At 42.2% G+C, this 72,089-nt stretch overlaps 1 protein-coding gene across 2 annotated transcripts; it reads right to left on the bottom strand.

Annotated features, from left to right (window-relative positions):
* Positions 1-12,550: 12,550 nt before the first annotated feature.
* arhgef39 (Rho guanine nucleotide exchange factor (GEF) 39) lies at positions 12,551-70,452 on the bottom strand (the record flags this gene model as incomplete). Of its 2 annotated transcripts, none has more annotated exons than XM_079183416.1 (11): positions 12,551-13,870; positions 14,019-14,116; positions 16,879-16,996; positions 21,113-21,201; positions 28,356-28,585; positions 39,843-39,971; positions 44,332-44,402; positions 56,642-56,760; positions 60,136-60,256; positions 68,239-68,333; positions 70,303-70,452. In XM_079183416.1, 11 exons carry the CDS (start codon positions 70,450-70,452, stop codon positions 13,831-13,833), a joined length of 1,260 nt encoding a protein of 419 aa, XP_079039542.1. In that variant the 3' UTR covers positions 12,551-13,830. The 2 variants fall into 2 exon arrangements, with proteins under 2 accessions (XP_079039542.1, XP_079039543.1); XM_079183417.1 differs by having other exon boundaries at positions 12,551-13,867.
* Positions 70,453-72,089: the final 1,637 nt, after the last annotated feature.

Here is a 72,089-nt window from a genome sequence, read left to right as displayed (position 1 = left end):
AGACCACCCTGATCTGATTTGGTTTTTGTGGGTGGTAGACCCCAAACGTAGGGAGATACCAGCACTCCTCATCTTCTCTCAGTCGCGGTGCTACCTCAGCATGTCCATTAGCAAAGATTTTCTCCATGAATGCTACATACTGTTCCTGCACTTGAGGTTTCCTTTTCAAGGTTCGCTGTAGGGATGCGAACCGGTTTACTACCTGAGCCCTGTTGTTCGGTAGCAGCTGGCGTGGTTCTTTAAATGGCAGTGGGGCGACCCAACTGTTAGTGTCGTCCCTGTAGACATTTGTGTCCACTATCTTTAAGAAGATAAGGTCTTCTATTGATGGAGCCAGTTTATTGTCGTGCTCAGTTCGATTGAACACCGTCTCACCCAGCATCCCCTTTGTTATCTTGTCAGGCCTGCTAATGCTCTGCTGTGTCTCCTTGACATGCATGAAATTTGTGCAGGGTTGAAGAATCGAATGACGCCCATTGTCCAGCACGTTGGTTTTGAACGTGTTGACTGTTGGCTTATGTGCATTACCCAGGCACACCTCTCCTATTACTACCCAACCCAGGTCCAGATGTTGAGCAAAGGGGGCGTTGTGCGATCCATTGACTTGCTGCCTGACCTTGTATGCTCGAAGGACATCTCTTCCGAGTAGAAGGAGTATTTGTGCTTCTGGATCCAGTTGTGGTATGTGCTTGGCAATGTGATGAAGATGAGGCTGATGTAGGACGGCGTTTGGTGTTGGAATCTCGGACCGATTGTTCGGTATTTCATCGCACTCAATGAGTGGTGGGAGAGAGATGAGAACCCTTCCGTCCAGCGACTCAATCTGGAATCCTTCTGCCTTCTTGCCAGATGTTTCTACAATGCCAGAGCAAGTTCTAAGGTAGTACGAAAATGGTTTGCTCTTCACGCTGAAAAGTTCAAAAAACTCTGGTCTAGCAAGTGAGCGATTGCTCTGGTCGTCTAGAATTACGTAAGCTTTCACAGCGATGTCCTTGGAACCCTTTGGATATATCTTTGCGAGGCAAATCTTTGAACATGAGTGGCTCCATTGACCTGGACCACAAACTTCTGTGCAGCTTGTTCTAACAACAGTCGTGTTAGAATGATCTTCTCCCTCCCCGCCATCCTCTTGTGATGGTGAAGGAGCCCTGATGTTTTGAGGTGATGGACCAGGATGCATGGCTGCATCATGATAGGGGCTGTCACATTCAGAGCACTTTACAGAGAACTTGCAGTCTTTTGCAAGGTGTGAGACCGAAGAACAGCATTTGAAACATATTCCTTTCTCCTTAAGGAAAGTCTTCCTGTCGTAGAATAGTTTGTTTCTGAATGTTCTGCATTTTCTGAGCGGATGAGGCTTGTTGTGCAATGGACAGCTCCTGTTAGGGTCATCATTGGACGGAGAAACATCGGTTTTGTTCACTGAGATGGGTTTGTTGGCGTTAAAGTTCTTTACTATGAATTTGTCTGGTTTTGTTGAGGTTATGATGCTACTTTGATACATGAAGCTGGGATCGTTGCGCTTCTTTGCCTCCTGGCACACAAAATTACAAAAATACTCGAAGGGAGGGAACTGCCCATGGTTATCTTCTTTGTACCATGACCCAGTGGACATCCACTTCTCCTGAAGTCCAAATGGAAGTTTGTCCACGATTGGTCCAACTCCACGTGAAGTGTCCAGATACGACAGGACAGTGAGGTAACCATCTTCTTTAGCGCCTTGGATTTCCATGAGCAAATCCCCAAGTTCACGTAATTTGGAGGGATCCAAATTTGGAGGGATCCTTGGCTGAAATCCTAGACACACCGGAAGTGACATGACGTGAACGAAAAACAACATTACAATAACTATCTTTTAATTTTGTAAAGAGCACAAACAAATTATCTAAACAAAGTACAAAAATGCCTTTAAAGGCAACACAAGCATCGTTAGCAGTAAAAGCTAATTAATACGTCCACGCAGAATTAAACTCTCTCCGTGACTTTTCTGTTTTTGGATTTATCTATCGATAGTTTACCGAGGGCGGGGGTCTGCAGATCATGATCAGCCAGCTGTTTTTGAATATATTACTATTTTTCTCGACAGAGTTTGAATCCAGGTTGTTGCGATCTGTCCATAAATATATTTTCTTCAATCTATTTCTTCATAGCTGTGGCTGTGATGTAGTGCTCACTTATACAATAGTAATCCCCGCAATATTGTCACGATTTATGTTTGGATTTAGTTATTTATTCTGTTTTATTGAGATGTTCCATGTGTCTTGCACTTTATTTCCTGCCTTTGTCTGTCTTACTCCTGTGATGGTCTGCCCTTCCCTAATTAGACACTGCTGCGTTCAATCACCTGCACCTCCTCAGTCTGCTTCACTTCACTTTCTGCCCCCGTCTGTTCCTCTCGTCAGTCTACCCCACCCTTAATTGAAACCTGCTGTGTCTAATCACCTGCACCTTCCCTGTGTATTTAAACCCTGTGTGTCCCTTGGCTCAGTGTTCGTTCGTCTTTGGTGTAACCTGGTCTGCCTGCCTGCCTGCCTGCCTGCCTGCCTGCCTGCCGTTTCCTCCTGGTACGTTTCGTGTCTGCTCCCCTTTGCCGTGTTCCCTGATTCTTTGGATGTTTTATTTTCATGGACTTGTGATTCACACGTTTTTGTGTTGAATACATTTTTGTTTGAGTTTATGATTTGCTTACATGGTGAATATTCAGAAAGCAAAGCTGAGAATAATGAAATTACCACCAACTAACTGACACATGGCAAACATGGGACGTAGTCCTCCAGGACCGGAGAAACTGTTAGTTCCTGGATCTTGGGTAAAATAGTGGGTGGAGACAGGAGGCCAAACAGAAAATTGCCGTTAAATTAAAGTCCCCTTTTAAAGAGGGGCTGTTTACATTGTCAACCCTATTTTTCTTTTTCGTGATCAACTTTTTATTGAGTTTGTCACATGAACAGTGTGGGGGACAAGATGGGGATTTATTTATGCACATACAAACAGCATTTAACACAAACTATATACACATTAAATTCAATTCAATTTATTTTGTACAGCCCAAAATCACAAATTTGTCTCAGGGCTTTACAATCTGTACACATTCTGTACCTCTTGTCCCAGGACCCTCACATCAGAACAGGAAAAAAAAAAACTTTAACAGGGGACAAAGAGGGAAAAAACCTTAGTGAACGCAACAGAGGAGGATCCTCTATCAGGATGGGCGGAAGTGTGATAGATGTCATGTGTACAGAATGAACAACATAACAGAGTTACAACACATATGACAGAACCACGGCAGGATGCAAGACCAGGTCCAGGTATAACTAGGATCCACGAGGTGAGAAAGCACAGAGACTCCGGGGAGGAAGCAAAGTCAGTAATGTGCGTTAATGGGACATGAATTCATACAGAAGGAGATATAGGAAAGGAAAGAGGAGCTCAGTGTATTCAAGGAAGTCCCCCAACCGTCTAGGCCAGGGGTCGGCAACCCGCGGCTCCGGAGCCGCATGTGGCTCTTCGGCCCCTCTGTTGCGGCTCCCTGAGTCCTCCGTCCACACGGCGTTTAAGCATCATTTTCGAGATGATCTCCGTCCAGACTTAAAGGCCTGAAAACGAACATCACGTGACTATTCACGTACACTGGGCATGCAGTGGGTGCCGGTCCTGCTGGTTTTCAAACCTACTGGTTTCCCTCCGTGTGTGTTGTGTTCGCATAACAGCAGCAGCTGTTTTCTGCCTCTGTTGCCAGATTCGTCACACATTCACAAACATATTGCTGGAGATCTAAAAGCCACATCTCATATATATTTGTAAGGTTTTTGCAGAAAACAGGGCTGGACCCAAATGCAGGGAGACACGGGAAACGGAAGGTTGGATAATTGTGGGTTTAATTGTAAATAAGGGATCCATCTAAAAATCAAATACACAAAAATGAATCTTTGAAAAGCTTGCGTCAGAAATTGCTTGATTTTAGAAAAATGTATGAAAAGTAAAAAAGGAAAGTGTGGCTGGAGTGAATTTTTTTTCTTCTCTTTTGTTGAATCCATTTCACATCATAACGGTCTCAGTGAACTTTATAATAAACAATCTCTACACATTTCAACATCTTGCCCTCAGTTCAGATTGGAGTGTTTGGGCTAAAGATGTGTGTTTGGAAAAGCTGTGCAGGTTAAAATAGAAGCGCTCCGCCAAAATGTATAATTCTCAATTATCCATCAGTTATTCGTCCGGGTCCGGATCTATTGGTGACCCCTGGTTTAGAGTTAAGGATTGTGTTTATACACTGAGTCTGCTGTAGTGTGTTATTGTTTTGTTTCCTGTTCCCCGAAAGGGTTAATATAATTTGAACTTTAAAAAACAAAACACGCAGTAAACTTTCATTCTCTTTTCATCCCCAAAACGTTGTCTGTGGTCGGTTATTTAATGCTAAGTTTGACAGTTTATTTAGAGGGTCATTTAAATATCACCCAAATCCGGTAAACCTTCGAGGTAGCTACCTTAAAATACCGAACTCAAACACCCCATCCCTCCAGTGTAAAGGGTCACCTAGTCTACTCTCTATAGAGTGAAGGGGTGCTACATATAAAAAAAAAGATTAGGTTCATGCATTAAGTCTCTTTTGATGAGTCATTCATCATTATTAAGACGATGATCTATAATTCATCAGTGTATGGATATGACCAAAAGAGGTAAGCAGGGACCTGAGAATGAGTAACAGTGGATCATTTGTCTTACTCCAATGAATACAAGCAGTTACAGAGGAAATGAAAATATAGCAGATAGAGTATGAGGACATTCATGAGCATATAAGAATATGAACACCTTTTATGACATGCCTTTCCAGGGATTTAGGGCAAACTTAAAGACGTATAGGCAGAGCCTGAACAATCACTGTATTTTATATAGCATTAAATCACAACAGAATGAATCTCTAGACACCTTTTCTATGAGCAGGTCAAATGAATGCGATGCCACCTAATGTTAGGGCATGTGGACTATTATCAATGTCTGAGGTCACGAAAGACCAAGTTGCGATATGTTTACTTCAATTATCAAATGTATTTGTGTCATTTAGTAAACCATTTTAGGAGTTAAATAAATAATTAAACATTAAATAAATAATCAAATAGCATGACAAATGAACATACTATATGGTATATACAGTAACAAGTCACATTTCTGCCACTTTCCCACAACTGATCCTGAATACATTCACCATTGGACTCGAACACTGGAATTATGTGTATGTAATGATTCATCATATCATCAATTTATCTATTCAAATAAAGGCTTCTTAAACTATTTGGGTGAATGTTTCAGGCTGTAGTGAGTCTGACTGTAGAAAGAGTTGATTTACTCTAAACTTTGACTTTATTGCTGGCTCTGTTGTCATGACAATGACTAAGCTATCCCATGTAAAATAATAATACATAAAATAAATCAATAATAAGTCTCCAACAGGGTGCTCATGTGTAAGATGCTGACAACTCGGTTCTGTATTACAATGCATTTTAATAATAGTAATGAACTATAAAAATACTGTTACTTTTCAAATTGCTTTACTTTCAACAAATTACAGACGTTTCCTGTGTCTGCTGCCTGTTGGCATAACATTATAATCAGCTCCTTCTCATCTAAAAACAATTTCAGACTCTTGTCATCTATTATAAAGTAGTACTAATCATTATTATTATTATTACAGTTTCCTTTTTAAATTACCTTTGATTGTCGCGGGGTGTGGTGGAGGACTCAAAAGCAGACCGTCAGATGCAGTGAGAAGGTTTTTAATGAGTCACGAACAAAACAGGAATCTTTACAGGAACACAGCAGGGAATCCAAGGACGAGACAAGAGACGAGGGGGGAAATCCAGCAGGGCGAGGCAGACGGGGAACCCGGGAGCAGGACCAGCCAAACGGGCGGGTAGACATGAAGGTGATCTGGCAAAGTGTGTCTGAGAGGCAGGGGTTATATAGTGGCTGATGGAGGCAGGTGAGGGGAGTTGTGCGGATGAGGAGGGAGTGCTTGATTAGTGAACAGAGGAAGGTGAAGGGAGTTAGGCTGATGATGAGGGAGGCTGACAGGTGAGTGAGAAATAAAGAGACAGGAGAGAACGTGCAGAGCTGTGACATTGATTGATTCAGTGTAGCAACGCAGAGACACTGCACACATAAAAAGCAAAATTAAGTGTGCAATAACTTTATGAGAGAAATATTAGATGTGGTTCTATGACCTCAGTATTTGTCCACAAATGGTGTGTCAAAGCTCAAAGCACATGGTTCATGCTATAGTCATTTAAAATGGTCAATACACTGTAGGTAATAAACAGCTTCTGGGTTTCATTAAACAACGTTTAAAGAACAATGAATTGCTCCAGAACAAACTCTCCTTCTCATATTTAGATCCTGTAAGAAAAAGCACTAATATCACACTGTGAAAAAGCTCTGTTACAAGTAAAAGTCCTGCATTGGGTACAAGGATAATCAAGACAGTTTTCAGGAAACTCTTAAAGTATAAAAGTACAAACAAAAGAGTCAAACTCTTCATATGTCTTCTGTGCAAATATTTCCCTCTGAAATGGAGCGGGGTAGAAGCAGGAAGTGGCATGAAAAGAAAAGACTTGTTCTGCATTCTTCCGAACATGAACAATGGCAGATCAATTTTACTTCATGCACTGACCGAAAAAAAAACCCCCACATGAACTTTGACCCGACGAATGAGTTGGAAGGGTTCTTCTTCTGTTCTTCTCAGGCCGGCCCCTTGATCTTGAAGGAAATCTGTCAAGACAGATGTAGGACAGTCTTTGCGGAGCGAAAGATGAGCAACAGAGGCAGATGAGTGGGTGATGGTTAGGGGGTTAAAGGATTGAATTATTCACCGTCCATGAAAACTGATTCTGAACCTGGGAATGAAACAGCCACCACCCTAACCCAAAACGGTGCTTCCCTTGTCAAATTATCGGACTTTGATGTTCCACAAGCACAAGCACACGATAATCCATCCACACGAAATGATCACTCCATCCCAGCCGGGATTGGAGTGGTTAAAAAAATTAGACTCTTAAGTCTTGCCTTTGTTGCAACGTTTTGGAGTTTTTTGCTCCTTCTTCAGGCAAAGACAGACTGACTCTGTGATGTGTGTCATGTACACCCTCGGCCAAAAGTTTTGAGAATGACACAAATATTAAGTTTTACAATGTCTGCTGCCTCAGTTTTTATGATGGCAATTTGCATATACTCCAGAATGTTATTCAATTCAATTTATTTTTGTATAGCCCAAAATCATAAATTACAAATTAGCCTCAGAGGGCTTTACAATCTGTACACATACGACATCCTCTGTCCCGGGACCCTCACATTAGAACAGGAAGAACTCCCCAAAAAAACCTTTAACGGAGAGAAAAGAGGGAGAAAAAGAGGAGGATCCTCTCCCAGGATGGACAGAAGTGTGATAGATGTCATGTGTACAGAATGAACAACATAACAGAGTTACAACACATTCAATGCATATGACAGAACCACGGCAGGAGGCCAGACCAGGTCCAGGTATAACCAGGATCCACGGAAACCTGTGAGGAGAGAAAACACAGAGACTCTGGGGAAGAAGCAGTCAGTAATGAACATTAATGGGACATGAATTCATACAGAAGGAGATGAAGAATGTTATGAAGAGTGATCAGATGAATTGCTAGTAAGATTGCACTTAAATCAACCATTTATCGGATCATCAAGAACTTCAAGGAGACAGCTTCAATTGTTGTGAAAAAGGCTTCAGGGCGCCCAACAAATCCAGCAAGCGCCAGGACCATCTCCTAAAGCTGAGTGAGCTCCACTCGGGGCACCACCAGTGCAGAGCTTGCTCAGGAATGGCAGCAGGCAGATGTGAGGGCATCTACTGGAACTGAAACGATGTACTGGGATTAGACTCTTTGTCAACAAAGAAAGGAGGATGGACTTTGTCTTTAAGTGAACAACATTCGGTAAGTGACAAACTGTGTTTTTTTTTTTTTACATCTGCAGTAACGTTACGTAAGGTTCATTTGTCTATCGTGTTGTTTTTATGAATAATATGAATGGCTCGTGCTCTAGCGCTGCAGTGTTGCTGGATTGATTCGTCATGCTTGACATTTTATGTGACTGGTTCTTGTTAGTTTGTTCTTGTCATTGTGTTAATTACATTGATTCTGACTTGTCCGTTTACAAAGCATCCCATCATCGCGGGGTTATTTCGGACATTTGATTCTCTGTTTGAATCAGTAGGGAACAGCTAACTGCTGTTGTTTCCCCGCTAAGCTAGTTAGCTTAGCCTCCCTGAACACACGCGGGGCCTCAGCTGTTTTTTGTTATTGTTCCGGGTTCAAAAGGTCACACATCCCGTTGTCTGTTACGTGGGCACAGTCCACCGAAAACATTATATTTCCCTCAATTTAAGCTTCTGCATTTTCCAAATGCACTAGTATTATTCAAACGTATTGTTCAGTTCATAAGCCTCGTACAGGACGGTTTAATACGAATATGTGTAATGTTACACCCCTAGAAACAAATAACCGTAGCTCAGTAGGACAGCACAGAAGGCCCAGGTATAAAATGCACGGCCCTGCAAAGCCTTCTCTGCTGGCCTAAACAGAATCACAAAGTTATAGCTATTTTAGAATTTAATATTTTTTCTTAAATACATTTAATGTATTATAATTATTTTCTCATTGCACAGCTACTGTCTTCCTCAGTTGCTCTGCTTCAGTGCAGCTTGTTTTAAGTAGAGCTTTTATCCAATCAGATTTCACCTCTGTGTCTCTAGGTAGAAGAGAGGCCCCAGGCCTGCAGACTCACCCAGTGCCCCCATGTGCAGTTTAGTTGAATGGGGAGGATATTGTTGATTGACATAGTCTTCAACCAATCAGATCTTTAGTTTGAGATTCATGGACGCACCAGAGCGGTTTGCAGGCCTACAGTTATGTCAGCATTACTGCAGCTCAGAGTCCAGATGCCTCTTGTGCTGTGACTGGTCAGTAGGCGGGCACGTGACTATGTGCCCGCGAAACATAATGCTTGCTAGCAGAACTTTGGTTGTAACAGACAGAGTTCAAGTGGAAATATTTGACAGCTAGCAGCCCTGACCCAGCCAGGAAAAGGATTTGTATGCAGCGTCGGAGAAGCGTTGCACATGTTATGGCTGTGAATGTGTTTCATTTTAACTGAGCGTCGGTACTTTTGGAGAGACTCGAGTGGATCTACAACTCAACGACCACGTTCGCAGGGAAACAGCTCCACAACCCGCCCTTCCCCGGTCCACGGTCGAAGACAGCGGCGGAAGACGGACAACCGACCGGCAGCGGGAGACGGACGACGACCGGCGAAATACAACTGTGGAGGCTCGACTGGCATCAATGAATGGAGAAGGACTTCTTACTGGAACTGATGTACTGGGATTAAACTCTTTGTCAACAAAGAAAGGAGGATAGACAGCATTTGGTAAGTGAAGTTCGTTTGTTTACCTCTACTGTTCATTTGTCTATCGTGGCGTTTTTAGGAATAATATTTGAATGGCTCGTGAGGTGGAATGTGTGGATCCGCTGCAGGTCTGCTGGATTGATTTGTTGCTTTGTTGTCATACGAATATATGCGACTGCTCTTGTGAGTTTGTCATTGTGTTACATTGATTTGGACTATATTGTCTGGTAATGACGCAGCGTCCCGTCATGCTCGTATTCATGTAGCTGCACTCTGCATTTCGTGTTTTGTATGCTAGGTGTTGAGCTTCATGTAACATTTTATTTCATTTTATTTCATTTGTCAAATGTTGCAGTGTTATGTGAATATGCGGCTTTTACATGAAACAAATAACCCGTAGCTGTGACGTCATAATGAGGTTATTTGAAGGCCCAGGTATAAAATCCACGGCCTGCCACTGAGTTAAGGTATATGTTGCGTCAAAACTCAGTTTCTTTGAGTCATTTATTCACAATTGGAATAAATGACACTGCGTCCTAAAGAATGTGGATGCTCGTAAAAACCTTGTAAGCTCAGCCGTAACGGGTTGAGTACCATCGTTGACCCCAAGTCCTGTCTTGAGTTTGTTCAGGCCCATGGTAAACTGAGAGTCTCACCAGAGTCCAACACAGAGCTGGGTCTAAATACATGAGTCCAGGGGTTCTCTGAATAATAAAGAGGACATATTTCCTGAAAAGGTCAGAAACAAATCTGATGCTTTAATCAGTCACAGCAGCTTTCAGAGATCCTATTTAGCCAAACTGCTTGGATTCATAGTGACACATTTAAATCTTTCCATTATTACTTTAAATCATATTTCTGTCTGATTGTGCACATGCATGCTCCTTTAAAAACAGACGTATTTCCATTCTCCAAGTTAATCAATGAGGCTACATTCGGAGCAGTATGTGTTAACCTCATAGGCCAGAGAAATGTATTCCATGTATGTTCTGGTCTCTCTGCAGGGGGTCACAGGCTCTACATGATGCAGTGGCAATGAATATGTGAATATGTGCATTAACACATTAACAGAGAGGAACACTGACAAACCACAGACACGTGATCATCTGAGGAAAGGAGGAGGACCGAGGAGGGAAACATACAGCTGATCCATTTTCTAAGATTGATTGATTGAAAATTGTTTTCTGTTTTGTATTTATGACTTAAGAACAGGTGAAAACAGTTGGTAACATTTGTTTTCGTCAGGGTAATTTGTGTTTGTTGTTGTAATACTTGTTTTGGCCACAAGAGGCTGAAGTGCACCACTACCCAGTGTTCTAAACAGGACTACAGGCATTCCTGTTTTCTTCCAGGTCAGATTTCATTTACATAACTTTCTCACACACAATGGATGTCATTTATGTTAAGACTGCATGGACATGAACACTATGTGTTCTTCCTTTTATCAGAACTAATCTGGACCAAACCAGAAAAAAAGTAAACTAAAAGTAGACTCAAGTATATGAAAAGGAAGGGAAGAAGCAGTTACTGAGGTCATTTCCCAAGTCACATGTCCTGTCTACGGACCAATCATATCATTATGTCTGAACACTATCAATTAATATTAACATTTGGTGCTCAATCAATCTGCATACGCCAACACTGAGCAACCTTCCTGTATGGAACCTCCTCCATCTATCTAGCAGGTAAGTGGATGCCTCTCAGAACATACTGTGTGCTCAACTTCAGAGATGGATTCATTTGTTCCAGAGCAGCATCAGTGATGCAGCATCAGTGATGCTGCTGGTCGTCTTCTCTTCGGCATGTTGGCGGTTCAATCCCCGGCTCCTCCAGTCTGCATGTTGACTTGCTCCTGCCATCGTGCATTAACAATCAGTAGTTTAGATTATAAGTAGGGGAAAGACTAGAAATGTGCAATATAAATACAAGTTAGGCTAAAATGAGTATTGCTGTTGCAGTAAATGGAAAACCTTTACACGAGTGTCCTGATTAAATGTGTTTCTTTGTCCCTGAGCCGAGCACATTGATGCTACTGAAGGAGTGCGCCTCTTCCTCAGGACAAACCAAATGTATTCCCTTTAACAGGTGGGCTCTTTAATATAAGGTACATCTATACCAATATTCTAAGCTTATTATATGCATATGACTTTTGTTGATCATGTGTAAATACTGTCTTACCTACAGAAAGCGACCAGTGAAATAACTCTGCTGTTTGTGGTCATGTGGATGTTGTGATCAGGGAGAAACTGGTGCTGTCCAGTGGAACTATGTGGTCTCTGCCTCCATCTGGTGTCAATCAATCAGTACTGCAGTGTGGAGACAGGCGGAGACCGAGTCCGTCTGATTGAAGAGAAACCGTCAGTTTGACAGAATAATACTACTGGAGGAGTAAACAGTGATTCTGTTAAAGATACAAATCAAATCCCTTCAGATATGTGAACGTGCTGAAACCACGCGGATGTGATCTTTCTACCTTCATGAGGTTCGTCTTTCTTTATTCACTCAGGATTGTTACTCATGGAGACTCATGGAGACTCATGGAGACTCATGGAGACGTGCTTCTCCCATCATTCGGCTTCTCTAAGACGGTACTTGTCTTACTGTTTTTCAGATCTTTTGTCATGTTTTGCTTTTACTTTGAACATCTTTATACAAACGGTGTCACTACACAGAAATCCTAAATGACTAACTTTGGACAGAAACTTCTTGATTTAATGAAATCTGAAGTGTCATGAAGACTTCAGATAAACTCTGGAATATATTTTGGCCCAGAACAAGAACTGTGGCTTTTGACCTCATCACTTGTGAGGAAGAGATCTTTTGTTGGGCAGGATGAAGGAGGGGAGTGGTTAGAGCGCCTCGTGTTCAGAGACAGACTGTTAAACACATGAACCGAACTTAAAGACTAAATGATGCTTTTCTGATGAAGGTCTTTGGACCAAACTGTTTTCATTCGTGGGAAACGATGTCCGACAGTGTGCGTTGTTCGTTGATGGTGTGATGAAATACACAATCACTTCTTTAAGAGTTTTATTTGGGAAATTGAAATGATACCCATCTCCATTCATGATTTGTAAACCCAATAAAAGCTTTTGATACTAAAATGGTGTCAAAAATAGCACAATAAAAATGATCTGTACAATACACACTACACTTGAAAATGCTAAATATTGTTAATAAAATGCAGAAGAGAAGCACATATTTGTTGATTGGTTAATAAAAGATATAATGAAGGATAAATAACCTAATAAAAACATATAGAACACGTTAACCAGGTTTTCTTGCCTGGATGCAGATACACGGAAATCATTGGCAGAATACAGTGCAGCTGATTAAATGCACTCATCCCATTAATTATGATAATAATAATAATTGTGTCTAACATGTAAAAGCTATGAGTATCTGTATATCTGGTAAATAAAACAATCAAATCACACATTCCAAGAATTGTACATTTGAACAGATGATCATGTTAGTGTGAGTAAACAGCGGTCACGTGACCCGGTCCAGTCCAGGTCACGTGACCCGGTCCAGTCCAGGTCACGTGGGCCGGACAGCAGCAACAGAAAGGATTGGGGTGAACCCGGATGGAGGACTTAGCAGTGTTGTAATACGGAGTGTACACTGAGCAGTTATCTAGTGCTGCAATGTATGATTCTGTCATTCCAATCAATAGTGTGATCATTAATAAATTAGGGATCAGCTAGCTTAAAGCCAGGGTAGGTAATCTTCTTCTTTTGTTATATTTGTTGAAATTCTCATTATATCCCGACAGAAATCCATAACTGAGCTGCTCAGCGTGGAGCGGCGGGCTGTCAGTGGTTTCTTTCAGCTCGTGCTGCTAAATACGTTCACTGGAAAAGAGACGACGTCACTACGCTGCATCTTCAGTTGGATCATTTTCTAAATCAAGCATACTTTTGCGAGTTTCTCCAGATTACCTACCCTAGCTTTAAAATGTGGAATCTGGATTATATTGACCACTATTATATAAAAATAAGACATTATAAGATAATAATCAAGATAATAGTCCCTTATAACTATTGTTATTTCAAAATGAGACATTCTCTAAAAGTCTATTTATTTCATAATAGTGTTTTTCCCAAATGTGAGGAGACAATAGACATGAAATATAAGTGTCGGTGGAAAGACGACATTAATTCATAAAAAAGGGTGTTTGGCAGCAAACTGCTTACAGTTCAACAGTCATCACATATTTGGTCTTTGAAGCAGCAGATTGAGAGAGTTTCATGTCCAGGATGAGCAGAAGCTGCTGTTAGTAATAATCTAAATCTCCTGACTTGCACAGTAAAAAGTGCTTTTGTGTGTGTTTGGCAAAACTGAGTGAAACACTCGGACAGATGGTGCAGAATCCACCGTCATCTCCATCCATCAGAGGATCACACAGCTGGACGTGGACGCCTCTGCACTGCTGGACACACACATTCAAATCATATTAGACAAGAAACCAACGTATTACTGTAAAGATCAAAGTTAGGTCAAAATAAGCAAAAGACATTTTTGCATGGAAGAGGACTGGAAGCTTGCCAAGAACGATAAAGGAAGTAAAAGGATCCCACCTCTGCTCTGGAGCGTCACACTGCTTCATCCTCTTGGGGGCGCTGCCCCCCCCCTCAACTGGAGGCTTCTGAGCATGCTCACTGGTCTCAGAGCTCACCTGAAGAGATGGACAGAAATATGTGTGACTAAATAAGCATTGTTGGGGTCTGACTCTGACCTCACATGCTGGCCTTCTTTCAACAAGGGGCCTGGTCTGGGTGCTGATAAGGCCAGGCTCCAGGAAGGTGACCACACCTAACAGCTCCAGCCAAACATAAATGTTGGCCCCTCATTGGCCGAAAGGGACCCCCCACCGGGTTTATGACCTGACGACAGGCATCTGATAAAACCAAGCGCCAGTTTCAAATCTGCCCTTTCCGTCCAAGCTCGCTTGGTGCCAGGAGGTCCACGAGGAAACGTTTGCCTCTCAAGAAATCCTATGAGGTCAAAAGTTCAATTCGCTGGACGAACATAGACTGTGTTTTTATATTTTAGTTTTTGGATCCTGCAGTGAGAGAACGGATAACTTCTACGACCCGTTCTCTCACCATTAATGTATAAAGTGGCGGCCAAAGGATGACACTTCCCTTTTTCTTCACGGAAGAGCCCTCCTCTCTGCAGAGACTGAGGCTGAATCACGCTTGGAGCTGCGCAACCGAGTGGAGTTCACCACTCGAAGGACCGATCCGAACAAAAGAAACCTTCTCATAGTAAGAGTTTAACTGGTGTCTGGGCTTAAGTAGGTCATTCAGTGTGTTATTCCTTTAGCTTGTTTTGTTTAAGTTACTGTAGTGTTTAGAACGTGTTATTGTGCAAGCATCGCGGACCGCTGGGTCCCGCTATACTGTGTATTTACTGCTGTAACCGTGTTGCATTAGATCAGTCACTGCTGGTGGATTTGGAGATTATGATTTTATTACTTTAAAGACCAGAACCACGGCGGGCCGAACCCAGATTCGCCCTCCGGGTTCCGGGGTGATAAGAAAGCAATATTCGTAGTTCACCGCGGTGATAAGGATCTGCTTTGTTTTGGGGATTATTTAGTTTTGTTCGGTTTTCTCTTCTTTAAATTGGCCCCGTGAGTAGGAGTAAATGAATAAATTGTAAAATTGCCAATAGGTCTTGTTTCTTCCTTGTTGCTGATAGACTTCAATCATCCAATCCACCAAACAAGAGTCAACAGCAGCAGCAGGATAAGCTGTTTGCATTGGCAGAGAAGATTTGGCACATTTTTCATGGGCACAACCCACATACTCAGCTGTGCTGCTCATCCCACAAATGCATGTTCCTTACAAATGTGGCTCCGTTTAAAAGGGAACTAAACAGGCTTTCCAACGGTATAAGACGTATTGCCAAGAAGCATTGTTACAATAAAGAATTAATCTACCAAACACTAATTTCTGAACTTTTTGTTCGATGTTAAAATATATACATACACTCTCACCGCAGTTTGTTCACTTGACTTTAGGTGTTAGACATAATTGTATGATAGTGTTTGTTGGCTTTTGATATTATTTGATTTGATCGTTTATTATTTGGATTTAATAAACTCTGTTATATTTTAAAGAGCAGTCTTCTGTGATTACTTGTGCATATGTGTGTGATAACAGCTGTATATTGTGGCTTGTGCTGGAATTCAACCTTCACGGTTTGCTCTGATTATAGAACAGGACTTTGACTGTGGACATTCTGAGTGAACACTCATTTTGAGACTCAATTTATAGTTTGGTTATCGGTCTCTGTTTGCAGGGTGGTGCCCCGGTATTATTAGTAATTGTTAAGGAACCTATTGATGTTAATAACTCCATTGATGTTGATGGTTTAGTTTCATATTTGCTGACACCCAAACACGCTCCTCTTCGTTCCCAACAGCATCAATCAAAGAAGGGCTGTGAGTAACCTATTAGTCAAATATTCAGGTCCAGCCCTGAAAATCCAAATGCTTAGTTATTCATTAAGAGTTTAACACTTGAATCTGGTACATCATCATCACATTTGATTGACAGTAGTTGCCTGGCAACACAAGACCAGTTGTCATCACGTCTGATTCAAACGGATGGAACGACATGACGTCATAAACTCTCCGCTGTCCGTCTCTCCTCCTCATTTATCTGCACTCCTTTCCTTTCAGTTCAGTGTGAACCTGTCGTCATCTATGGTGCACGGCGTGCCTCCACGCTAACCACGCCACTGCAAGTGCAACAAAAGCACCGCGAGCTAAAAGCCAATAAGTGTATTTTATTACTGTAATCTGCACAACAGAAGGTTTGTTTTTGATCAAACATTGAGGACCAGCTTGGCTGTAGGGCTGCTGCGATAAGTCGGTGTTATCGATGACGTCAATGACTTCAGAAATAGAAATCGCTGTATGGGTTTCTCTTTTGGGGGAGCTCCGCCAGTTGAAATGAACTTAAATTAAATAGTCAGTTTGATTTTTTTTGAGGAAATTGATTGTTTTGATTAATGGACTAATCAGTAAAATAGTCCATAGATTAATCTCAGCCCTACAGACGTTAGTTTTACTTAACGCGATGCAGAGCTATTTGATTGACAAGCATATACAATGGGTTGATTTGAATAACTTGAATATCATGCCTCCTGAAAAACCAAAACAATGAGCTAAAAGCGACCTAAACATTTTAAATTCAGTACTTCATATTTTATTTTCTGAGATATTACTTCAAGGTTGTGGAAAAGCAAATGGGAACAGATTCCACTCTATCATACACGATCACATCATGAACACGGGGAGGGAATCCTCGCTGTTTTCCTACTCGATGTACCTGAATGAGGGGACTCAGGAAGTTAAAATGGAAGTTTATGCATTTTGAGTGTGTGTGTGTGTGTGTGTGTGTGTGTGTGTGTGTGTGTGTAACTCACCATGTTTCTCTTCCTGCTGCTGCTCGGCGTGTTGTGGCTGTCGGCGGCTGATCGGAGGGGTCTCCGGCACAACTCGTCGTCTCTCTGATGGACTACAGTCTGCTTAGACTGCAGCTTCCTGTGGAGGCGACACAGTCAGTCAACATGTTTCAGGTTCTTCTGTACAGTTACAGTACTCACAAAGACAGCATGCATCTCAGGGGAAAAATAAACATACCAGTGCTCTACTCGCCTTGATCTTAGGCCATCCTGACCATGACAACCCGGTAAGTGCGAGGAGTCTCTCATAGCCAGACCTATCTCCACACAGCATCATGCTGGTACAGGGGAAACGCTCTGGCTTCTTTGTATTTCTTTAAAGCAATCACGAGCGTCTTGGGCGGCGCTAAGCACAGGATGCAGCGACGGAGCTCTTGCATAACAGGAGGAGGAGAATACGCGGCCAGTGGCAGCCTTATCCTCACGGTGTACATGCAGGGAGTCAGACTACTTTAGGAGCAGCGGACGTCAGCCGGCGGCTGGTGTTGCCACGGTTTTGCTCTCTTTGTTAAACGCCTCACATTTGAACAAGCGTAAGGTAAAAACTCAAAGGGCTGTAGAGCGAGGCTTTGGTTTGTCCGTTCTGGGCTGCTGTACATACGGTGCAGCATGGTGGAGTCTGTGTAGATATGAAGGCTAACGAAGACGAGCATTCTTGGTTTCAGGAGATTATACACAAATGAAAACAAAGAATATTATATTCCATTTCTGCTTATAGATCCCCCTAAATCCTCCACACTGGCCCTATAAGAAGAGAAGCGGATGCAGTGAAATGTTGACCTACAGACCACCTTCACAGCGTGTTGCCTAAAACAAACACTCATCGCCAAAATCAAAAAGCACTTTTGGCTACATTTAGCTGCTTCCTTTTGATCGACATATTTTTCCGATGTTATGAAGATTTACATTCACAACATCATGAGTGCATGGTTACATTAAAGTCTGGATCGTTCAACACGGCTGTAACAACGGAGTGACAAATATATCATATTAGTATTTATTAATGTATATAAAATAACATGCATCTTTGCAGACTGTTGCCTGAGGCCATCCTTACCTTAGTTTAGCCAACTGGCATTACCACGGCTTTGCACAATTATTTTTGTTTTGTAAATTTACCACTTAAATCTCAGAGATTATCCAAGTTTTGTTTGTTGTAAATGAACAATTTAATCTCTTTTCTCTCAATATATTCATAGGTCAGAATATTGCTCTCCTATTCCAGCTCTGTATTCTTTTCTTTTGACCTGATGTAGAAGATAAACTCATATCCAGTGCTATGATCTGTGTTCCATAACAAACCAAAAAGGTTTTCATGACAGTTTGCTTTAAAGCTGCTTAACTTTATTTTGTGTTCAAAGAAAATCAGAAAAATGTCCACATGTGACCCGAGGACACATTTGTCTCCAGGACTTTTCTACAGACAACGACATATACACCAGAGTACTTCATAAACTACACAACAATCTGTACAAAATCAACATGATTTCATACGATGATACATTTCCAGCGGAAAATAATACAATGGAAATGACCCTGAGTCCACACTACATATATTATAAATGTATGTCACCGGAGGAGGTGGGGGGTCAGAGGTCACACAGAGTTAAACTCTTTAGCCGTCACTACATCCCTGCTGGTCAACCTCACTGCTCACTTACTGTCACCAGGCATCGATCTGCACACTAATTAAGTCCCTTGGCTAGGACGTGTGTGTGTGTGTGTGTGTGTGTGTGTGTGTGTGTGTGTGTGTGTGTGTGTGTGTGTGTGTGTGTGTGTGTGTGTGTGTGTGTGTGTGTGTGTGTGTGTGTGTGTGTGTGTGTGTGTGTGTGTGTGTGTGTGTCGGTATCAATACGATTTTTTTAACAAAAGGAGAAAAAAAAACTTCAATCAAGAGAGAAACAGTAGAAACTTTCTTGAAGTTCTCTGCAGTCACAGACAGAAAGGAGCTGGTAGTTATGTGAAGACGAGTGTGTGTGTGTGTGTGTGTGTGTGTGTGTGTGTGTGTGTTTAAAGGGAGTATTTTGCTTGGAAACAATGGCTACCAATCTGATACGACTTTACCACACAAAATAATACATTTTTTACAATCATTAAGAACATTCGATAGATTCAGAGATGTCAGTCCAGGCAGTGTGTATCTCTGTTAAATCAATAATTTAGGTTATGTGTAGACACACACACACACACACACACACACACACACACACACACACACACACACACACACGGCTCTCCTCCCCAGTGGTGTGAGTGCTGCTGACCCCTGGTCCTCTCAGCCTGTCCTCTCCTCAGTCCTCCACCACAGCTAATTACACTCCCTGGAGTTTAGAGCCTGCAGCCCCCCCCAATCTGCTGGGTGGTCCGAGCTCTTTGACAGCCCCCCCTCTCCTCTCTGACAAAGTGATTAACTAATTAGCCTGGCCGGGGTCGGGGCCTTGAGCGGAGCTGACCCGGACCCTCCTGGCGGGCCTACTGAGGTCTGGCTGATCAATGAGACAGACGGGCCTGAGGTACAGTATCAGCCTGTGTCAGAGTTTTACTGACAGTCATTCTTTACCCACTGAGAGTTCGGACAATGAAACTCCTCCACACACCGAGCCCACAATCTATTCCTCCTATTAATGACACACACAGTTCACTGCTTTCAATAAGATAATGAGAAACAGGAAGTGTGAAATACAACACACACTCATGTATTTACTTTTTGTGGATGCATTTTCTGTGTCATAATGAAATCAAAAACATGTTCGGATACTAAAACATAAAGAATACTTCTTTAGTCTTTTCTTTTTAGCCCCTCTGGGTCGCACGGTTCAACAAATAATACAAAAACTGTGCACATGTTTTTGTATTCCGTGCCCTCGGATTCACGATCCCTTCAACAACATCCACAACCTGCTACCGGGCCAGGCTGGTCTCATCCAGTATTAGCTATACCTACCAAAAATATGTAGATATCCCAAAAAATGATTTTGTATGTTTTCCACATAATCTTGAACGAGGAAGTAGATGGGTCCATCAAACAACCATCTTTCAGCCAGGAGGCCGCGTCGATGTTTTTGTCACGTAACCTGCGTTCTTCAGTAACAGCACCTACGTAGCGGAGGAGCCGGGGGTCCAATCCTCGTTCTCATTGGAAGATGTAACGCTCTTCCTCTGAGCCAAAGCCAGGCTGTCCTATCCACACACACTTTTATATCTGAACACAACTTTGATGTCATTATCATTACTCAATTAGCCATAATTGAATCTGAAAGCATGGGTTACAAATCTGTTCAGGGTTGTTTGTCTTCTACCATGTCTGCACATTTCAAATATTCCATATAAACTGAGCACAACAAGTAAGAACATTTGTGTTTGGTAGATTAATTCTTTGTTGTAACAATGCTTCTTATACCGTTGGAAAGCCTTCTCTGCTGCTCATCCCACAAATGCATGTTCCTTACAAAAGCGGCACCATTTAAAAGGGAAATAAACAGGCTTTCCAACGGTATAAGACTTATTGCCAAGAAGCATTGTTACAACAGAGAATTAATCTATTTCCATTCACACACATTCACACACTGATGACAGGAGCTACCATGCAAGGTGCCACCTGTCCATCAGGACTATCTAACGTTCACACACCGCAGGCACAGCTGCGGGAGCAACTTGGGGTTAAGGGTCTTGCCCAAGGACACATGGACATGGACTAGTGGAGCCGGGTATCGAACCGCCGATCCTCTGATTGAAGGTCGACTCTGCTCTACCACTGAGACACAGTCGTGCTGGAGGTCTCAAAAAGTCTAAACCGATAAACAAGATTTTCGCAGAATCCATGCCGTGTCACACTTTTAGTCCAAACTAGATATTTGTTAAAAGTTTTAAAACTAAAATAACTCTAACTGTATATCAGGCTGGATTTCAGGGTAAATGATGCAGACATAAAATACATGTTGCGTTTGAATACATCACTCAGAATCAGCCTTTAATACAGAACATAAAGTGCTGCAATGAGCTACTAGCACACAGAGTGGACCCACTGGAGTGTTAGACCTGGGGAGGTTGTGGGTTAAGACGGTAGGTTGGGTCTTGGGTTGGGGTTAGGCAATGAGTAGTAATGGTTAAGATTAGGGTAAGAGGCATTATGTCAGTATGTGGGCGAGGGTGCTCACAAGTATACACATAAAACACATGTGCAGCAGGTACGTACCCGATAGCTGAGCTCAGGCTTTGGTACCAGTCATTGAGATCCTCCTGGTTGCAAGACATCAGCAGGAGTTTGGCTTTGGGGAAGTTTAACTGAGGAAGAGGAGGAAGAGGAGAGGTAAGACTGATGGGGTTCCCTTTCAAGGACCCCTAATCAGGACTGGGCAATATGGCCAAAATCTTCTATCGTGATATAAGCAGTTTATCCATTAGGATATACATCTCAATGTGGCATCTGCTCATTCAATGAATAGACTGTATGAAATAACCACATGGTGTAGCCTATTTTCTCATTTTATTAAGAACTTTAGTGAAAATGATATTAGTATGTGATTGTTATTAATCTAGACAGCTAAACAGCAACATCTCTCAATGTTTAATAGTTTGTGCATATTCACTTCCTAAACTAAAACTACAGGCACAGTCAACACATTGTCCTTTATTGAAATATGTTTTCATACTTTACTATTCGTCAATAAACCACATCATTTAAACCCCTCACCCCACCTAGATCACTCAGGACCTCTGAGCAGTGACTCCCGGTGGCCCCTCTGGCTCCACAGAACCTCAGGGGCCACCGTGCCTTCTCTGTTGCGGGCCCCAGACTGACAAACCGCCCCACTCATCAGATCTGCCCCCTGTGCTGAGTCGTTGAAAACACAGCTCAAGACCCCCCCCCCCCCCCCCCTTCTTTGGCTTTGAAATGTACTTGATCTGCAGCTACTAACACGTTGTGCATTGTGCTCCTCATTGATTCCATCTCCACTATGCATATGCATGTTTTTGTTGAAGAAATGAACATGATGAAAATTGTCACGTATCAACACATATCAGAGCTACTTTATGTCAAAAGCTTCAGAAAACAAATTGGGCGTCAAGTTACATTACGCAGAAGGTTATCCACAGAATACTGTCACAATGAATCTCATTAAACACAACTAAGTTCTATGACTTTTCTGTAACTTTCAATGATTTGACGAACTCCATCAGGACTCTTCAGGCCTGGAATATGAGATTTAGAAATTCCATGACTTTGCAGATTAGTTTGTGCGTGGATGGCTGTTATCCCTGTGTCCCTGTCACACTGACATTAGCAGCACAGCTCAGACTTCATCATTCATATCACTGAGACTTTAGTGTGATACCTCTACTTGTTCAGCTGTAGCGTTCAGGGCTCTGTGCTGCCATATTGCTCGCTCATATTTCTACTTCTACCTGCATCCTGCAGTAACAGGTTTGGTTTGGTCTACTACTCAGACACCAGAGTTCTCCTCTGAAGAAATCATGTAGCAAGTTATCTTCAACAACCAGAGACAACAGGCTTTCTGTGTTTAAGAGTCAATGTGGAAGATCTGGTCACATGCGCATACAAATGCAAACAAACAGGGGGCAGCATTTCACATCTAAATAAACAAATCAAATATTTGAGAACCCCCCCCCCCCCCCCCCCCCCCCCGTTACACAGGCCAGACCCTGTGGTGTGCTCTGCTAACTGACGGTCCGTCTCCAGAGCCGCCGTGCACTCTGATCCCAGAGAAGTAGTTTGGTAGCAGGCAGGACGTTGTTTTCTCTTTTCTGCCATTCTGGATTTGATCCAATAAACAAAGAATGTAGACGTCACAGAAGCCGTACCTTCAACGTGACAAGCTCTCTGGGCCGCTCTACTTCTTTGTCCCCTCATGTTGGACTGAGGACAGACTGGAAGCTACAGCGACTCTCTATCTCCTCTCGAGGCACAAGTGGTGTTACAAGACAGGATGGGCCGGGGCTCGCTGATTAGATATCTCTGCAACGCAATACAGAGATGTCTTTGACATCCTCACATTCAGTTGTTAGTTCAATTGTTGAATGATTTAAACAAAAGGTCTGGCCCGGTCTTACACATGTCCAGGAGAAATTGAAGTTCTCCAGAACATTCTTCAGAAGCTGCACCGTGATTTGGTTTCACAATAAAAGACTGTAGATTTATCAGCATTTGGTTGGATGTTAGTATCTTCACCATCTGTCAATCATCACAGTCCTCTCTAAAGCAGGGCCTGAAACCGCAGTAACATTGTAAAACCAGTAGAGGGCAGGCCAAAGCAAGCAAAAAGCTCTCGTCTCTACCAGCTCTCCATACAGCTGCTCCTCACAGGCCTCCAACGCCCTCAAACACTGAAATGTGAAGGTAAAGAAAACAGGGAAATGTCTAGCAAAGCAACAGAATCTGTCACATTTACAGGAAAAACAACACGGACGTGTTCTCGGGACTCCTTTACAGAGTGACAGGGTCCTCTTCCTTTGAGTAAACAGTAATTACCAACTCTCTCATTCGCGTCGCTGAAGCCAGCCTCAGATTGTACTTGTCAAACAAACCAAAAGGAGTTGTGCGAGCCCAAACAAAAGGGGCTTTTACGGCGGCATAATTACACTGGGAAAGCTATTACAGGGGCTCAGAATTAGGCCTGCAGCATATTAAATGACCCTTCACATTTACCTGCGGCTGCAGCCTCTACACAGGAAGCTAGCCTGTTGAGAGGTGACATATCGATTATTTCCATGCGTATTTGGACAGAACTTAACACTGGTACAGAGGAGTGTATAGCTCATCAAACATAATGATGTTTCTACTAATTATACTTTAAATAGATTAAGATGTCACACGTACCATCATCAAAAGTATTATCTAATTACAGAGTTCAGCGGGTAGGGCCGAACTGAGTGCCGCACAATAGTAGGCACTCGCCACTTGGGGGACGGCGGGTGATTTATGCACAAATAGATTCCACTTCTATTGCAACGCGGTAATTAGGGATTTGTCAGGAAATCTGACCCTCTTAGGTAGAAATTACTTTGTATAATAAGAGACGGCGGAGCACGGAGCATCATCGCCGCACATAATTTAGCTTGATTATTTATACATCAAAGGGAATCTGTCAGAGATGTGAGAAAATATTCAAGCAGCAAGGGGGATATTAGCGGGAAGAAGACTGCAGACGGAGGGAGGGAGAAAATAAGGAAGGTCGACAGATGGAGGGAGAGAAGACAGAAGATGAAAAATGTGGGGTGAGCCACAAATAAAAGCTAGCTCTCTACAAACATGTGTGACCAAGAAAAAGAAAAAAAACACACGGGAAATTTTAATAAAAGGTATCCCCCCCTCCCCCCTTCAAACTTTGCATATAGATTGCCATGGCATTTACAGCTGTCAAATTTAATTTGCCTTTAATTCTTCATGGCCCTGGACGAGGAGGGCCCTGGAGTGCTGACAGCCCTTTTCCTTGAGCTCAGGTAGGGGCCCGGGATCAATAATGTGTCCTTATGAGAAATTACGTGTAATGCTATTGAGTATGCATTTGGGCCTCGGCGGGATAAGAGGCTAATGAAATGCCATTTCTGCCGTTAGATAACGCGCGGCGGGCTCGGCGACAGGCTTGAGGAAGATGTATTTACTGGAGGGCCGGAAGAGATGGATCTGCAGCCTAATCTGATCCAGCAACTGAGAGATTCTGTTACAGCAGGCAGCCATCACCCCGCACGCACACGCACACACACACACACCAAATAATACAGCTTGGAATAATCTCCCCGTCTGCAGCCTTTTCATTAGTCCCTTGAAGGATGCCTTTAATTCACACTGCCTTCAACAAATGAAGTCACACAGAGCTGGTCATGACGACACGTCACCAGGTCCTAAATCCTTTGTTAGTTCTCTAGACTCTACCGAATGCTAGAGGAGCCTATTGGCTGATTATTAGGCAGCTAAAGCAGCTACATTGACACCAACCAGTTATCAGCTTTTATATTAGAAATGAAATTACAATACATTTCATGGTGCTGACCAACGTGTGTGTGTGTGTGTGTGTGTGTGTGTGTGTGTGTGTGTGTGTGTGTGTGTGTGTGTGTCTGCAGTGCTGAATGCTGTCAAGTCTCAAAAACTGTTTCATCAATTAGTCAATCAACAGGAAATGGTACATGCATATCCTCGTCAGTGAACGGAATATCATAAACAAATAGGAAACAAAACATACGAAGTTGGTCCAAAAATTTAAAATGTAAATGTCACGATGTCATCTTGAGCTCTGGAAAAATGTAATGTGACATTTTATAGCTGAAGGATTCATTATTAATTGCAAAAATAATAGATGATCAATCTATTCATTCATTAAAAAACAATTGTTGGTTGCAGCCTCATTTCCAGTATGGCTGCTTATGTTTAGACAGCATTTACAATGATGGAACTTTGGCTTCTTTTGTGAAATTAATTTGAGAAAAGTACATTTATATATAGTTTTGAGACTGAGTCAGTGTTAATTGAAATATAGCAGGTGATTTGTGATGAATTGAACCTTTTTTTAATTCTTAAGGGATTACAAAAACAAAACACAATTTCATGGCTGCAACTATAGATTTCTTTAATCATTTAGTATCAAAACTTACTTCGTTTTAAAATTAGAGCTGCAACAAGCAGTTAATCAATTATTTGATTGATAGACAGAAAGTTAATTGGCAACAATTCTGATCATTTGTTAATTATTACAGCAAATATTCTCTGGTTTCATCCTGTGAAGGTCTTCTCTGTTTCACATCAAAGTCAACTGAATATCTGTGTAGATGTCGTCATAGTTTGTAAGAACTGATGTTTTACTTTTTGGACATTTAATAGACCAAAGGATTGTTGGATTATTTGAACGATTAATACATTTGACGATTTATTAATTAAAATAATATAATCATGAAGTGCAGCCCTTTCTTTGACCAATAGCTAAACAACATATCAACGCTTTAGTGTTCCAGCTTCTTAAATGTGCTACACTTCTCAGTTTGATATCTTTGATGCGTTAAAGTTATAAATAATAATAATAATAGATGAAAAATCAGTTGAATTATAATCTGGTTTTATTAGGTCACTCAGCGTCTCAGTAGCGTACAGTGCTGGTGCTTTAATGTCAAAAGGTTTTGTGTGAGGAATCAAACCTCTGCACCGCCACTGAGCATCACGGGGAAGCACATTAGCAGCACAACATAAAGAGCTCCTTCTGCCCAAATGAATATTGATACCATGCAGCAGTGGCACTAAACACTCGCTGCATAAACGCTTCCGTTACTCACTCAATGACGCGCAACTCATTCCTTTGAATGTTTCATGACAGCAGCTACATCATTTAGACACAATTTGTCAGCCGGCAGCTGTACCGAGACCTGGGAGACGGATCAGACTGAGAGCAGAGACGCGTTACAAGTTCAACTTCTGGGCTACTTCGACAAGGATGTGAAGGGATGAGGGAGGAGGAGAGCAGAGAGAACACGAGTCTGCTCCGACAATCACCACTAAATGACATTTTAATTCAGGGAACCTCTGTGTGGCACATTATACAACAGCAAGCGGCACGGACATAAGTAAGACAAATCAGAGCAACATGCATCGGAAGTGGAAATGAAATAATGCCTCTGCTAAGGACTCACTCATGTGTGTATTCAAATCAATGAACAGATGTCTCCCCACCTGCTGCCCAACAAACACTCGGAGCATGTTCAACTTTTCCCAATGCTTTTTAACACTTACACATGAAAAATGAATAATCCGGTGTCTGTATGATGTATCATAATGTCTGATATGTGCAAAACAACAGCCATGGCTTGATACATCTGCCGTTAACCTGACGAATACAAACATGGGAACATATCCTCATGTTAGAGGTCTCAGTGCTGACTTTCTTTATTGAGTTATGTTTAATATTGGAGAGACACAAATCGCATTCTGTGCACTACATACCCAGTATGCACCATTCGACATCCTTCAGTGTGACTAAGCTGTCGTATGAATCTTTTGGGATGCGCTGAACTGTAATAACCCCGCCACTTCCTGAAAGCCTCCTTGCCGGTTGGAGATACGTAACCATGGTAACCCGTGCCAACCTCATGTGATGATGATGATGATGATGATGATGATGATGATGATGATGAAGATGATGATGTGTGAGAATCATAAAGTCTGAACTAATTAAAAAAAAAAATGACAATACTATTCGTTTCATATTTAGGTTTCCGAAATACAAAAGAATCTCACAGTGTTTTAGCAATAAATAGCAAGTTAGTCGCAGTCAAAGACTAATTTCCTGCCCTGGTGGGACAAAAATTAAATAATATTCTGAAGTATACGCTGCATTGAAGTCTATTTCAATACAATATGTACATAGCTATGGAGGACAGAATATGACTTAAGTATAAATAAATGCATTGATAAATGTATGAATAAATACAGGAATAAATAAATAAATGCTGAAATAAATGTTTGACTACAGAAATAAATAAATAAAATAATAAATAAAAGCTGAAATAAATACTGAAATAAATGAATAAAAGTATAAATAAATAAATAAATGCTGAAATAAATAAATTAATCTAAAGATAAATAAATAAAAGTTGATAATCAAACAGGACATAAAGAGATACATATCATATATTTATTTCTATATTTCTGTCCAACTACATTTATTCATTTATTTATTTATGTCTAAAGCAGGATTGGTCACAGCAGTGTGATGGCTTCTGGTCTATTACTGCTGCCTTGCACAGTAACGCTGAAGTTGGCGAGCCCAGTGTTTCCAAATTGACAACTTTCTCGCTAAATCTGGCGACTTTCCAAATCCCCTTGGCGACTTTCTTTGTCAAAAGTAACTAGCGGCAGATCTAGTGACTTTTTCTGCTGTTATTGAAGACTTTGCTGGTGTTTGGAGACTGACGTGAAAGCACGTACGTTCAACAGTTACTGTCCTCAACGAGCAGCGGGTGCTGCCGTGAGCATTTCTGTATTTAAACATTTATTTATGCATTTATCTATTTATTCCTGTGTTTATATATTTATTAATGCATTTACTTATTTATTTATACTTAAGACATTTTTCGTCCTCCATACATAGCACGTGCACATTGAAAGAGTTATTGGTGACGGAAATAGAAAGAGAGGCTGGACAAAATACACGGTCCTCATTCTATTATATTCTTGAATTCAGTATTGGAATAAATCTTTGCACAAAACAAGACCTCTATCTCTTGTATTTAGATAGATTTGAGTGTAAACCTATCCTATCCTCATTTTGGAAAATATATTATGGATATAGAATGAAAGCTTTCCTCCTGTTTCTCTTGTAAGTAAGTCAGTTTGCTGCTTGCTGTTTTCCCCTCTGACTGAGCTGAACTCCATCTTAAACAATATTCCTGAAACCACACGACCCCGCTACTTTGTCACGTAGTCTGACACTCACGCTGAGCAGGCCTCCCTGGCTCCTGGTGTGGCCAAACACCTTCTCCACAGTGCAGTCCTGCAGGGGGAATGCGCGCTGGCCGGCAAACTTGTCTCTGTTGGTGAATTGCAGCGGGCTGCAGTGCTTGGCCTGCAGCAGCATGTCAGAGAACAGGAAGAACATCTTGGGCGTAGCGTCCGCCCCTTTAGGAGGAACCACCTTGAGCCAGCCCTCGCGGATGTACCACCTCCCTGTGATAGGAAACAGAGACAATCATTATCTGATCTCACATATAACAGACACAAAGAGTCCCTTTATGGCCATTTGAAGTTTGCAAACCACTCGACTGTAGATGATGGGGCTCGAGAGAATTTCGTCAATCAGAATCAGTTTTGAATCTGCTCATCAAATCGTTTTAGGTGGTTTGTAAGATGAACCGTCTTTGTTAAAAAATGTGTATTGTTTTTATTTCACTCAGTATCAAAGTGAAACCACAGAGATGCTACTGTGCTGGAAGGGTTGTCGCCTTTTTGCTTTTTGCTCTTTACCGGTGAGATGTGCTACAGCTGTATATTAATTCTATATTACCATCCAGCAAATCTTAAGATAAATTGCTGATTTTATTTAGCTAATTTAATAGTCTGCCTCCAAAGAACGACAGCCGTCCAGCCGCTGCTCAGCTGTCAGAGAGTGACGGTGGGGAACATCTTAGTGAATGAAGGCTTTATTTTGAATTTGTGATTGTTGGAACAGTGCAATAACTAAACAAGATGGTTTTTGGTGAGTTTAATCGTGTTGCTGTCAACTGCAGTGTGTTTTACCATAAATAAACAAGGCAGCTCAAGCCGCCGTAACACACACACCTGCGGAGTGAACGGGGGAACAGGACAGACAATTGTTGCTCTGCTACAGGTCCCAGTAACACCGACGCCCAGCGCGAATAAAATAACAATCTATTACTTTAACATGGACGCTACAATCAGAATCCAGTTTGATGCCAAGTAGGTTTCCGGGTACAAGGAATTTGATTTGGTTCGGTAGTGCATAACATAACCATAGTAAGAGAAAATTAAACTAAAAGTAATTAGAAAAATTAGGAAACAAATACAAAATAGTCCAAAATATGAAAAAACTATGGAACAAATGTAGATTGTATCTGAATTAACATGAAAGCTGTAAAGGAGAGAATTACAATGAAAATATGAAAAGGGTACATTAAAAAAGGTACAATATAGAGTTTTTTAGAAGTGGTAGTTTTTTTGGTAGAAATGTGCAACGGTTCACAGTATTAAATACAAGACTTTTTAATGTACAGAGTTATTGTCCGAAAGAGGTTTAAGGATATAGAGAGATGTGAAGACATTAATGTAACATGTAGTGTTTAGATAAATATCTAAACAGAGTACCCCTCTGCACATTTTGGTTGACTTTGAAGTGAAAGTGTATATATACAGTCTGCCGTGTCAGTCTTGTTAACAATTGTGTCGCCGAGTTAGCACATTTGTAACAATAACCAGTTTTCTTGCAGTTGCCTATCGTGACAGAAAGAAGCTAAAGAGACAATCGAAGAGGTTGTAAATGAAACATTTGATAAGGGACCTTGGAACTGGATCCAAAATGGAATTGGCTGTCAGATCACCTCCCTACAGCCGGCTATTAAGTCCTATTTTGGCAACTGTCAGTGATTGGGTCTCCATCTCTTTTCTATTAATTCTTCACACAACTACGTCCGTCACTTTCCATGTGAACAACCAAATGCAACACCATGAATGCCTTTGAGGAGAGCCTGTTATCCCCATCCCTCTCTGTGACAGCAGGCTTGTCTCCCTGCCTTCACGCCGAAACACTTTTGCCAAAACAAAGTTGAGCTTCACTCCATGCTGTGCCTGCATCATGAGTAGACACAGACGGCGCTGTTAAAGCTGCTGTTGCTCTGCTAACTTGCTTCTCATGCTAAACCTTCTGTGTAGACACAGTGTAAGTCAAAGCATTTCAAAAGTTTGGGAAGGATTGTTGGACGTGTTGACATTTTTTATGTCCAAAGCTGCTTCAAGGAACTTTCATTTTGTGTCGACTTTGGCGGCCCCTGTGGACGGAAGTGGTAGTGTTTTGGAGCACCAGAGACCCTTTAAAAAACAAAATTTTTACTGCAGCAGGCGGCTGACAGTCTGCCCTGATCAGTCCTGGTTCTCCCGTGCCTCCCTGACCTCCAGGGGGCCCACCAATACGTCCTGGGTCTCCAGGAGCATGGTGTCCGTGTTGGCTCCCAGAGAGAAGAAGCTCTGCTCCTGGAGGAGGAGGAGACACTGAATCTGGGTGCTGAGTTCTCTTCCTCCCTCCGGAGCTCCGACTGCAGGTTGGAAGTTGGTAGCAAAGCCTGAACCTGGTCTGTCCACGGTGGACCGATCTCTGCTGGAGGATCTGGGTCTGTCCACGGTGGACCGGTCTCTGCTGGAGGATCTGGGTCTGTCCACGGTGGACCGGTCTCTGCTGGAGGATCTGGGTCTGTCCACGGTGGACCGGTCTCTGCTGGAGTCTGAGCTGAAGGAGTTTCTGGTGAACCTCCATGATTGCATCTGCTCTCATCAGAATCAGACCCGGTGGCACCGATGACGATCATTAAGAAGAACTAAATAGAAATAGAAAATCTTCTTGCTGATAGTCTCATTTACTAGGTAGGTCATATAGAGGCATCATTATTACATTGAGACTGTTTCATAACCAGTTAAAAGTTCCTCAACTTCAACCAAAACCACTATCTTTCCCGAACCTTAGCCAAAGTGTTTCTGAAGCCTTAAACCTTACCATGTGTCGAATGGGAACCACAGATGTTCCTAACGACTAATTTCCCTGACATTTAAACACAGATTTAATCTCTGACTAGTTGACTAAACTAAAAGTAAGACAGTCAAAATGTAGCACAATTTAATCTAAACGGTTGAAAACTGTCAGGAAAAACACTGCGTGTATTAAATGAGAAATCACTAATCCCATTCTTCACGAGTCAAATCATATTTTAAATACCACTGAAACCAATATGACCCCAGTCTCCGCTCCGGTTGCCCAGCTAGGAATGCGGCTCACAAAACCGGTGTGTGGTGTAATATCTGATGAAACGCCAGCGGGGACTGTGGTATCAGATGAGTCGTGGTTTTTGGCATCACTTATCCCACGAAGCGTTAGCCCGCTTCATTGATTCATAGCGCGCTAGATCACTAGCTCTAGCCATTTGCATATGTGCTAGCTGGTAAGCAGTGTGCTGCTGGCCAATCCAGTCGATAAGGATGTCCATGACTGACTGATGAACCCAGCCACTATTCAGGAAAGAGGAGGTTATTGGTAAATGGAATTGTATTTATCGTGTATTTATCAAATCCCTACACGTACAATTCATGTCAACATTCATACACTGATGGCAGAGGCTGCAATACAGGGTGCCACCCCACAAACTGAGGTCCAGACAACACCGAGACACCTGCAAAAAACATGGCGTGTGCTCCTCCCCTGCACCACGCGACTCAGTGCCAGGCGCGGAGTCTCATTGCTTGTCAAAGTCACACTTGGCCCAGGCAGCCAATCAAATCGAGCAAGAGGCGGGCTTTACTAATTTTACCACTACTTCCTGTTTTGAAGCCGGTAGATGTGTTAGGAATGGACAAAGGCAGACGAAGGGGGATATTAGCAGTTTTTAATCAGGGAAGCCTGAATTCACGTGCTGTGAGTGTTGCTGACTTGTTGACTTTCTTGCTAGATTTAGCAACTTTTAGAGCTAATGCTGCAAGCTTTGTTCATGGGAAAAGGGTTGGCAATTGGATTTTTTTTTAATCTAGCGTACTCATGCTATGATCCCTCTCTAGAGAAAAAAATGGAGGTCCTGAATTTTGCACACTTGTATTGCAATCTACATGTTATGCCTTTATGCTGCTCACTCAATTTAGGTTTTAAGCCAGAGGTTGTGAACATTAGAGATCTTTGTGTTTTAGTTAATTTCGATTTACGGTACTTGCACATTTTGATAAAGGATTGAAAAGGATTTGGATTCAATACTGAATTCTGATTAATCAAATGCCACTGAACCGCAAACAAAGATGACTCATTGATTTGGACCACCGATGCAGGTTCAACCAGCATCACTATGTCGGAGTGAAAATGGTTTTACTGATAGTGTCCTCAGCATCAAATTGCAGAACTGCAGAGAATCTAAATAATAATGAGACTAACTAAGCCATGCTGAATTGAACAGATAAATGAGGACGAAAGAATCCAAGACAGACTCAGTAGGAGGTAAGCAGACTGAGGAAAGCTCTCATCTCTTTCCCCATGATTGGCAGCAGCATGATGATAGCTAATAAGCAAGAGGCTGACATTTGGATAGATAAGATGAAAAATTCTGCCTGGGTCCGGGGTGTTTTTGTAATTGCCCCAGCCAGTAGCCTGTGATTGCAGCTGGCCTGAGTGGCCGGAGCTGTGCCTCTGGGGCTCAGAGAGAACATTTTCAGGTACAGACAAGCCCACTGAGATTAAGTGGCTGGGGCCAGGCGGGGGTCAAATTGCTTTTAAAATGCCATGGGTCTCAAACCGAACAGTCAGGAAACACGCCGTGACTCTCTCAGGTGTTGTGTGGAGATTGGAACGTTGGTTATGATCCTTCTAATGAATATTATTTAAATAAAACCCTGCTTGAGCCTTATACAACCCTTTAAAGACATGGAGCAAGTAGTCATTTTGAATGTGTTGTTACAATCACCACTCAGTTCAGGACATTTTGAATAAAAGAGAACTGTAGTGGGAAATGCCCCCCTGAAACAGATCCCTTGCACCCCCAGCTCTCTCCCGATTAACTGACAGACCCTGGGCTTTTATCCTTGTGGTAACTGACATATTTCACTGGACAGGGCTATTCTCTGGTACAAATGCGTTTTCTTGCCTCAAAACATGCAATAAACCAGTGGCGGGCCGTCAGGGCCTGCAAAGCCTTCTCTGCTGGCCTAAACAGAATCACAAAGTTAAAGCTATTTTATAATTTAATATTTTTTCCTAAATACATTTAATTTTTTCTTATATCTATTATAATTTATAAAAATATTTTTCCCATTATAATTATTTTCTCATTGCACAGCTACTGTCTTCCTCAGTTGCTCTGCTTCAGTGCAGCTTGTTTTAAGTAGAGCTTTTATCCAATCAGATTTCACCTCTGTGTCTCTAGGTAGAAGAGAGGCCCCAGGCCTGCAGACTCACCAGTGAATCCATGTGCAGTTTAAGTGAATGGGGACGATATTGTTGATTCAACCAATCAGATCTTTAGTTTGAGATTCATGGACGCACCAGAGCGGTTTGCAGGCCTAGTTACGTCAGCATTACTGAGTCCAGATGCCTCTCTTCCGCAAGGTGCAGAGTGTGCTGTGATTGGTCAGTGGGCGGGCACGTGACTACTTGCCCGCGAAACATAATGCTTGCTAGCAGAGCTTTGGTTGTAGCAGACAGAGTTCAAGTGGAAATATTTGAAAGACATTTTACCTAGCTTTGTTTTTTTAATATGAAATGGCGGAAGGAGGAGAAACGGATTTAGTGGCGGAGTTACTGGGAACGCTTTTCTCAAGAAGGACATTTCTGAACAAACTGGACAGTAAGAAATGACCCCACAGCTAGCAGCCCTGACCCAGCCAGGAAAAGGACTTGTATGCAGCGTCGGAGAAGCGTTGCACATGTTATGGCTGGGAATGTGTTTCATTTTAACTGAGCGTCGGTACTTTAGGAGAGACTCGAGTGGATCTACAACTCAACGACCACGTTCACAGGGTAACGGCTCCACAACCGCGGTCCGCCCTTCGCCGGTCCACGGCCGAAGACGACCACCGAACCGCGGTCGAAGACGACGACTGAACTGCCGCGGAAGACGGACAACCAACGATGACTGGAGAAGGACTTCTTACTGGAACTGATGTACTGAGATTAAACTCTTTGTCAACAAAGAAAGGAGGATAGACAGCATTTGGTAAGTGAAGTTCGTTTGTTTACCTCTACTGTTCATTTGTCTATCGTGGCGTTTTTATGAATAGTATTTGAATGGCTCGTGCTCGTGTGGTGGAATGTGTGGATCCGCTGCAGGTCTGCTGGATTGATTTGTTGCTTTGTTGTCATATGAATATATGCGACTGCTCTTGTGAGTTTGTCATTGTGTTACATTGATTTGGACTCTATTGTCCTTTAATGACACAGCGTCCCGTCATGCTCGTATTCATGTATCTGCACATTTTATTTCATTTGTCAAATGTTGCAGTGTTATGTGAATATGCGGCTTTTACACGAAACAAATAATAACCCGTAGCTGTGACGTCATAATGAGGTTATTAGAAGTGTCGAACAGCACTGAAGGCCCAGGTATAAAATCCACGGCCCGCCACTGCAATAAACAGATGTTTCATTAAATTGAATGTAATGCTTTAAGATCTTTAGAAGAGGTACGCGGGCCAGGAGAGGACTTTGATTGGATGCCTGCGTAGTTCTGAGTGACAAGTGACGTATTCGGGTGCGTTTAAATGCTGCAGCTGAGCAGTTAGCTATCTAGCATGCAGACTGACATTAGCGGTGCGATCTGTAAGAGTGTAAGTTAGATAAGTAGTAGACTAGTAGGAAAGCAAATGTGGTTGTTGTTTAAAGTCTGACCTAAACAAATCATGACATGGCATCATTCTGTGACAACAGAATATGTTATCACATTAAATGAATGCGTGGGCAGTAATGTGTTACATGTTTGCTCAAGTATCAGAATGCTGCCAGTGTCCAGTGTGCTGAAACTGATGCGTTTCAGTGTGGTCTCCCTCTGCTTTCTTCACTTTTCAGCGTCTGACCAGGAAGTGTGCGCTAAAGGTCTTCACCTACACGGCCGTCCTGTGGTTTTCAGTTTCGGGGGTGAGGTTTGTACTCTGGGGGAAATAAGATGGACAATAACCAAGTCTCTCAATGTCTCTTGAACACTCCTGTCTCTTGAAACTAAATAAAAACAATGACTTCAGGTACTTTTGTTTTTAAGAAAGAATTCAAACTAAACCCAGTGCTACTATGGAAAGAAAACTGTTTTCCTAACCATTAAAGTTGTATCAGATACCCCCTATCAGACCCCCTGATGGACAAAGTTGACAGAGCCAGAGGTTGGAGGCGCTCTGTGTGAGGAGCAGTCTCTTTGTGGGCCCCGTTCTCTTCAGACCCCCTGCTCACATCTGACCAGCCACGGTGCTTTGAGGCAGCAGCAGGTTCAAAGAGCAGGAAGTGCCAAGCACTCCTCTCCGTGTCCGGGCCTTTCAGCTTCCCTTGTCAAAGAGCACCTCTGCTCTACTACAAAGTCTTTTGGGCCGGACCAGGTGGGGGGTGGGGCGAAATAAAGACTGATCTACAAAGGGACCCGTTCTCCCTGATGTGTCTGAATAACAGAGGCAGAGGGCAGCTGCTGTGGCAGAATGAGGGCCGAGTTTGGCATCGCTGAGTCAACAGACTTCTTTTACTTTGTTTGTGACCGAACAATACTGGAGGTATTTTATTGTAGGTCAGGGATGAATTCCAGCGGCGATTAGAATCATTATTTAGGCGGCCCCTGTGGTCAAAAGCAGTAGTAGTTTTCCCAGAATGAAGACTGCATTTCCCATGAGTGCTAGCGCCTCATGGACATCATAAATAGGTTTGGTCACTCTTAATGGCCTCTCAACTGTATACAAACTACTGTTGGTGCATGTTGGTCATCATCCTTATAATCATCATAGAAAGCTTTGCTCGACAAATGAAGCTAACACAAGCTTTGTTCAAAGCGTTAGCTAGCTAGCTAGTTTTAGCCACCATCATAAATTCATATATTGATGTAAAACCACGCCTTGCAATGCATTTAAAAAAATAAAACAGACATATTACACAGTCTCGGAAGAAGAGGGTCAATTCAGGATAGGTTTGTTCATCCATTCAAATATTGCAATTCTTTCCATCTGTTGAATGGCTGACTCTGGTTTTCCCCACTTTCTTTTTTAGGTTTTAACTTTGATTCATTCGGACAGTTCTTTTCTTTCTCTTCGCTGATCCTGCCCGAGTATCAGCCATAAAACCCAGAAATAAAATTCTCTAAAAGAAAAATCCCCTTTTCCCTTAATCTTTTAACAGACTAACGTACTACTCACTACCAAACTTTACCTGTGACAATGTAAGCGTAGGCTATTCGGTCCCTCTGGTACATTGTTTCGTCTGATAGCGCGGCGAATTGGATTCAATGACAAGCATTAACAATGACTAAATAGAAATATTCTCAATGATGGTCTTGTTTACTTATGTAGGTCAAATAGAGGTGACAGTATTAAAGTGAGACTGTTTATTAACCAGTTCAGAACTCCCTGTAGTAGCTTTAAGATGTGGATGATGAAACCAGGTGAACTCAAGAGTAGGACTATAGAGGAATAAATCAGACTGCAACTGAATATTTTCATTATCTATAAATCTATTAGTCTATTGTAGGGAGTGAAGATGAACAGATGCATATCAGAGAAAAACCTAAGCAGTCAGAGATACGTTTGACAAAAATTGAATTATCTGTCAGAAACTCTTCTCTGTAACTCTGTATATACACTGTGTGTGTGTGTGTGTGTGTGTGTGTGTGTGTGTGTGTGTGTGTGAGAGAGAGAGAGACCTGCCTCTCTCCAGCTAGCTAGCTGCATTCCCAAATCACATAGCTATTTTTTAACATAGTACCTACTTTAAGAAGTTCTCTAAGGCTACATCCACACTACTACGTTTCCATTTTCAAATGCATATCTTTTGCTACGTTTACGCTTAGTGTCCACGCTACTCCGTAGGTTTAAAACCCCAAAATGGAGAGTTTGAAAACGCTAGAGACGCTGTATTAGTTTGACAACGCCGGGTTGCCTCACAGTGTGGACATGCAGAAACGTAGACCTTTGAAAACGATGATGAAGACACCCTCGTTCACTACTTGTCTGGGTCTCATCAGTCATGACGTGTCCTTCCCTGATCTGTCATGCTGCCGGAAGAAAACAAACAGCCTTGATTACCAATCAACTACAAGCAGTTAATACAACTTGGATAACGGATTACAGGCATTGCTAACCTTGTTGTCTATACTAGCAGCTGTTGTGCAGTTAAATTCTGCATTTTATTATTCTACTAAAGTCTACATGAGGAGGAAGTAACTGTTATTGGAGCGATTAGTGAGCGGTGTGTCCAGCGGCGTTATCAGTCTGAAGTCACAGTTTGAAGCGTTACTTATACTTAGCAATACTTACAATGCTTATTTTGTTCTGAAACTATTGTGAAGTTCACAAAGAAACTGCACAGGAACAAAAGCATAATTGCTCTTCAGTACAACAGAGACTTCAGCCACCAGCAGAGCTACGAGTGAGAACAGACAACGAAACCGAGGAAACGAGTGAGAGACGTGAGACGACCACATCTATGGACCATAATCTAGAAAACTAAATTTGAAAAATAAAACTTTTTCCATGAAATGTGTCTGTTATATCCTGTCGTATTTTCTGTAACTAAGAAACCAATCTACTTCCTGTTTACACCGGCACCTGCATGACCATTGTCCATGAATAGTCATATGATATTCGTTTTTAGGCGCTAGTGTGAAAATCCTTTCTAAAGCGATGCTTGGATGTTGCCTAAGAAAGGACACCCTGGCATCTTTACATTGCATTGGCACATTCAGGTAAACAGGAAGTAGTATCATAACATATGCTGGTAAACACACTCCTGGTTGTGTATTTATCATTCAGGATGTGGATTTAAAAATTCAGCAAATGCTGACGTTCTTTTTTAATTTTTTTCATTAAAAATAAAACCTGCGCTGAATCAATATCAAATCACAGCTGAATCAAACAACACTATGTCATATTGATAAAAAGTATCTTTATGGTTTTTGTATCCAATTGTGGACTGTGAATCGATGATCAGACATCTGAAAGGGAGAGATAAACACCCTGAGATATGATCAGACTCATTGCATAACATTGTAAAAAGACCCAAAGTCCAAGACGATGCAAATAGTCGAGCTGAAACCAGAGAATGGCTGCTGTGTTTGCTTGATGAACTAAGAAATCTTCTAAATGTTTCAGCACTAGAAAGGAGAAAAAAGACCCTATGGATCTGTGTAGGAAGAGCACTTACTTATGAAACATTTCATAATTTCTGTTTCTCGCAACGTTTTTTTTAAATGTACATTAAAGCTTTATTTAATGACGTTGTCTGATTGACCTCAAGACACCTGAGAAAAAAACCCAACAAAAATTCCTAACACAATCAGGTGCCACAGTCAGGAACATAAAGGGACATCAATTGGAAAGAATCAATGTGAAACAGGATAGAAAATGTGAGACATCTTTGTTTCAAATTGAAGGAACAGGCAGGCAGACACAAATCTGCGGCCTCCCAGGGAAACGAGCCGACTGTCTGCTGTATCGATGTCCCATTGATTCAGGCTTTGTGTCTCACAATCGCACCCCCACCCCCACCCCTCATCTCCTACAGAGCTACTTAATATGTTTGAGGGGCTCCGGCGCTTCTCATCTGTACAAGGCAGAGCACTTTTCTTTTACCCACATTAGAGGCGGTGTTGGTGGGGAGGAAGGAGAATGGGTCGGCGCGGGGTTGTGGGCGGGGTGGCGCTGCTGCTGCTCTGAAGTCTGCCTGGTGGGACCGGAGCTCTATTAGCTGGAGAGGAAGCCAGCGGAGTTGCGAGGGCCTGAGAACTCGGATGAGAGGAAGCTTTTGAAACTTCCCATATCGGCATTAGAGAGATGAGCTGCTATTCAGTGCTCGCTCCCAGCCTGCAGCAACACATCCGCAAATACACACATAAAAATAAATGTAAAAAAACGGAAAATCAACACACACACACACACACACACACACACACACACACACACACACACACACACACACACACACACACACACACACACACACACACACACACACACACACACACACACACACACACACACACACACACACACACACACACACACACACACACTTTATCTGCTGGTCCACAAGATGAGGCTGGGCTCTAATTGGTCCTGGGGGAGATTGGCAGGGTGAGCGGAGCAAAGAGGGGGCCAGACAAACAACAGGAGGGGGAGTGGCAAAAAAAAAAAAAGAGCCGCCGCTCCACAAGTAGAGAGGGAACCACAATGGAAAAGGGAAATAAACGAGGGGAGGGCAGGATGAAGGGGAGAAGCACACTCGCTCACTAACAGTTAGCAGTAATGCTCCATTAATGAAGTGGGCTCAGTGTGCAAAATACTTAAGTTTCCTGCAGAAAGTCCAATGAATTCCATTGATTAAAAGCAATCCAGTCAGAATGTCTCAATACTTAACTTCATTTCCCTTCAGTTTATCTCTTCTCCTCCCCCCATGTGTCCCAAAGGACATGCAGTAATAGATGCACAGAGAGGTAGAGAAGAGATGGAACGGGGGGGATGAAAGGAATATTGGATCCGAGGCTCTAACCTGTAGCCGACACCTTCGTCTTTCGCCCTTTCAGCAGTTTCTGCACCCGGCATAGCTGTAGGTGGTTCTCATGGCACCGGGTATTGTTCTGGATACGCTTGGACACCTCGTTCACCGCGGCCACCGCCCCTGAAGGAAACACACACACACACACATTTGTTTGACCCTGCATATGAGGACATGCTTCCTTTCTGAGTTGTACTATAATGTCTCTGGGTATATTAGACATCTAATAACGGACGATCCTGCATCAGTGAAGTACCCAGATCTGTCGGGTATTTCATTGTGAATAATAGATCATTTCACTTGGTATTTAAAACAGATATTCCTGTCCGTTTACATTACCTCTAAAGATTGCTTCCTATATTACAATATTTATTCATATTGCCATATTGCCCCCAGCTAATATTTGAGCCATTATTTGAATACTGGCTTTAATGTGAGAATCTATGGTAACTCTGATTCTAAAGGGGCACAAACTGTCATGTGACTTCTACTGGCAGGCACCAGGGATTGGCTGAATTTCACCCCTTCTACTTACACCCTTTTCTGAGCCCCCCCCCCCGATGCTCTTTGGTCCCAAGACCTCTCTAAATAAACTGTGTGGACTACAGATCATCTATACTGGGTGCTAATCAATATTTAAAAATTCAATAAGATCTAATTATGACATGTCGGACTATATTCACATTTTTACATTCTAGGAAACTGCAACCAAACGTGGTATTGCACCCTACTAACTGCTCCACAGGTACACAGACCTGTGGAGCAGTTTGCAGCCTGACTTTGCTTGATTTCATCAGCGAGCTCTAAGCTCGAAGAACTAACTTGTGCAAATTAAAATATCCAAACAGTCCTAATTGGACCCGATGGTCTGCTTAATGGGTCGGGCAGTGTTTCATGTGTGTGTTAGGACGCCTTAACACCGTCTTATTAATGAAAGGGATGCTGGTCTCCACCACATAGCGGCCCTTGTAGCCCATAATCCACTGGCCGTGCTGTCAGTCTGTAATTAGATGCAAACAGCAGCATGCCCCCAATAAGCACCGCTCATTTTGTTAAATGAACCCATTTAGGAGCAGAGGTGTAAAGGTTTGGTGTCACTTGCCACAAAAGCTGGATTCAGACATCTGAGAGGATGGCTCTTTTATAATTTCATCATAAAAGGTTTTTATGGGGACAAAAACGGAATTCTCCCCTGGCATGTAACACTATGGGGACGTTTTAATCACCTTTTGGTGCTCTTTTTGTCTCACTTTAAATAGTCGTTATTGAAGAAAACAGTGTAACAACTGGTGACCCCATATATAAATATAAATATATATATATATATTAGGGCTGTGAAATGATTACAAATTTTAATCAAATTAATCACAGGTTTCTGTGGATTAATCATGATTAATCACATATTACCGATTTTTGTCATTATTGTGCGTCTTTGCGGTGCTTTGATGCTCGAGTCCCCCGTTGCCACTCGTAAAACTTCCCCTCGTCCTCAACAATATTAATCGGTCTACAGCTTTTTGCAATCCATTTGGCAACTGTGCTAGTCAACTTGTCACAGGCAGACTTAGTGAGGGAACTACGTTGTTCAGTGAGGGTGGTTTGGCGCATTCCACTTAAACTCCCCTCACCGACCAACGCATGCGTCGCGTTGAGATGGTACTTTAGGCTGGTAGTGCTACGGTGAAACGATAACGTCTTCCCGTTTACGCCCCTTTTCCTAGAGGCGGGATTTGCCCCCTCTCTACGGCAACGCTGATGGGACATATCTTCAACACCAGAAAGGTCAAACATGAGACAGTCTGTTACATGTGTTTGTTTGGATAGCAGCTAACGTCTGACTGCATTAGAGATGTTTTGATTGAGACCTGTATGCTTTTGCTTCGATTATTGTTGTGTCCCCTTCGTGATCTTAATGTTTAGGATATATCCTTCCACTGCATATTGCAGTCCCTTTGCCTTGATCCGGAGAATATCGCGGAGATATTACTCCAAAAAGTATCACTGACACTGACAGATATAGCGCTGGTCCCTGTCCTCGCCATGCCTTTGGGTTCACAGTCCTGGGAGTTTTGTCAACGTAGCAACAGTAACTAAGGGGGCGAACGGTCAATTGTGGGTATATTGGAAGCTCATTCTGCGCATACGTTAAATGCGTTAAAAAAAAATAACGAATTAATCCTGTAATTTAATCATAACGTGTTAACACGTTATTTTTCACAGCTCTAATATATATATATATACACACCATATATATATTTACTTTATTTCTATTAATGATGTTAAATGTTGATTACATGTGTATCTGAAACATTGAAATAGCCTTCAAACAATGCACCTGGTTTCAAGGTTACCTTAACACAATGAACAAAACGATGGTATTAATTCAGAAATATCTGATCCAACAATACACAAAAGAAGACAAATCTGACCAAGTCGGTACCAACTTTCAGGACTTGACAGTTTTCTCTGGACACAGTTAAGAAGAATAACACCCTGCTCTACTCTACAGAATATCACAACCAAACAGTTTTCAATGTAAACCAACCAAACTGTTAATACACTAACCGTATTCTGCCACACGTACAGTATCTGCATGAAAAGAAGTCTTTCACAAACTTTACAATCACAACAAATAGGCAAATCATCAAAATAGACAGTCGCATCCAATTACTGTGTTCCAGCCATAATAATTGCTGTAAACATTTAGAACTACATCATTAACGCGTCCAAAATAACAACAAACAGACGAATTCTAATTTCAAGCTCAACTTTTCCCGCTTTTGTTCCGAGCACTGGAATGAACTTGATCCTCAGGGCGACTTGTCTACACTAAAATAATCACGGTCTAATTGGCTCGCTTAACTTCACAACAATTACAATGTAAACCAAACAAGGCATCCGTGTAGACTCTTTTTCCCTTTGTTGTACGTGTTTGGAATACTTTCCATTGCCTGCTTTAGAAAAACAACAACTCCTAATTACAGTATTCTTGGGCTGAGTTCTGGCCGAGGCATTAATAATACATCCGGCCCATTAGACATTCTGAAGAAGTCTTCCGCAGCTCTTTATTCCATTTATTCACTATTTAGACAGTGCTTGACTTGATGGCGGGATGACTGTTAACTTTCATTGTTCAACCTCTGACAGAGTTGGAGAGTTGCGTCAGGTCAGACTTGGTTAGGGCTCCTACAGTGGAGTCAGGCGTTAGAGGGTTGTGTTAACGCAGGGCTGACGAAAACTCCTGAAGCACTGCAATTACAACAATTAAATCTGGCCTGAATGCACTGCCAGGCAAAAAAGGGGAGCGGGGGGGGGGGGGAGACCTGACACAGAGCAGCACAACAAGAGAAAACAACAACAACAAAGCCTCCTGTGATTCTATCTGCTAGTTTGCTTAATCATATACAATGTGATTTGTCTAGAATTTCTTTTTTAAATAATTCCCTTTACAATACAACCAGGCCGTTTTTGCGCACACACACACACACACACACACACACACACACACACACACACACACACACACACACACACACACACACACACACACACACACACACACACACACACACACACACACACGCTGCAGAGTTTAAAAAAGGATCTCCTAATGAGAAGAGGAAGAGGGGCTGGTGGAGCACATTTAGATATGTACCTTCATCTTAGAGTCAGGGGCTGTTTTAATTCGTAAGCAAAGGCAGCACACCAGCAATAAGATTTTAATTGATACACATAAATAATTCCTTGTGTACATTCGCACTCGAGTCAGATCCGCTGTTTATTTGACGATTGAAAGGAGTCATTATCGTGATTCGTGTTGATGCTGGAAGATATTATTTATTAATATAGCTCCCGCTTAATATCCTCTGATCCGCTCCCAATTAATTATGTCAAAATCCACATCAAACTAGAACTTACACGCATATTGAGCTTTGCCTCGCGTTGGTTTTCTCCGCTAGCCAAGCGCTGTGGTGACAAAAACAACAAATGAGGAATGAAAGGGAAAGCGAGCACTTCCCTTTGTTCCTCAAATGAAGATAATGAGGGCTGTCTTTCACTACGGCGGAGTCTGACTGCTGAGATGAAAGTCTTCACAGGTTGTGTTTTTTTTGGTTTGTTTGTTTCCCTGCTGTCGGAGGACTGGCCTTACATTCCATAATTGTACAGCTTTACTTAACTATCCTGTGTTCCAAACTGCTTGTCGCAGATAGGACGAGTCTTTGTGACTAGTGATGCGGAGCACATCGCCATGCGCTCATCACTTGCTGTTAGGTTGCAGTCGCTGACAAACCCCAACATTTCCTGACAGATTGGAAGAGGAGGAGGTGACGACAACAACAAACCCAGCTCCACACGTGTGCAAATTTGAGCGTGCGGCTCCAGACGCATTGCTCCACTTTAAAAGCACTCAAGGGTTAACCTACAGATTGAAATGCAGGAAAATGATTATTGAGGCAGCGGCACAATGAGAAAAGACACGTACTTGAAAGCTGATGAAACTCCGGGTTGTCTGGACTCGTGTTGGCAGTCAGGTCCTGTAGGAAATGTTTATACCTGCGAGAAAACAGAAAGTAAACACGGTCACGGTGCACTCACCATCTACAAATATCACTGGAAAAAGGCTTAACTGGAACAACAAACACTTTTCATTTCCACCCGACGTTACCCGTGTCGCCCAACACCCACTATCGGAATCACAGCCACTGTTGAACGGTTCATTCTCTGTCCTGTCATCGCAGACTGCATGCAGGACAACAGTGAGTGGTGCCATACTTAAATTAACTGGACTCTCACGATGTCGTGTGATCACGCGAGAATCGTGGGATCACGCATCGCACAAAAATCCATCTTGTCAGGCTTTGAGTAATGCGTTTGTAAGCCAGAGCACGGACCAATGGGCAGCCAGGGGGCGTGGCTTAGGTGTGTGTGAGACGACACGGAGAGGCGACTGTTCATTCTCACAACAATGGCGGCTCCTGAAGGTGTGAACGTAGATGCAGTGATATCAGAAGTCAACGTCTTTGAAAGAAGAGCAGAGAACAACACTTTTCTCCTGACTGGCATCGGCAACAGCTTGATTGACATACGTTTCATCCAATCACCTGCCAAGTATAACATGACAAGATGTGAACTGGTTTAGCTTGAGCCCTCTTCAGACACATTGCTTGGCAGAAAACAATTCAAACACTGAGTATTACTCCAGCCAGCATTTATAAATGCTGAGTGCATTGAAGAGCTATTGTGTCAAATTTAAAGGAGACATATTATGCTCCTTTTCAGGTTCATACTTTTTGGTTACTATAAGAACATTTTTTACGTACTTCAATGTTTTCATTCTGTCAGCCTACATACAGCTATATTGACCCTCTGTGTGAAAAGTCTGTTCTAGCTTGTATAAGCCCAGTCTGCCCTGATTGGTCAGTATTTCGGTTCTTCTACATCTGCTCTGTCAGCGTCACTGCAGTCATTGTGTGACACAAATAATGTTTATTCCACAATTAGCCTCTTCTGAACCAGAAACTTCACAATAGTCTTTGCGTGTTTGAGGATTAGCCTGCTCCGGGGCACTTAAGGTAGGATGACCTTTAAGGTGGACCAGCACTATTCTCCTCGGCAAGTACTCAAATGTTCGTACTTGTACTTGCTCTGAAAAATCTCCTTCGCAATATACGTGGAGACAGCTGTTGTGCACTGGGCCCGTCTTTCACTGCTCCGTTTGTACATGGTGCTTCTTGCCAAAGCTCTGCCGATAGATGACCGACATTGATCCTTGCTCCTCTTGGTTCTAGCTGATTGGCCCCAGCAGGGTAGCGGCCACAGAGATGTACGTGTAGGTTGGTGGTTAGAGAGTCCTTCACCGGTACTATCATGCAAAGCTTGCAAAATGCCTGCACGGGCTCGCCTTGGTTTAAAACCAATATATTCAAATTGGCAAGGTCACATTTTGCTTGCAATATGACAATTGACAATTATCATTCCCTTAATAATAATAATAATAATAATAGGCCTACTAAAAACAAAATAAAATCTAAAATAAAAAAATCAAAGCACAATTTAGAAAACTGTTTATGATGAAATGAAATAACTCGTCGTCCCAATTTCAGTTTCCATCTAAAGTAACAGTTGTGAAACGTGTCAGCTTCCTCAGAAATCTTTATCCTTTTTACTAGGATGATGTGACCTTGCATTGAAGTGAAGTGCATTGACAATTGACATTGATTTCCACTGTCTGTCTGCCTTTGCCCTCTCTATGCAGTCTGGGCTGGTTGTAGAGACATAGTGGTGCCAGTGAGAGGGGCTATTAGTGACACTAGAAGACCTGCTGCTGGGCCATGTGGTGGCATGAGTGGGATGGGACATGTGTTGGAGTGACAACAGTGTAGTGTGACTGTGTGTGTGTATATAGGCTGCGTGTAGAGAACAGAACACAATGGTGGGTCTTCAAGCTGCACCTGGAAACTAGCTTGCTCGACTAAATTGTGAAGACTTCATCAACAAGTAATTCTGTAATGTGATCTATTTACTCAGAACACGGTCAGAACTCTTTTGGTCTTGAAATGTTTGGGTAGATCTAAGGTTTAAGTCTGTTAAGTTCCAGTATCATTCCACAACATTATGAATATTTTCATACAGGTTGCATTATAAATAATATATATAAATATATTAGTGCTGGCCAACGATTACAATTTTTAAACGCGATTAATCACAAGGATTTTTTGCGACTAATCGCATTGTTATGGCAAAGTTCCATTTAATGAATTTAATAGTGTATTGTGCACTTTTATTTTAAAGTACTGCTATATGAACAAAAGTGCAATAACATTTGGTTTGCAAACACTTAAAACAAATCAGGTTCTTTTTAACAGCAGTATTCCCTTTACACAGTAGCAGTTCTATCTCTTCACTATCTGTGCTCAGTGTGTGACTTCATGTGACTCTTTAGCAACGGACTTTCAAAATAAAAAAAATGTGTTAATGTGCGATAAAATAATTGTCGGCATTAATTAATTAATGCATTAACGCGATAATAACGCGTTAACTTGGGACACACACACACACACACACACACACACACACACACACACACACACACACACACACACACACACACACACACACACACACTATTAGGTATACCTTGCTAGTACCGGGTTGGACCCCTTTTGCCTTAATTCTTCGTAGCATAGATTCAACAAGGTGTTGGAAACATTCCTCACAGATTTTGGTCCATCTTGACGTGATAGCATCACACAGTTGCTGCAGATCTGTCGGCTACACATCCATGATGTGAATCTCCCGTTCCACCACATCCCAAAGGTGCTCTGTTGGATTGAGATGTGGTGACTGTGGAGGCCATTGGAGTACAGTGAACTCATCGTCATGTTCATGAAAGCAGTTTGAGATGATTTGAGCTTTGTGACATGCTGCATTATCCTGCTGGAAGTAGCCATCAGAAGATGGGTCCACTGTGTCATAAAGGGATGGACATGGTCTGCAACAATACTCCGGTAGGCCGTGGTGTTTAAACCATGCTCAATTGGTACGAAGTGTGCCAAGAAAATATCCCCCCACCATTACACCACCAGCAGCAGCCTGAACCGTTGATACAAGGCAGGATGGATCCATGCTGTCATGTTGTGTACGACACATTGTGACCCGACCATCTGAATGTCGCAGCTGAAATCGAGACTCATCAGACCAGACAACGTTTTTAATCTTCTATTGTCACATGTTGGTGAGCCTGTGAGCCTGTAGCCTCAGTTTCCTGTTGTTAGCTGACAGGAGTGGCCCCCGGTGTGGTCTTCTGCTGCTGTAGTCCGTCTGCTTCAAGGTTCCACATGTTGTGCGTTCAGAGATGGTATTCTGCAGACCTTGGTTGTAACGAGTGGTTATTTGAGTTACTGTGGCCTTTCTATCATCTCCATCCACTCTGCCCATTCTCCTGACCTCTGACATCAACAAGGCATTTCATCCACACAACTGCCGCTCACTGGATATCTTCTCTTTTTAGGACCATTCTCTGTAAAACCCTAGAGATGGTTGTGCGTGAAAATCCCAGTAGATCAGCAGTTTGAAATACTCAGACCAGCCCGTCTGGCATTAGGTGTGCCTAATAAAGTGGCCAGTGAGTATATACATCTATGGCAACGGCGGTGCATATACAAGCTGCGGTCCATAGCTCCTATGATATTCACTACATTCTTTTGCCTTGATTTCTTTTTCGTGTTCATCACTAATTTGAAAATCGGAAAAGGAAGAGTGGGGGTTAAGTGCAGCAGACTTTTAGATGATCATCGTCCACAGCCAACGTACCAGCCAGACCTGCTGGACCAGACGCCACCAAACTGCCCCAGGAGGAGAGCCCAAATGGAAGCTAAGCTAATCCAGCTAGGACCTGAGGCTTCTCTTCTGCACAGCCTGCTACTGGCTGTCTGATGTTCTGCTGCAGAGAAATAAGATGGATGAATAATACTTCAGTCGAACCCAGAGACGGGAGGTCAGTGACGTCGTGTTGTGGCGTCCCGGATAAAACTGCACTTGACGGGCGAACCAAGCAGAGGTTGGACGAGAGGAGGTGGACTGTCGAGTTTTATATTTTAAGACGTTTTTCTTGTGTTAAAAATGGCTAAAAATGCATTTTATGTTGCATCACTGTGTCGCATAATGACAATGAATGATCCGTGAATTCAGTTGTTCAAATAACTGTCTAGAACTCGTATTGTGAAGAAACAGGAAGTTCGGTTGTTGCAGTCTTTTCGCCAAGTGATATGTGCTATGTGCCACAAGAAGTGGTTGGTCCCACCACGACGCCACAGCTTTCAGAGTCTGCACTGATCACAAACCATTCAACAGAAGATCTCTGCCGGACCCCCCCACCTGACTGGAGTGATGTATGACATCATCATGACATCACGTGCGACAGCTGTTGACAACATCAGCTGTCTATGAACACCAGACCGAAAGCACTCGCAGCATCCTCTGGGAATAGGTCAAAGGTCACCAAGCAGAAATCAGGGGGCGGCCGAAGACAGATCAGGGAGGACGTTCACAACCTATCACCATGGTAACTGAGCCACTCCATCCGCTGAAGAAGGCCATGAGGTTACTTTGAAAGCTTGGCCTGAAACTAAGCTGTGTGCGTGTGGGTGAGCTGCATTACCATGAATTACAGGAGCAGGAGTTCACAGCAGCAGGTTGGCGTGCGGTGGTCTGTGGGTGGAGGAGGAGGAGGGTCTTGCTCTTGTAGTCCATTACTCATTGGAAATGAAATGGAAGCCTAACAAGACCCAATTAAGCCTCCTTCAATTAAGAGACACTTAAAAAGAGAAATAATTTGACTTCTTTTGCTTCTTGTCTTGTCTTGTAATAACAAACACATTACAGGCATTATTAGCAATGGATGCCCTCATTCTTATTAAGGCGTGGAGACGAAAATCTAATTAAAGCAACTGTGTAACAAAAAGCAACGCTCTAATGAGTATCATTGCGGCACACGTGAAATAATGTAAACGGAACTCTCGTTTAGCTGCCCTGTCCCGCTCATTAGCAGCAAGGCAAAGAAAAGATAATGAGAGAATCACGTAATCTGAACCATATTTACGACAGCTCAGATATTCTAATGAAGAATGCAGCTTTGGAAAGCATGTGCTGGAGGAGGGGTGGGCCCGCCTGCCGCTGCAGCAGGAGCTGCTAATTCCTTTACAATATGCAGATGATATGCAGGCTTTTCTCTCACTCTCTCCTGGCAGACATGTCAGGTCATTTGAGCATTTGCACAGACGTCAGTAAAGAAGAGAGACGGAGGAAATCCATCTAATTATTTTGCTTCCCATACATGCATTAAGAATTCAAATTTGTAATTAAGAGACAAGATGTACTGGCAGGCTTCTGCACGGGTTAGTGAACATGGCATGGGCTTCTGGGTAATTACTCTACTTTAATAGCTTAAAAAGGAAAGGAATGCACATCCGTGGTAAAAACAGAGGACTAGAGATAGTCCGCTGTCCAAACTTGAGCAATTAAAATGTAATATGCAGTGATTGTGAAGAGCGTCTTATCTTTCTCTGAAAGGGCGACTAACGAGGATTTACTCAAAGAGAAAGGAACTCTGTGTAAATGTAGACATTAGCAAACACTTCTCAGTCAAACTGCCAGAGTGACTGCAGCTTCTTTTTTACTGTGTGCTGCTGCAAAGAGTCGACTTAAATCCGTGTGAGAGTCAGAGTTTTTAGTTAATATTGGATGGAATTAATTAGGTCTGCCTCACACACCTTAATGACTGCAATCATCAGTCAACAAGCCTCTGACTTGAGGTTCACAGAACAGCCCAGGAATACAGGATGCCAGGTGATAAACCTTTTAAAAAGCAAGTCTTGACTCAAAAAACTCAGGTAACTGGTAAGTGTTACCAAAATAGAGAAGGATGATGGAAAAAGAGGGCAGAGCAGCATGATATTTCGCGGTTGGAAATAGACGGTACTTGTAAAGCGATTTCCAACCTCAGTAGGAGAAATCGCTTTACAATTTACTTCTCATTCACACATTCCCCAACACACCGATGGCAGTGAGCTACCGTTCAAGGTGTCTTGCCTAAAGACACTTTGACATGTGGAAGGAGCGGCTAGAGATCGAACCCCTGCTCCACCCTCTGAGTCACAGCCAACATCTCCCTGCTATTGAAGACACTGGAACTGCCTCCTCTGCTGTTGGGGTGTGGAACGCTACCTCTCACACGTCTTCATCTAGAATGATCACTCGGAAACCACACACATGCGTTTGTAAAGCTACAATTTGTTTGACTTAGCCGAGGTTACCTTTTCCATGAAAAAACTGTGGCTTTTTTAAAATGATGTCTTCTGCCAAACAAATAACAGTAGTGAGTATTGAGTAACTTTTGAAGCAGTCCCTAAAGGAGGATTAACCTCAGTTCCTGGGTCAGTGTCATCCTTCTGACAGAGGTAGTTCTAGAACGCTGTATGGACTCATGTCTCGGTCAATAAAACAAAGAGTGAGCGCGCTATTGAGTTCTCCTTAATAAATCCACTTAATATATCTTTTTGCTCAAATCTGATGCTTTCACATTACAGGTGATAATCAAAGGAGCAAACACTTACAAGGTACAACATGAGACACATGACGTGACAATTAAAGAAATGTGTCAAAAGCTTCAGCTCATAATTAAAAGCGATTTATTTACACTGATTTAGTTACAAATAGGAATGGTTAAAGTTTGGTTATGAGGAGCTCATATTCAGTCATCCAAATCTTGAACTTCTCTTCTCAGCTATGAAGTGTTCAGGGTCAAAAGAATCAACTAATGATTCACAACAAAACCCCGTCTCTCACCATAATCGAGGCACTTTGTTTCATTGCGAGCCTCACTTCAAACTCGGCAGTGAACCACAGGGTCAATTGACACGCAGACAATGCAACGCAAATTATGAACGGAAATACAACTCGGCACTCAGACCGCAGAGAAGAGCGCGAAGTAAGGCTCGGATTTTCAGAATTATTTCAAAAGAAATTAATCAATGCTGTGACCTTGTGTTGGAGAACCTCACTGTGTTCAGCTGCTGGAGATGTTGGAACTACCTGAGCACACAAAGCAGTCAATTTGAAATCCCACCTTGACAATTGAAAGACTAAATCAAGCATGGCCAGTGCAGCTACACACTTCTCAATGCTTAGCAAGTATGACAATGACCCCCAAGACCTTTGGAGCTGTACGGCCTTTACATGGAGCATGCTCAGTCTCTACAGTGGGCCGACCACTGGGCCATTCCCTTGTTATACTTAATGGTGCTCAGCTTAGAGCGAATATATCCCAAGGCCTCCGAGCGCCGCCATCTCCATGAGAGCGTCATCTCTATTATCGACACAAACACGGCCAATACAGGCAGAAAGCGCTGCTATTCACTGCCACAATCAGCTGGAGACCCCATCACTGTCATAATGGTGATCTCAGTGGGGAGGACGCCGACGAGCGCTCCAGCCTGCTCCAGTGAATGCCACTTAATAAAGGCAATGATTTTATTCCTCCCCCAGCAGCAACATAAGTATACACACTCCGGGCCCTGCTCGCCATCCATCATCCTTGAATGGCGATAAGTGACAACAGTTTCCCCCGCTATTCCCAGCCACGGAGCCGGAGCAAGGTAAGGCACCAGCCGAGGATGATTATCTGGCCGTGCCACTTAAAATCATCATACAATTAAGACACATCCCTCGAGTTTTACTGAGAACGACAGACGAATCAATGATGATGATGGGAAGTGTGAAGAGAGAGACAGAGCGAGAGAGGGCTGAGCTGAGAGAATGAGGCCCACTGATTATGTGTCAGACACGGATACAGCGGTGGTCAGCATGCTCATGTGAGAGAACGAGGGTACTCTCATTTCCCCTATTGGTTGCATCAAAAGTAAACAGGCCTCCCACTCTTGTCCAAAATATTTCAAAGACATTTTCAATGACCCAGAGAGGGTGAGTAATATATCAAATGTACTCACTGCTCATGAACATCGATGGGTTAAATCAAACAGTGATGTTACTTTAGAGACAATATATTACTTTTGTCAGCATCGTGCATTTCAATTTCATGTGCAATATTATTTTCATTATTCTATGTGCAATATAACTTTCTACTACTTTTTCAATATCATTGACAGTATCTATCTCAATATCATGCTCAATATTATCTTCTTTTTTTAGTCTCTAATAAGCACTGATGTTAGTATTATTTATTATACACTTTGTATTTTTACTCTTGTAACTCGTTGTGTTTTACTTTTTCTATTTCAGTTGAATTTCTTTCCCTTCCTCTTATTGCTATTGTGTTCTACTTTGCAATGGTGTCAGTATTATTTCTTTTACACTTAATAATTGTTATTCTATTGGTTATATATGTTCATATTTTATTCTATTGTTATTTGCTATTCTTCTGTTGTAATCTTTAATGACACTGGCATCAGACTTTCCTTCGGGATCAATAAAGTTCCATCTTATTTTATATAAACATATACTGTATATGTCTATATGTATATACATACATATACTGTATATACAACCGTTTGTTCGGGCAAAGCTTAAAAATATTGTGATATTATTCATAAGCTATATTGACAGGAAGACTGTGCTGCCCACCAGCTGCTAATGGCTAATGTTACCTAGGTTTCCTCTTGCGAATATTCACAATTTAGCATTAGAGGGAAAATTGGGTGCGACAACTGGAAGCGTTGATAGTGAGTTTACTGTGTTCTTACGGATTTTAGACACCGTTACTCTGGAGTCCTGCCCGTGTACTTATGGTATCAGAGGTGCTGTAGAAAAACAAGTACTATCACGTTTTCAGAAATGTAACATTAACTTGGTCTTAAAGTATCAGTTCTTGTGACATCACTACCTTACATGATGAATTGTATCGGGCTAGGAAAGGTTGAATTGGTGCGTCCCAATCATTTTACAAAGCTTGGAATACTGCATTTCGGAGTTCCCCGTTATCCGTGAAGCGTAGGTACAGTGAGGCACTAAAGGGAGGCGGTCCTTTGTTATAGAGGAGAAAGTAAACATACATGAGATATACAGCAAAGTGTCTCAGATGTTAAGGTGAAGGGTCAGTTCATCTCAGAGACAACTTCTTTCTACCCCGATGGATCGACGGAACATTTAGGGTGCTCAGCTGTACATCTGGAGGGATGAAAACATGAGAGGGGCCTAATTAAGATAGAAACCAAGCAGCTTGATAAACCACTGTCAGATATCTGCCGCATTGGAAAGCACGTTTCAGCCCATTTCTCTCCATTCCGCTAATTAACAAGCAAGATCAAGACCGCATGAAATTACAGCCAACAAAAACTCATGCTTAACAAAAGAGACTTTGACAGTTTCTGGACAGTCTGAGTACTTAAATGGGAGCTACATCAAATAATAATAATTACATCTGTCACAGAGACTATACATTGTCCAGTGCAGCTGGTGACTTGTGAGAAGAAAACAACGAAACAGCAAAAACAGGAGTCAAGTGTGAAATCTGTGACCCATCTCCAGCAGTCCTCTTGATGGTGGAACAGCACCACCATAGAACCTCCACAAACACTCGCTTTGTGACAAATGCTGGAAACATGTGTGAGCCCAGTTGTTCCTCTGAGGTTTTATGAGCTTTATAGAAATAACAGTGATGAGTTGTATTGATGTGTCATATCCTCTGAGGCACGATATAATTCGTCCCTACTGGCTTCCTTCCCACATTTTTCATAATGCTGCAACTGGAAAGGGTTTACAGTCTTCTGATCTCTTCCTGTTTGCATTAACGGCACTGTTACTGATTTACTTGCTGGTTTCTCCAATGTGACCTCCCCAACCTTGAAGTCATATCAACCTAAACCAATAACTTAGAAACTTATAACTCGTATAGAAAAACAAATGTAGTTGAACCTCCAGTCAAGCGCCTGAAGTTTGCAGATGACACCACCCTCATTGGACTCATCTCTGGTGGGGATGAGTCCATCTACAGGTGGGAGATTGACCATCTGGTGACCTGGTGGGGTCAGAACAACCTAGAGCTCAACGCTCTAAAGACAGTGAAGATGGTTGTGGACTTCCGGAAGAATGCAGCCATACCTGTGAGACTCCCCCGTCGATGCTGTGGAGCAGGGATTCCCAAAGTGTGGTGCACTTACCCCTGGGGGTGCGCGAGAGGAAAAATGTAATGGTGGTCTAATATTGTAATAATTCATATTAAATATCATTTAAAAAAATGTAAGTGGGATTTTTCACAAAATAAAAACATGAATTATAAAGATTCCCTTAGTAAGATTTAAATTTAAAATTAAAAACGCACAATTTAATACATAAATGCACTTCAGCTCCTGCCGCCAGACTGTCTTTTACGTACCCACTAGCTAGCCTAGCTTGTGTAGCTAACGTCAGCTAACAGCTAACTTCATTCATTCAGCAACATTCATGCAAATATGCTAAACTGGCTGAAATCGGGGAAACTGTCAGGTGGGACATCTGAAGCTATCAGTCATAAAAGAGGAGCGGGACAGAGAGAGAGGGAGGAATCGGAGGCGAGAGAAACGGAGAGGTGCGTTGGGGAGAGACGGAGGAGACCGAAAAGGAGGAAGGGATAGCACAGACAAATCGGGAGCACATCGGCCCATCGCGGAGTCAAGGTGAAAAAAGAGGAAACAAGAGTGAGCATCAGACTGGGGAAAAAAAGAGGAAACATGATGAAGATGATCTGGTCTGGCTTCACTTGGCTTGGCAATGATTGCCCAAAGCCACAGTGCGTGGTGTGCAGTGAGGTTCTGGCTAACAGCGGTCTGAAGCCCTCTTATTTACGTCGCACCAGAACACCAAGCATGCCAGTGCAAGTCGAAAGCCCCTTACACTTTTATATCGAAATTGGAGGAGTTACAAAACAGCCAAAAACAACTGCAGTCTCATTCATGTGTTGGGTCTACAAAAAACGCACTACGGGCTTCATATCTGCTCAGTTACAGAAGAAAGGGGCTACCTCACACAATCGCTGAAGGTGTGTGCTGGCTAGCTTCCAATGTAGCCGCTATGTTTGGTTAATTGTAAATTAAATGTGATGCAATCTGCCTCTGAGCCTGTGCCAGTCCTCGCCATCCTTATTTCTCTTTAAAGTGACGTCTTGTGTAGCTGAACTGTATTGAAACTTTGTTGCAGTGTTTCAGGGCGTTTTCACACCTGTAGTTCGTTTGCTTTGTTCCGATTCAGGGATTAATATGATACAATGTTGCAGTTGCCCCTTTGTTCGGTTTGTGTTCACACTGCAACATTTAACAGCGGACTAAATCTGGTAAACAAACGCCACCCGCGAGCAAACTGTTCTCTCATTGGTCTGATTTTTATGCGCTATAAATAGGCTCTGCTGCTTTTTTTGTTTTTAAGGTGTGGGGGATTGGGGGTGCGTGAAACCGGTCGGGATGTACAAGGGGGTGCGTGGCCTAAAAAGTTTGGGAACCGCTGCTGTGGAATCCTTCCATTTCCTGGGCTCCATGATAACCCAGGACCTCAAGTGGGAGCTGAACATCAGCTCCATCACCAAGAAGGCTCAGCAGAGGATGTACTTCCTGAGGCAGCTGAAGAAATTCAACCTGCCAAAGACAATGATGGTGCACTTCTACACAGCCATCATTGAGTCCATCCTCTGCTCCTCCATCACCGTCTGGAGCGTACCATTTGCTCTGCTGAGAGGGTGATTGGCTGCAATCTGCCGTCCCTGCAGGACTTGTTCACTTCAAGGTCCCTAAAGCGAGAAAGAAAGATTGTAGCCGACCCCTCTCAGCCTGGACATAAACTCTTCGAGCCCCTTCCATCTAGCAGGAGGCTGAGGTCCATCAGGACCAAGACCTCACGCCACATCAACAGTTTTTTCCTGTCTTCAGTTGGGCTCATTAACAAAGCCCGGGACCCCCACTGACTCCGTCATCCCCAGGACAATTTCCTACCGGTCACTGCCCTGCACATCCCCTCTAGCTTGCTTACTTAAATACACTTGACAATTTTACATTTTTTGTACACTTACTGTACATCTCACTTGTTTATAGTCCTATTATCTGTTCGTTTGTGCACTTTATTTTATATTTCACTTTATACTTTACTTTAAATTTTAATATGTTTCTACTTTTTGCACTGTGTTGATTGTTTGTCATGCACCACCCGTCATGTCAAATTCCTGTGCAACATACCTTGGCAATAAATGGTTCTGATTCTGATTCTGATGTAACCTCTGGCCTTTTCATTTAAACAGAAAACTGGAATCTTACTGATCGATCCGCTGAACGGGAAGTTGGAGTAAATCCTCCAGCTTATGGTTGTGGAACTCTGGTCGGGCTTCCTGTAGCTTCTTAAAGCGTCTGAAGGGCTTGTTTTTCTTTAGCTGGATCTAAGACAAAGACAAATCGTTGTGAAGTTATTCTCAGGTCCATAAAACCACATTTACAAGATGCAGCTTTGTGCTTGGCAAAGTGACATTTTCTGAGGTGCAGTTCGGTTGTTCTTGAAATCCCATCCAAACACAGCTTTAGTTAGCATTTTCCCCTTTTCAATTCAATATATTTTGTACAGCCCAATGCTTGGTATGCTTTTGACTACAACAGACCAATAGAAAGTGTCCTGTCCACACTACACATCACCACTACACCTTGTTTTATGACACTCTCTGACTAGCAACTAATCAACTAGAACATAACATGCTAATGAACTGAGTACATGTGTCTCGTGCTCAGGAGCTCATTCACTGTGAGCTATCCATTATGTGCTTTCTGCATGCAGCTTGTCAACCAGTGGTGGACATGTCCCAAGCTACGACCCCTGAATCTCCTGTCACTTTCTCGATGCACACTGTACCTGACAAGACCCCAAATCATTTGTTGTCATTCAATATGCTGGATTTGCCAGCATATTAAGGTGGGGGGGAAGGGGAGAGATGTAGATGTTATTAAATATGCATTTGCACATCATGTCGGCGTGAGTATATGTCAGCATTCAGATGTCAAAAAGACTTATCTCGTCATTCCCATAAATCATCAAAATAAACATCTGCTGCTGTGTTTAAACAGACCCGAGGAGAGCTCTACCCGGTTTCATGGCTTTAAAAACATCAGTGTATGCCACTTGACTTTAGATGCCAGCTGTGTGTTGCTCACATACAGCTGTTTAGCTGGTCATTATGCCTGTGGCAGCTAGAGTTGGACATGGTTAGCAGACAGGTGGCAGTAAGTAGAATGATGGAGACAATGTGAGAGGAATCACTTATCAGGTTGAAGCTGTGTAGTAGTGACAGAGTGGGGTGGGGTGTAAATCAGACACTTGAGAGAGCTGACGGTTTACATTTAGAGTTGAAGGTTGCCAACTGTGAGTAGAAACTCAAATGTTACGGCGCTGCATTTTGTACATTGGCAACCCCGAAAGACAGCACGTGATACAGTCACCATGATATCTCTGAGTATTGAACCACACAGCTACTGGACATGTAGACTCATGCTCTTACAAAGGTATTGCTGCACTTGAACATGCAATATCAGATACCGGTGAGTTGAAAACAAGAACAGTTCACCAGCTCATAATTCCCTCTAATATCTATTTTATATTGCTGTGAACAAATCTCCTACAAACAAGTGAATTTCAAGTTTTGCCAAAACAAAATTATAAATAATGTGTAAGGACCTATGGTCCAGGGTAATTGGAGGCGTGTACATTCCAGCCAGAGGGCTCCACCCACTCCTTCAGGAGAGCACTGGGATCAGGTGTGGGAGGAGACACACCTGAAGCTGATCTCCTCATCAGGGAGATGAATAAAGGTGAAGCAGGACAGCTGATCAAGGGAGAACATGTGGAGAGCATGCTGAGGGAGGAGTAGGGTCGCTCCTCCCTAACATCTCCAGGGGGGAGAGAATTAAGTTAGCTAGCGGCCCGGCTGAAATACTTTAGTTTGTGTAGTTTTGTGATGGAGCTCTGGACTGAGCTAGATTTTCTGTTTTGTGTTAGTAAAGTGTGTTTAATTAAAGATCGTGAAACCTGCAGAATTGTCTTTATTCTTGTTCTATAATTTCATAAATATAACAAACTATAGTTTTTGTATATATATTATAACTATGTATAAAACTTTATAAGCTGTGACATCGAATAGCTTTTGCGGCTCCAGACACATTTTATTTGGTGAAAAATAGGGCAAAATGGCTCTTTGGATAGTAAAGGTTGCCGACCCCTGGACTAGTTCGTACATGTGCAGACTAACCAAGATGAGTTTGGTTTAGTTTTATTTAGTTTCTGTCTAGTTTGAATAAAGTGTGTCTTACGATGAGGCAACAAGGCCATTAACCCTGTCTAAATTCTGTGGAAAAGAGAAAGTTAAGTTGAAAAGGTTCGGTTTACAAATATTTTAGTTTCGTGACTATTTTGTTTAGTCATCAGCCGTAGCGAAATAGCAGCTTGACCGCAATGCATCCTGGTATAAATAGCTACAGCCGGCACGGCTCCATAGCAGGAGAGATCGTCTTTCTTGGTCAATAGATCACACATTGGGAATTAATTTCTTCTTTGGACTACATTTACCATGAGCACTGATTGGACATCTACATAAAAGGGGTTGGATTTTCCCTTTAAGATGGACCTATTCTCATTTTAGTGACAAACTGCTCCTCCGACTTCAGCTCAGTTATTAATATTTCTTTAACTGATAGAATTAAATCGGTCAAAATTCTTATTGTCAGTTAACGTTTATTAACACCACTACTTTAATGACAAGGTCGGCAATTTGATCCCCGGCTCCTCCTGTCTATATGTCCAAGAGTCCCTGAGCGAGACACTGAATCCCAAGTTGCTCTCCAGGCACTTCAGCCCACTGCTCCTCAATGCTTAGGATGGGTTAAATGCAGAGGCTGTGTTTCACTAAGTTGTGCTGTGTACATTCCGATGTAAGAGACACAAATTTCAATGCAATAAACTGTGCTCCACTGTTACACTACGTGAGACCAAACTCTTCATGGGTGTAAAACAAAAACCAGAAGTATTGTTAGTTTATAATTGCATGAAAAGATCATATCATCGCAGTACAATTCCAGTGAAAGTCCATTAAAAATAAAACTGAATTATTACGCAGCCCTATATTTGCATATGACATTGCATGATGGTCACAAATATTGCTTCCATATTTTCAGAATGCATCTTCAGTACATCTATGTAATCTGATTGGGAAACATAATCAGGCTAATGTGGGTCAAAGGTTACTCTCATTGGAAGACTGATCACCAGTTAGCTGAGTAAACCAGCACACCTGTCACCACAACACGCGTCCCTGTTCACTCAATTATAATGGATGTCAATCTGCAGGAGGATCAATGCAATTAGTCAATGTTTTGCAGAAACCTCCTCCTTAATTAAGACATTATTTTTGCCGCTGTGGTGCAAAGCTAGCAACAGGACATTGCTGCTGGTCGCTCCAATAAACGCCTCTGTACCGCTGCACCGGCATCATTGTCACTGTTCAGATAAGTCGACAGTATCAGGATGGGATTCATGTGAGGGTGTCATTTTACAATATTTAAAGAAAATACAATATTTATAGTCCAACAATTTGGGGGACAGGCTAATTTGATTTCTTCTGATATTGAGATGAAAAACATTGACGTCAATCTCATGTCTGTGTATTAAGTATGGCTTAATCACATCATGTAATAACACCTTGTGAAGGGCTCATTGGTGCTACGAGAGTTTGATGCAGAGGTGTGATAACCACGTGGAAATACTGTGTTCCTACCCCGAGCACTCTGCTGCTATTGTAGATGTTGTCCATATAGGTGTTGTAGTGGTGCAGATGTGGACACATCTGGTCAAAGCCTCGGCCGAAGTAGCCATTCTCCAGATGGACCAGCAGAGATCTGCAAAAACAGCACCACATTAGATATAGTCAATTACAAAAATACTTTTTAATAAAAAATTGCTATTTGAAAGAGTGCAAATCTGGAGATGGCCATGCAAATGGTCTTATGTTAACAAGCTGTCGGAGATGAAAGGTTTTAGCCGGCTGAAATGGCATCTGGAAACTCAGCATGTAGTTCATCAAGGAGGCCATAGTCCTGAAGTTTAATTTACCAAAAATAACTCAATTGTAATTAGGGCTGCAACTCTAATTTATATTATTGATTAATCTGCCAATTATTTTCTAGATAAATCATTAATAGTTTGGTCTATAAAAAGCTTCCTTTTAAACGTTGCTGTGATGTCTTAGGATGAAAATGTCTGCAAAAAAACTGCCATTAAATTATCAATATACTTTCCTCTTTCAGGAGGTTAAATCTTTCACCAATCAAGTTTGGATCATCATTACCAAATATTCATTCATTTTCAGAAAGTTAACCCTTTAAATGACGGTTAATTTACATAATGCCACTTCTTTTTTTATGAGGAAGATTAAAACAATATTTCCTGTATATTTGATGCTACGGATTTTATTTCATTTTTTCACAGTCTGAGATATGTTTGTGTTTAGCAACAACATAGATTTTTTATGTTTTGTTTTTTGTTCAGGAAACCAGGAAAATAGCTCAACGTGGTGGAAAATAAAAGTAAAAAGTATCATCTTGAAGCAATAGAATACAGGATGTTGTACTGTAATGGCCCTGTGATCCAACATCAATGAAATGTATGCCATTGGCATTAACACAGCCAAAATGATTGGAAAATTAAAAAAGCCAAAATGTCTCTAGTGAGGCGCAAGGGACAAATGTCTTGTTTTGTCAGTACAAAACCAGAGCTATTCGGTTTAATATGATAAACAGAGAAAAGAAGGAAATCTCCATATTTGAGAGGCTGCCAATTTTAAATGAAAAATAGCTTCAACTATAAATTGTCAAATAGATTAGTCAGTTATTATCAAATACACCACACATGTGTATGACACACTGACCTCGCCACTATAAGTCGCTGTCGACCATTTTTAGAGCATGCAAACAAGCAGGCACTCATTACCAATTCACAACAACATCCTTAACTCCTACACAGGACATTGCAGAAGGAACTACTTCAATATGTGCGGCATATTTGTTGTGCATGACAGATCTCTGACACATTCATTTCAAAGTGCCCCCCCAGTGAGCTTTTAGCCTCCAGTCAAACCACATTGGACTTTGAGTTAGCGCGCATTACTGCCTGACACTGCACCGCTGCTCTGCATCAGTGGAGAGAAGGAGCTCAAATAAGGCGCCATCACATCTGAGGCATCATTTCTCGGCAAAGACACACGTTTAGAGGGAAGTGCGGAGGCTGAGCAAAGTTCAGAGGATCGCTTCCCCGTTAATGGGGGGGTTTAAGTGGGGCGAGGTGCTGTGGCGTCATCTGAAGGCCTCTCCCCGTGGGTGACATATTTACCGGGACCAAGACGGTGGGTCTACCTTCAGGGCAACCAGGGCCACTTTGTAGTGCGAACACACCAGCCCAACTCGGGGAGGAAAACAACTGGATCAAGGCAGAGGCAAAGAGTCGTTCAGCCTGTCAGGCACATTACAGTAACACGGACGCAATTGGTTGGGGGTGTTGACACTTGTGAAGGAGCTTGTTATCCAAACTTAGAGGAAGTACCCCACACACACACACACACACACACACACACTCCTACGCTCTAATGATGTTCCCAGAGACTTCTGTTCGTATATGCTGCAAGAAGGAGCAGTTCGCCGTTGAAGTTGATTTAAATAGATTTTAATGAAGTTGTGCGCCAAGGTAGCCTCTGTTCATAATCAGGAGACGCAGGAGCAGCCGAGAGAGTTCTAACGAGGGCAAAGGGCGGGAAAAACTGTGTTTCCGTTTCTTTTTTCTCCCCCCTTCTCACTGCCAGAGGCTATTATGATAAATATGAAATTACATTTTTATACTTTCTTTTTTTTCTCCACAGCAATTAAATTGTCTGGCCATCAGCAGCAAGACGGAGATAACATTAGCATTCTGTGCGTTTCACGTTAATCCACATTAATTCCGAGCAGTGGCGACATCTGGGGCGGATACAACCTCGACCAAACAATTCGGGCCAAGGCGCCTTCATTTGAGGGAGGGGTGGGGGGGTCTTCAACAGAGGAATACTAATTGTTCGGACAGTGTGAGCATCCGCGAAACATAAATGACTGCTTAATGAAATAAATAAACAGAACCGCGAATCCCTGATGAGACAACAAAGCTATAACGTAGCATTTCGTCGCTCTACGTGAACTGTTGACTCATGCTGTGATGACTCGCGTCTCTGGTGTACCTCTCACACTACATCTACTCACACACACACACACACACACACACACACACACACACACACACACACACACACACACACACACACACACACACACACACACACACACACACACACACACACACACACACAGTTCCTGTTTGTCATGTTAGCAGCTGAGGGATAATTGGGTTGCTCCTCCTGCTGCCTGCTCGCTGTTCTCCATAAACAGTCAGAAGCAGAATGACTGGCATGGCGCATCAATATATTCACATCTCCTTTTTCTTATGTAACTCCACAAAGCTTAATGACGGCAGAATTGGTTGCTACAGCTATATTCCCGCTGTACTCTGGAGTTAAGTAAATAACGATGGATATACCTCCGCTCTGCACACACTGACACACTTGTATTTATTATCAGAGAGCCATTAGGCCACGCAGATCTGACGCCGAAGCTTTCTGCCATTCAAGTGCTTTCTTGCTGCATTGTGAGGATCAACAAATCATCTAAGGAATCAGTGCCCAGCTGCAAAACAATCTTCTTGTGAATATATTTCTCTTAGTGTTTCTCTGAGGATGCAGATTCACTAGCAAGGCTGGGATTCTTCAGATCTACACAACATCCAGCATCCAACTGGAATCAAACGTGAGCTTTTGCTTTCTATATGTGTGCCGTTTCATATTGACTCCTTTCTATATCATAGTGTTTTGATTTGTTTTACAACAGCGAGCATCTGATTAGCTGACAATTAGCAGAACAGTATATGTGACTTTATAAACACATTTCTATTGGATTTCGATTGGAATGGATCATAGAAGATTTTTTCCCTTAACTGTAGTTCACCGGAGGATGTCATTCTATGTGCAAGTCCAGGAATGTTGACATGGTGTAGGATTTAGTGACATCTAGCGGTGAGGTTGCAGATTGCAATCAACTGAATACCCCTCGCTCCAGGTGGCAACCTCCTGTTCTGCTGAGTGAAGCCAATGAGGAAGTGTCTTAAAGCTGCATTCTCTCTAATGTCCACCAGGGGGCGACTCCTCTGGTTGTATAGGAGTCTATGAGAAAATGACTACTTCTCTCTTGATTTATTACCTCAGTAAACATTGTAAACATGAGTTTATGGTCTCAATCTCTAGTTTCAAGTCTTCTTCAATACAGCATGATGTTCATTTAGTAAATGATGGTCCATTTAGAGTCAAACAGACCATAGGCGGGGCTACACTGATTGACAGGTACTGCTACAAGAGCTGTATACGGAATCTTTACGTCACTCCTTCTCATTACAAATATGGTAACTTCTGTTCATTGGATGCAAGGAAAACAACATGGCGACGGCGAACTCATAACGGCAGTCCATGAACTAATGGGTGACGTCACGATGACTACGTCCACTTCTTCTATACAGTCTATGCTCCTCCCTTTCCAAGACTGCGCTAACATGAGCCATATAATGAGTGTTTCGCCATCTCCATTCACTTCAATGGACCTTTTTTTTTTTTAATAGCAATGGCAGATTGTGGAGCCTCCTAATAGTTCCCCGAACTGGGCAGCAAATACTAGCAGTGCCATAGAGATAATGCCAAATAGACCGTTTGTGATGCACTTTTAAAAGGTAGAATGAATGAGATTAGGAAGCTGGTTAGCAACTCATAACTTAAACCACACAAGTTGCACCAAAGCCAACATGTCTGACTATTGAATGCACATGGTCCGAACTGATATCAACTACAGTGTTTCCCCTAGGTTTACAGCTTTGGGGGGGCGGACACCGACACAAACACTTAAAGGAATCATGGTGTTCATGGGTTTCTTTTGATGACAGCTGTCAATATAACAACTGAACAATTATTTGAACTGTACAGTGATCTAAACATCGGAACATTTGTTTTTATGACAATCATCCACAAAGTGTGCAGCTTTTGTCACTGCAGTGTATGTTTCTGGGCTTCTGGAAGAACATTTCCAGAGCCTCTTGATGTGGGAAGTCAGAAACGTCTGGCCCATTCATCGAGCTCTGCATGCAGGTTGCAAGATGGTCTCCTTGCAGCCCGTTTTTCATGTGGTTGACGAAACATATTTTCCGACGCTTGCTCTGTCTGCTGGTGGGTGTGTGCTCACCTCTGTGTGCGTGCACGTGTCTGTGTGTGTGTGCGTGTGCACATTTGGACGGAACTCCGCGCCCCCCCTAATATAATGGTAGGGGAAACACTGTCAACCCTTCCAGAAAGTGAACATGGAGGCCAAAGTAGTATAAAGTAACTGAGCATTAGTGGGATTAGTAACTGTGTAATGTAGCTAATGAATCTTAAATTGTGATCTCTAACGCTACTCAAGTCAATTACTACTACAAGGGGCGACTGTGGCTCGTGTAGAACGGGTCGTCTTTCAATCAGAAGATCGGTGGTTTGATCCCCGGCTCCGCTAGTCACATGTTGATGTGTCCTTGGGCAAGAAACTTAAACCCAAATTGATCCTGTGTGTGAATGTTAGATTTTAAAAATTACCCAACTGAAAATCCCAGCCCAGTGTTGCCAACTCTTTTCCAATGAAAGTAGCTAGCAGCGCTAGCTCCAAAAGACGCTAAATCTAGACGTAAATGACAAATATGGCTACTGTTGGTACTCATATTTGTTGAGCTAGCAGCTTGTGGAAGACCCCGGTGATGTGCAATGAGTGCACGGGCAGAGTGCGCACAACTAGGCAAGCTAACAGGTAGGTAAACAGGCAGTTAGCCCATCCAATCATTTCAATCTTATAATAGTCCCAACATGTTTTTTGAATCCTTTTTTTTTAAGAGCATTTGAATTATTGATTGCTGATGGGATGTAATGAGAATCTCATCAAATATAAAAAATATGTTTCCACCAAGAAGACTACCGTAGCTTTAAGTAATGTGGCAAGCTGCAAACCTAGCTCTAAACACTCCTGTGTGATATATCTTGTTTAGTGGGTTCAGGGCTGGGTACCAGTGACAGTATTCATATTCACGAAAAGATGCCAAAGATCACAAATGTTAAATGTTGTCTAAACACAAGCAGGCTTACACGAACCTGGCCTGAATAAAAAAGGCTAAAATTGGCAACTATTTAATCAAAAAATGTGTGACCACTGTGAACCTGACCAGATATTTGATACTGTTATGGACACAACTGGGCCACTACTAGAAGAATGTGTTTTGGTAGGTTTGATACCCATGCAGTGCACTTGCTGATAGACGCAGCAGCAAGCCCTTTACAACATGCCCCTTGGTTATAGCTTGCCTGTTTAATGCTTTCAGACTTACAGTATGTAGTACTTGATGTTTCATGTGTGTCAGATGAAGGAGAAAGTCACCCACACATCCATCAATGACAGCGAATCATCCTCACTGTTATTATCAGTTTGCCTTGGCACTGTCACACACATATTCACTGTATACCAAATGTCAGAGTGAAAAAAAGCAAAAAGAATATGGGGAAATCTATAATCAATCACGGAGCAGTGGTGGATCAGTCTAGCACTAACACACCGTCTCTCCAAGGACCATTTCTTAAACGGAGTGCTTTCCATTATGTTTCAACCATTGATTCAATAAGGGGCTCATAATGAAGATGTATGGGAACTGCGGAACCATTTATTCAATACATCAGACTGTGTAATTCATACTTCAATCTTCATTGTAGCACTCTCAACAGTGTGCGGGGGATGAGAGCCTGAGGAGAAGCCACACCACTCATTATTTAGTGAGGAAATGGAACTCCCGATCAAACTACGCACTCCGCACTTTGTCAAGCTGTGCAGGAGGCTTGGGCGGTATCGAGGCATTATGGTATACAACGGTATTTAGAAATACCGAAGGTATCATGAATCAATGATGATCAATACTGTCAGAACAGACATTCCTCTTTCTATCATACAAATACGGAGATGCTGTATCAGGGTTTAAGTTGACCTCCCGTCGGGACAAAGTATCTGGGATGATGTTTTTAGAACTAAAATGTGCGATCGTTTAAATATAAGTTATGGGCCCTGCAAGTGCAGCAAACTCTTCTCATCCTACCAGGTGGGGTCCCTGCAGACCACAGAGGTATACTATTGTTTTCTTTTGTTAGTGAGGGAGGTATACTTTTTGTCATATCTCAAAGGAGATTTATTCCATCAATTGAATTTTTCGTGACTTTGTCAATCAATTTTGGCCCATTAACTTCATATATTTGTTTTATGTTTTGTAATTAGTGCTTTTAAAATAATAATTTTAAATGCCAATGTACTGGGGGTTTCCAGTCAAAAGCACCAAATAGATAAGATGTTCGCTGTGAGTCCTAATTTAAAGAATCACACACCATCGGGACATTTTGAAGGAGACATGCAAAGATGCGGGTAACAAATGTCAGGCTGCTCTCGACCAATTCTCGTAGCTAAACCTACGAAAAAAGATGTCCCGTAATTTGTAGATATCCTACAAAATGTTTAGTATGTTATCTACGTAATCTAGAATGAGGACATATAAAGACCGCTTAATAACACACACACACAGGGCGGGCGGGAGTAGCGGTGGATGGGTTCACCAAACAGCAAGGTTTGTTTGAACGTTGTAACATAACTTGCGTACTTCAGTGAGGGCACTTCTGTGGTTATTTTAACCCAAACTACGATCTTGTCCTAAACCTAACTGAGTAGTTTTGTTGCCTAACCCTAACTGAGTTTCCTGTGAAGACAGACATTTATTTTCAAAAAGATTGTATTCATGTAACGAGCAGATATCAACACGTGTTGGAGTAACTTTTCGTAGGATATCATACAAGCCGTGTGAGGATACGCTGCTATATATACATGTCATACATTTGACATTAATTATATAACGACTATTTTTTGAAGTATTTAGTGTTTGCGTGTGTGACAGTGTGTTTGAAGTATCTTTATACTGTAGCGGTAAACAGCAGTGCAGAGTGTGTACAGATCATTTGTAGGTGAATAAATGCAACAGCCCCTTAAGAGTTGGTAAAAACACTTCAGAGGCTGTTTCTGAATGAGCAACACTCAAATCCAGTGAAGATACTAAATCGTATCTGAGAAAGGATCAATGCTTCAATCTTACCAGCATGAAACAAAAAATATCAGTTTGATATCAACTTTCAAAAATCCATCATGAGCCTTGTTTTTCTACAGGTTACCGTAGCTGAGTCCAGTGCCTTAGCGTGTACACATGTACCAACTTCAAACATCTATCAATTATGTATATAAGCAAACTTTTTGAAGTCTTTCAAGTAGAGCTTGGAGATTTTAGTTTCACAGTGCTGTGACAGCAAGATCAATGTGAGGCCTAGCTATGGTGGTGAGATCAGCTCCCACCATCTCTGACCTCCATTTGGCCACGCTGCCCTCTGAGACCTTCAGCAGCAGCTCAGCTAGGCAACAAGCAGTCAGGACTTTTTATGGTCACAATAATGCCCTTCACTTGTGATATCGCTTGGCGTAATTAAAGATAATATGCATTATTGTATCCACCAACACAATATCATTGACTCCTGTTAATGGTGAAGATAAGGGCTATGCTTTGGTAGAGTTTATCTAGACCGTATTCTTAAGCAAGAGACAAACCACCAATCCTCATCCCAATACCCCGTAGATATTCTGTAAATTATTCAGAGGATACTTACTGGTTTACTGAATGAATGGCTTTAATTGAACTGAAGATGCCTTCTCTAATCTCCTGCTTCAGGGTTCCTTTGGCCTTTAAGATCTCCACAAAGTACTGTGACAAACAAGAGAGCAGAGGGAGACACAACGATGGTATTTCTCAGCATGTGTATTAATAAGCTAGAAGTGAGCTTGTCTCTGATTGGATATGCTTATGATGAAATACTTTATGATAAGGACATGCTTTCACTGATGAGAGAGAGCAAATGTCTCACCAATATACAGCAACTTAGAGGTTAGCAGTCTCTTTCCCTACAGTCCAGACTGACTGTTAACATAGCATGGTACTGTATATCTGCATGGCTCATACAAGGACAAGTATAGAGGGATGTTGTCGCACCGCGACACTCACAATAAAGCGACAGCTGTGCTGGTCTCAAGTCATTTGAAGTGAAAATGGGATTAGCAAATTGAATGTGCATTAGGCCTAAAATGACTCCTAATTGGAGTGAACGGGTGGAGGGTAAGTAATTGCGTAGAAATGAGGCTGCAGTGGTGGGTGAAGAAGTGTGTTCTCTCCGCGGGGAGGAGGAGCACCGTGAATGCTACCTTGAGTCTGTTCATATGTACGCCACAGTACGATGCTTTAAGGAGCAGTGGAACATACTCCACAGTATTGTCTCCATGTTAGAAATGTTGCTTCTGAGAATGTTTGACACGGAGACTGTCTTTTTTCACTGCATATTTTATGTACAGTATTATGGAAACAATATTTGGGTTAATACACCAAATGTATGAGGAAATGTATATTTTCTTCCCTGTATTGGTATGTAGCAAGACAGATCGTTTTGGTTTTGAGATCCATCTGAGATGTTTGCCTCCACCCCAATACAACGGAATTTATTTTTTACAGTGAAAACATCTTATAATGTCTGTCGTGTCAAATAGATCACGATAAGCGAACAATTATTATGAACATTTTTTCTGTCTTAATTTATTATGCAGATTATCATCTAATTGACATTTTTACATTTATTAATATAAAGTAATGAAAGAAACAGCTTTGCTATTTACTGGATTTTATTGACAGTTTCTAACTACAGTACAGCTGTTTCAAACGCGGCTTTAGTAGTCGGGTTGTCGCAAGGCAAAGTATCATGGGAGTAAAGTCAAATAATAGATTCACCGTATTCTACAAAAATGTCCATATATGCAGTTGATCACTGTAACTGTGATCACTTCAAGCTGTTTGCTCTCTATTAGTTTGTGGTGCTCACAGCACTGAAAAACATCTTTACATTTCAATGCAACATCTCTTTCTGAGTCCCTGTTAACAACCCAGAGACTCACTGCTATTCATTTACTTTAAATATTTCTGAACTAGACAGCTGTCCTTCGCTGCCAACATCTCAGCAATAGCTGCTTCTGCAGATTCATTCTCCACAACATACAGTAATGGTCCAACCGTACACACGAGCCCACCCACTATGCTCTGCTACAGCCAATCGGCTTGCTACTGCTATTAAGTATGCTCAAATGTTCTAAAATCAGTGTCAAATGTTGTTAATTGCTATCAGATATAAATGATCCTACCCATTCACAGAAATGCTAAATTGATGAATGTTAGGCAGCATTATTATGACATCATTATATAGACTGACTTTCTCTCAGCACCCCCAACTCTGATTGGTTTCCCATGCCCCTGTGCCTATTTGAATAATACGTAGACAGATCAAATAATGAATCCTAAATCAACGTGATTGTTTACCTTGATAGACAGAGAGGGGCCATGAATGGAACATTGGGATTGAAGAGGACAGGAGAGCTCAGGGAGGGACAGATGAGGAGAAAGGAGAGAGGAGGCCAGGAGAGGGAAGTGTACAGGTGAGGAAAGCAGGAGAGGAGAGAACGACGGGACAAAACAACTAATACAACTTCCAAATACAGGAAGTCTGGTTGGGACCCAACCTGGTATGAAATACTAAAGTTCAAGCATTGGTTGTATTATACTTCAAATGGTATATTTGGAGTTCTCAACTATATTCCTTCATAGTTATGGAGAGTGGTACGTGTCTGGTACATACAGTGGTGACCAGCTCCAGCTGTTGGCAGTAGCGTTGTTCTGTCAGCACCAACTCTCTGGCTGTTTGGCTGCGTTTCCTCTCCCAGCGGTCCCTCTGCTCCTGGATACTGGTGCCCCCGAGGGGCCCGGACGGACCAGGGGAGAAACTCATGGTCCCGGTGAGCAGGAGTACACTACAGAGACACAAGCAAGAAATCAGAGCTGGCCAGGTTCACAGACAGATAAACAGTACATTATGCCATATACAAATGGATGTACTTTCAAGCCGAAACTTACCAACAAAGCAACACAACCAGTCGTGTGATATTTACTGTTATAAAGTTTTCATGCAAATTAGTAGCCTATATCTTTGTCTTTATTGCTATTTGATAAGAGGTTACTGTATGAAATGTACACAGTAAAAGGTTAGATATTAGAAAGCTTTTAATTTGAAGCAGCAGTAGGAAATGTTTAGTGTGCGTCAACAGTACCTTAACACTGCTCAAATAGAGCAGGAAAGCATTCAGTAAACAGTAAGTGTGATATCTAAAAGTCAAACTAAACTCCAAACCACAGAGATTCAGTTTCAACTACAAACGCCTTTGGACTTCAGTCCTGTGTATACAGACAGCAGGGTCACAGTCCAAAAGGACCACTCACTAGGGCATTAGAGACTGCTGCAGTTATCATTCACTACTCACAAACAGTAGTCCACGAGTCGAGAAAAGGCAGGAGACACTATTGTATCTTTTTACTCTATAACAATGATCAATTGACCTTTTGCTATGTCCTGCCCTCGAACTCAGAGCAGCCAATCATAGTGTAGCATCAGCCGCGGTCTGACCACAGACTGTAAATTAGAAGTGGACATCGTCATTGTGACGTCACCCATTGGTTTGTGAACTGTCGTTTTCAATCTTGGATTACGGTCGTTGCCATGGTATTTATCTTAGCGAAAGGTCAATTCTTGTCAAAAATGTCTCAGATACAACCAATAAGGGGTTAACTAATGTGGGCGGGACCCTAAGAGAGGCTCTCTACAAATAAGCCACGATCTGATTGCACCAAACCCAGCAAGCTTGTTTGAGCTGGAGATACTTTTTGACGACAGTAACAATGTGGGATAGTCTGAGGTAGTGCCAAGCTTTAATACAGCATCGAGCTAAACCCACGATGAGTCTACAGTGATGCACAGTGGCCACTAGGGATTTTGATAGCTGCCAAGTTGACTATTCTGTGAAACCACTACAATCCACAACGTGTCAGATATGCAATCCGTTTATCCGTTGTAATAACTAAATGAGAACCGCTTCCTAATTAGCCAGTAACTCTGAGATATGAAAATATCACTTATAAAGTCATTTTGTTGCTAATTTTGTCTCTGCTGGACACTGAAGACTAGCTGATCGAGCCAATCAGAGCCAATTATTATTGTTACCCTGCTCTTTTTATTTTAAGGTAAACTAACAGAGTAAAGGGAAGCTGATGACTTGATTAGAAGTGAAAGAATTGGTCTGAAAACTGGTTAAATTGAAATAATTAGTTATTAATCTAATATAAACTACTGGCAGGCTGCAGCTCCTCAAATGTGAGAATTTACTAAATGATTTAATACATCCAAATGTTTGGACTATTGGATAGCAATTTAAAGACCTGGTAACATTCATGTACGTAACATTATAGTCACAAACAATGTTACTGGCTGGTCCCTATTGCTGCAAAATAAATAATGTCAATCTCTCTCAAACACTGGTCTGTCCCTTAACCAGCTGACCTCCAGCCATGGAGAAGCAGTGTCCCCCCTGCACT

This window comes from Pholis gunnellus (genome assembly GCF_910591455.1).
Source record: "Pholis gunnellus genome assembly, chromosome: 22".
NCBI classification, from domain to species: domain Eukaryota; kingdom Metazoa; phylum Chordata; class Actinopteri; order Perciformes; family Pholidae; genus Pholis; species Pholis gunnellus.
Note: the sequence above shows the minus strand (reverse complement) of the source record. Positions and strands in the feature narration are given on the sequence as shown.